Raw genomic sequence first — 65,621 nt, forward strand, 5'->3', positions numbered from 1 at the left:
TCGTCGTGCTTCTCGATCCTGTTTCCAAGGGATGAAGGCTTCCTCCGCTGCTCTGTCAATACGGAGCCGGAGAGCCGGAGCGAACGCTTCTCGACAGAGCTGGTCGATGGCTCGCCAGCGATCAAAATTTGAGACGCAGCCAGCCGCCCGAGCTGAACCCTGTCTAAAATTGCACCCCTTCCGGGCACGACGCTGACATACGACGGACGGTCGCACTGTGCGCAGTCACGTGCAAAACTGATCGGCGCATGTCCTCTTCCCAATAGAGAGGAAGCTGACACCGGTCTCCTAACCTACAGCCGTGCTATGAGAGACGCAAGGTGAGCGGAGGAAATTAAAAGATAATAACACAAAGGAACTCCAGCTTCCGATCTTTCTTATCGCGCTCCTCTATGTTCAAAGAATGACCCTTTCCGATGCTGTCACGCTCAACCGGAGCTGCCTTATCGAACAGAGTGAACCTGCCATCGTAATCATTGACCAATCGCCGCACAGATTGATTACGGGGAGAGTCGAGTTGAGCAATGAACCGTTCTCATTCGTTCTAAATGACGAGCGAAAACTGATTTTATTTTTGCCGCACAGGAATGACGGAAACGCCTGCGGTTTCACCCCGCGTGAGCTTTAGGTGACGATTCAGTGAACGAATCGCAAGCCGTGGTATATCTACTGAATTTGCTCTTTCCGTGCTAAGCCTCCATGCAGTGGTTATGGTTCGACAAATCGCGATGGCTGCTTCAACTCCATTATAAGAAATTCGTCGTTCCAGCTAAGTAGGTTACAGTCAAATTCAAATTGTTACACATGCCTACATCTACGTCGGCAGAACTTGCAGCTCTCTATGCCGCTATGACGTACGTTACCGATGAGCCGACAGAAAAATGGGTTGTGTTTTGTGACTCTAAGGCAGCTCTTCACAGCATCAAGTCTGCATTACCTCAGAGAACTTACGAGCAGATGATATCCGACATCTGGGAAGTACACCACCATGCTCTGGACACAGGGCACAACATTATCTTTCAATTGATTCCTGTTCACTGTGGCATTGTCGGCAACAACTTTGCTGACAGGGCTGCCCGGTCTGCCCACGAAGACACCTAGACGCGTCCAATACCTTTGGCGAGATCGGATGCTGCCAGGGAACTTCGACTGCTTGGACGCAAAAACTCGCATGATTTCTGAAGTTCAAGTGCCTTCAATTGCCTGTTGCATAAACTAGACCCCATGCTACGGCTACAACTGCTATCTAGCCTCTCCCGCGGCAAAACAGCCTTGCTGTGCCTCTTGTGGCTGGGAGTGGCGTTCACGAATGCTTACTCCTATCGTATGGGAATGGTTGAGAGCCCGATGTGCGGCTCATATAGGTACGAGGAAGCCATCGAGCACCTATTATGTACCTGCCCTCGCTACGACATACAATGCCTCTCTCTGAGGACAACTTTAAACAGATTGAATTCAAGACCGTTCTCCGAGTCAAAGATACTCGGACCGCGGTTACACCCGTCACTGGCACGAAAAGCGATTCTTGCACTAGTACACTACTTGAAGTGCACCAGCTTAAGAGACCGTTTATTGGGTCCCTGTACAATCCTCCCACACGCACTCAGTGCTCGCTCGCTCTCTCTCTCTCTCCCGTTTCCTCTTTCTATTCCCCTGTCTCCCAGCCCCCCCCCCCCCCCCCCCCGTGCAGGGTAGCAAACCGGGTGCTCGTCTGTTTGACCACCCTTCCTTTACTGTCCTTGCTCTCTCTCTCTCTCTCTCTCTCTCTCTCTCTCTCTCTCTATCTATCTATCTATCTGTCTATCTATCTATCTATCTATCTATCTATCTATCTATCTATCTATCTATCTATCTATCTATCTATCTATCTATCTATCTATCTATCTATCTATCTATCTATCTATCCTCTCAATCGTTAACGAACAATATCTTTACCCCTGACGAGCCCGCGTGGCAAAATCAGGAGTTTCATCGTTAAGGTCGTTACTCCGAGGCACTATACTGGTCCTACACCGAGACAAGGGTATTGTATAACCCATCAAGGAACGACAAAAACGCTTAAGCTTCGATAAGCGTGCATATTATTTTCTAGCCCACGACAGCCCTTTCAAAGAGACAGAAAGACCGCCAATCACGAACATCGATGTTGGAGTGGTAATTTGGACAAGTTGTTTATATCGATGACACTCAAAGCAAAAGCCTTTGCGTCACCCGTAAAAAAAAATAGAAGGAGAGTGCAACCATGCGCTGCCGAGTCAGTAGCTGATGTAAAATCTCCTGCAAGGCGTTCTTTTGAATAGATATAAATTTTAACTCCGGTTCTTACTATTCACATGTATGTGGAACGGAATTATACTCTTACTGCGCAACCAAAATCTTATTTCTAGCGACTGCTATGAACCGATATTGACTTTTTTAGCCCTAAAAATGTCACAAATCATTGACAAAACTTTTGAGATGTAGTACATACTAATCCATCAGATCTACAACACCTTAAAATTACAATGAAATCAAACAAATATTTCTTTAAACTGCCTCTGTTAGGAGCGTTTACAGCTGCGAGAATCGATATATTTCATTCATGTAATATACATGAATGCCGAAAAACTGCAATACGAGAAATAGTCGCGTTTCCTAGAACCCTGTATAACACATCGGTTTCAAATAAGAGCTACAGAACTGCACTATCTACGCTCTGGACCTACGGTGTTGTAAAGTAAACGTTTCGTTTTTTGTTTTGTTCTTTAACTTTCGTTTAGTTTCGTCAAAATTGGCAAACATGCGAGAGCACAAGTAAAGAATCTGCTCCCTACTAACATTTCATTTTATTATTTTCCAGCTGAAGCATCTAGTTAAAAATTCGCTCATCTGGTGCTTAAAAATATTTTATATGTTTCAAGTCTACTTCGATGAGAAGGACACTTGCTGAAACTTCCTATAACAAAAAGAATTTCACAGACGATTAAAATACTCCCTAATGTGAAATGTGAGCGCACCTGTATACGTGTTTTCGTTTATCGATGTATTGGCTCGCGCGGACAATCTGTCTCGTGCGGCACGTTGTAAACGGAGCGAAGTGTGGCGCCGCGACTGCCTCGCAAATCGTGACGCGTGAGCGCGATTTACAGCAGCCGCCGCAGACGGACTTCCGCTCATGCAGCGCTTTGTTTCCATAGAGACGACGCGCGCTACTCTGGTGCCATTTCGTAACCATCGTCGCCGCAAAGCCTGTCGTGCACGGCACTACGCTTTTCTTCTCACGCTTTCGCCCTACCCTCCTCCTCCGCTTTCCGCCTCATAGTCCCGCTTTACCCTGATGTGCACATTTCTCGTCGTCCTATATTCGCTATCTCCGTCTTTCATCCCCCGTGGCGCTCCGCGTTCGCTCTCATCTTTCATTGTGCTCGTTCGCTCGGTTACGAGGTAGGATGCTCGACGCTGGTATGGACGCTTAAGAGCTGCGCTATAGGCTCCGCTCTAAAAAGAAAATGCAGCTTCCCAGCGTTTTCGTTCTGCCACAGTGACCAATTGTAAGCGATGTCGGGTTCGTTCCTTTCGTCAAATCGCTTGAGAATTCACCCGTCGCTTGTTGTCGTTTCGTGCAGTATTTATTTTGTGGAAGCCTGGGAGGCAGGGGCAGAAGCTTCATGGTTTTCAATGCATCTTTAGTCCGAGAAACGTTTAGCTCAAGGCATAGTCTTACATTTTGTGCGTCGTTTTACCATGATCAAATTCTAAAGTGCACTGGGCGCTTCATTTCAAACCACAAAGTTAATCGACAATAGCACGCCCTAAATATTTCGCTATCCTTATGTACCTCTCCTGGCTACAGGCACGTACCACAACATCTCCACCCCCACCTACCCACACCACCCCTGCTCACACACATTCCTAAAGCGCCATCAAATCAATCTTGAGACTTGACAACTATTAGGCGATCAACATTTTGCTGCCTTTTTCACTCCTTTTGGATAGCGGTATACTTATCGGCATCTCCTGGGGTGTGAAGGCCAGTTTTCTCATCAATTCGGTGCCCGCGCGATTAACTTTAGATGCGTTCAGTTGTCACCATCTATTGCAACGGTGACGCGCATCGCTATTGCTTCGTTAGTTAAACTTTCTTTGTTTATACTGATCCATGGACCAGGAAAGGGATTCAGTTCGTAGTCAGCTGGTCTGTATGATCGTGGAACGAATTGCGGCCAAAGACAACGCCAGTTCCGTTTAACTTTTCCTTTTGCTTGATTTTTACCTCGAGTGACGGCTTGCCGTGACGCTGACAGACCCTCGGAACCATATAACCGTGACACATGTTAGAGAAGGTGGAAAATTAAATTATGCGAAACAGTGTCCATCATCAAACCCCGCAATAGCCATTAAACCCGTAAGCAATATGAATGTCATCCGTAACCTCGTCTGGCGTTTCCCCTAATTGTACAGCACATTTCATGCAAAATTGGCAACTTCAAACAAAAGTCGCAAGGAGTTGAGAAATTCAGCGATCTTCTAAGGGAGAGAGCCGAGGCAACAGCCAGACAGGAAGAAAAAGCAAAAATACACACATTTAACCGTTGTTTGTCAAAATATTTATGGATCAACATCTTTTTATTTAAGAAGGAAGTAGAGAAAACGCCGCCGGAAACGAAGCACGATTCTGTGTGTTTTGAATGACGTTTCTACCGTTATCAGTCTAACCGCCTGACGTAGCCACTTCTCTGCTGCGCTTATGTGGGTATTTTTTTAACCTTCCGCTGTGGGCGCAGATAGTGTAGAACCGCAGCGTCCTGTGCTTTACGCTGTTGTACGGGTCTGACGGCCACGCATTGTTACGCAACTTTCCAAGTAACAATACGAGTCGGTTTTGGCACTTGGTAGAGCAGTAAACGAGGGATCCAAAAGAACTGTGATTGTTCCGCAAATATATATTTCTCTATAATTCTTCCAGAGCTAACTAAAAAAAGGCCGCTACTGGAAATCTTTATTTTACGCGTTTGCTTGCTTACATGTTCTTGGCAGTGTTCTTCCTTCCCTTCTTTCTTGCGCGAGTCCATTTGATGTGGTTCCTCGTTTGTCAAGCAAAGGAGACGCGAGATACCTGTGAGATAAACCTTATTTCAATGTATTTAGCGGGTTTACTCGTCTTTATGGCAAACTGTGGGCATTATATATATATATATATATATATATATATATATATATATATATATATATATATATATGTATATATATATATATATATATATATATATATATATATATATATATATATATATATATATATATATATATATATATATATATATATATACAAATTTGTACTAGTAAAGGCACCCCTCTTGCCCTCAGTTGCACAGAAATGTTACCTTTGTTTGACTGGAAAAAAATCCTCGGTACGCAGCCTGTCTGGCTACATTGATGTGGCAATGTAACTAGAGATAACGATCGTATAGGGTCTTCTAACGTTCTTTTTTTTTCGTGAGCAAGTTAATCCGTTTCACGAAATTCGCAATAATATACGCAGTTTAGACGTAATCTTTAATGATCACGGCTTGTATTCACAAAAAGTTCTTACGGTATGGTGTTGTTCGTACGAGACAATTTCAGCCATTCCTAATGCTGAACATTTGCGAGGACAGCCTGGCAATGGTAACGAAAAGCTCTGTGAATTGGGTGCCAAGAATTTAAGTTAGATCCTTAGGAGCAACACGTGGCTTGTTTTGGCCTACATTTGGCTGTCATTTGCAGCTCTTGCTTTCAGACAGATGAGCCCTGTGGCGGTCCGAATTTATTCCTCCCTTCCTGTTCTTTAATACGGTGTAATGTAAATAATATTCTTTTCCCCGATTGTACTACTTACTTATCGTTCACCACTTACGACAGACCGATCTTGGAGGCAACGTAGGCGGAATGCCGTCATGGTCACTGACGAAGCGCGACAACGAAAAGAATTGGCATAGAACACTTACCATCGTGGCACGAGATCATGGCACCCGAACAGAATTGCCGTCTTCTCGAATTACTATACTAATAGACGGTGGTTAGATGACCGTAGCCGACCGAACTGAGCGGCCCGGAATTGTTGCAAAAGCGTGCAGAGAAGAAAAAAAAAATCGAACGTGGAAGCCAAGAAGGCAGATATTGCGGAAGTGAAAGCTGGTTTGAGTGACAAATCAGAGGATGACCGCGCATGTATTACACCGCTTTGCCTATGACCGCGCATTGTTGGAGGCGTAGTGCTTCCAACTAAACCTACTAGACGAAAATAGGGCGCTGCAGTCGTTCAGCCAATCATTATGGGAGCGAAGAGTAGTACCAGCGGCGGTGATAGTGCATAGACTCATAAAGTGAAGCTTTCATTGCGGACCCTCCGTGACTTTCTTGACCGTAGCTGCTGGCAGAGCGCTGCTGCCGATGTCTCTCTGGCATGCGGGACAGCCCTACAATCTTTACTACTCTGATAAATGTACAGGTTACAGGCCTTGTTATTGCGATAAAAATTATATAGACACTCCAAGCGATTTTTTTCCGTCGTCGTCGTCACCTTCAGATTGCGTATATGTTTGGGTATACGTGTGCTATGTGCCATGCCATGTAGTACGGCATGCGGTATATGCGGGTTATATTGCCACATCATCCTATCACTAAAGTTGCTCGTACCAGATCTTACATTCTTGACAAAGTTATTCCTGAGAATTTTGCCCAGAAACAGACGGCGTGAAACAAAACACCGACCGAGTGTGCTTTTTTTGTCTTAAATCTTCTCAGACCTAAATATTGAAAGTGCGAAACAATGACAGAGCTCAAACCTGAAAATAATTTAATTTCATTGGAACGGTAGTGCCAAAGAGGTTCGGCAGTGCTCAACCTCCGGGAACGGCCCAGGAAAGATGTTTGAAACATACCCGATGTGGAGAGGTGGTGGTAAAGTCGCTGAGAAAGACGTTGGCTTTAATTAATAACATAAATGAAAGTGTCCGATGGCAGGATTCCAACAGAGGATCCCTAGGACAACAGCTCGTTTTGATTTAGTTAGCTTGTGTTTACTTCAATTCATACTGCCACTACAGCTGCGAGTCTTACACTTCATGCAAAAATTCTGACACATTGCTAACGCATTCAGTGTTTCACCGTTGTGGCGAAACAATTACTCATTATTAAATGTCTGCAGAATTACTCAGTGATAAAACTCTACGAAACTACTCAGTGATAAAACAACTGATACCTAAATATTCTTTTCGCAACAGAGCACAAGTACTTTATTAAACAAACCTTTGTAACATTTCTACGCTATACTCTGTTAAACATTAGGACCCAGTCGTGCATAGGCTTCTATCGTGTCAACGCCAACAAGCGCTCTGAGGTGATCGACACGTGTTGATGATGGTGACGATGAGGATTTCCATAATACGGCATGGACCCACAACGGTGAATAGGCCAAGAAGAGGGCGGTGCATATAAAATTAAAAAAAAGGAAATCAAGAAATACGAAGACGAGACAATACGAGAGTTGTCACATGGCACAGGTGCGCTATAGAGTACATGCGCGTGCGCCAGTTGCAATTACGCCGAATGCGCAGGAATTAAGTTGGCAAATACACAGACTTTCATTAACCGCTTCACAATAACTTCGCCTCACATAAATTCGAAAACGTGCGTTGCATCTGCGTATTTTTTTCCTTTTTGTTTTTTTTTCTTTGATTTTACGATTCGGCATGGCTTCGTTGAAAAGATAAAACTGCAGCTGCTTTAATTGTTCTTTGTCGTTCAGATGTGTTTCGCGCTAGTCGCGCAACATTTCTTTAGAGGAGTTAAACGTTTTACGACGGCAAATGTTTTACCATTTTGTTGTGCGATTTCGGCTGCATAGTTAAGTTTCAACATTCCAGAATATGCGCGTCGCTAGACCTCAATCGCTTTTAGATAGCACCACTCTCGATGATGACCATTTTAAATGTATTACAGCGAAGCCGTTAGCCTCTCGGTGGTCGGCATTTCTCGCGTCCGTCCGTCAACAAAAACTATCACTAGCAATGGCTCATACCTTCCTAAGCAAGCATGATTCATGCCCCTCGTTATGCAAAGGCTATACACGCATTCAGTAAAGTGAAGCGAACAGTGCATACATTCATTGAAATCATGCATGCAACGTACAGAACAGCTTACGTTTCAATAGAGGACAACCTCAAAACAAGCATCCGAACCATCAATAAAGCATTGCATACCCCCCTCAGCAGTTGTAGTGATGGTTTTGCAACAGCTTCGCTGGACACCCACTTTCGCAGGGTCGGGATGGCGAGTCACTTTTTCTAGAGTTTTTATTTGCGATATTCGGAAAACAAAGCGATTATAGAACTCGGAGAGAGAATGGCCCCAATCATTATCACGCTGCAAATCTGAGATTGAAATATTAACGAGAAACTAGATGGCTGTTTGAAGCCAGAAGTACGATGTTTTGATAAATGTGTGCACCACCTAACACCTGTGAAGCATGAGGCTCTGTACAGGCGGTGCACGTGACTGCTGCTTACCCTCTGGTAATTTTAGTAGAAACCTCTACGACTACAGAGTAGTTCGCTAACGCTAGAGCTGAGGGTACCACTATTCGCTACCACTATGATAGCAGCAGTATTTCATCTGGAATCTTTTTATACTGTCCACCACGCACCGTTCGAGGTGTTCGGCTCATTCTGCTTGCGCTTATATCTGCAAACTACGGCTTGGTTCGGTAAGACAGCAACACCATTTGGCGGTAGTCCCAGGCGAGACTGCCAAGAAGTTAAGGTCCTGGCATATATTAAATCTACGATGATGATTAAGATACATGAAACACTGTGTTGCAGCATGAGCCCACAGTCAGGATTTGAAAAGACGCAAAGCGCACACGAAGTACAGAGTAAGAAAAAGAAGTGGTACACAATCACGTAGATTAGTGTGTCAAGTGTGTCTTATTCCCAACCAGTCTGCAGCCTCGCGTTGCAGCTCAGAATTCCACCATGTCAGAAGCGAACGACCCACGGGCCACCGCCTTAAAGGACCATCGTAATATTATCTTATGGAGGAACACTTTGAGAGTTCCCGCAATACTTATTTAATGAAGGACAGAGATCTACCTCCGAACACAAAGAAAAAAGTAAATTGTAAGCTGTTCCTATCAGCTGTGTTATTACCCATTACACACCGGCGCAGAGCTCATGAGTGTGGTTATGTTCTCGCTCAATCAAAACTAACTATGCATAAACGTAGTCCTTCAATCGACAAGCGACGAACGGCGTCCATTTATGCCTATGCGCATAGGCTGTTTTCCCTCACTAGCGCTAAGGGGGAACAGAGGCATTTACAGTGTCGTGCTTATCTAGAGAATACAGCATACTAGAAAATAAACGCGAGATCTTGTGCCAAACGAACATACACGCATGGCGTGGACTCCGTACACCAGCAACGCTTAAGTGACGACTATCACATTGCGAGAGGATACATCAGTGGCGCGTAAGCTGTAGGTGGCCGCCGTCTACACTTATCCCGTAATACAGAAATTTGCCTTGTAGCGATAAAACAACGTGAACAAAACGCTATACACCCTTTACGATAGTGTCCAATTAAAAACAAACCCTTATTACAAAACAGGTGAACCAGCGCAGTCCATAGCCTGAGCGGAAGTCGCAGAAACGGAATGAAAATAAAGGATAAAACAAAGGATCGGTGCTAAATTAGTGACAATGGCTCAAGCGGTTTAACTTGTCGCCGTTAAAACTGGCAACCTCAGCTACCCCCGGAGGCCACCGCCAGGCGATGGCAAGCGCTTGCGCTGCACTCGTAGCGTGGCCAACTTCCTCTTGAGTGTGGCGCGAAGAGCGACGATGCAGGCGCAGCCGACTAGCAGCAAACCCGACAGCGCCAAGTTGGACACTCTGTCTCCATATGCGCCCAGCACGTTTGACGAGGACAGGATGAGCACGAAGCCGAACGATTCGGCCGCCATGTTCAGCACGCTGGCCGATGTTCCCACGGGCAGTGGGTACGTGATCTCGGCTCCCAGCTGCAGGCCAACCGGTATGTAGCCGGCTAGGAAGAAGCCCAGGAAGAAGCATGCGATCCCGGTGAGCCATCGCGAGCGCAGCGACAACACAAACGTGTACGCGATCAGGCCCAGCGTCGAGAAGGCGTACGTGACCACGGAGACCTCCTTGTACTTGCCAGTCCTGTCTAAAACCCAGCCGGCAGCCCAAGAGCCCAGCAGGCCCGATACGACGAGGGTGACACCCAGCAGACCGGCAAAATTCTCTTCTCCGGGAAAGTAGCGCATCACAACGGGATTGAGAAGAGTCGAGATGGAGTAGAAGGCGCCCGTGTTGATTCCGTACGAAAGGAGAAGCAAGCGGAAGTCCCGGTCTGCCATAAGCTGACTCAGGGCCTCGACGAACGTGGGCTTTCTTTCGGTGTAGCGGTTCAGCATCTCGCAGAAGCTTGGAGGATGCTCGGGTTTGTCCTCGAAAGCCACGATCGCGACGAGCAGGCACGCGACGCTGACGACAGCGACCGCCACACACAGCGTAGTCAGGGTCATCTGTACGTTATTCGGGTCCACGACGTAGGGCGGGATGAAAAAGCCCAGCGCAATGCCGACTTGGCTTCCGAGAACCCCGACCGAGCAGGCGGTGGACACCTCTTCGTACCTAAACCAGGTGGAGGCGAGACGCGACGGAACGGCGACGAAGAAGGCCAGCGAGAAGGCTGGGAACGTCTGACCGACTAGCACGTAGCCAAACCTGTCAGGACGCACGCTGAAGACCTTGACGCAGGACCCTATGGAAGTACCCACCGCGCCGAGGATCACGGAGGCACGAAGACCCATATTTTCCATGATCCAGGAGGAGGGCAGGGCGAGTGCCACGCATCCGATGTGGTAAACGAGGGACGTCCAGGCCACGGCGACCTCCGAGACTCCGTAGTAGTCCTGAATGACGCTCGCGATGATGGCGTACTCGATCCACTGGAATCCGTTGACGAGAGACGCGACGCAGTATATGGCCAGCATGTAAAACCGACGCGACGTGGCAGCGACAATCGCGTTGCGGAAAATCGCCGACAGGGACTGCGTGAAGCGGCTGCTGAACAACTCACGCATGGGTTCCTCCGATCCGATAGAGCCTATGCCTCTGATCGCTGCCGGTTCTTCCGATCCGACGGAGCCTATCATGGGTGAGCTGAAGTAATCGGGCAGCGAGTCTACTTGCGGTGGCGTGGACATCTCCGACTGGAGTGCTCGGCTTCCGAGAACATCCGGCGCTGCTTCGACAGCTATTTCGTCGCGCAGTTCGTCGTCGGCATTCTGAGAGCCTTGATCCTGACCGTGCGGCTGTTCTGCAGTTTCTAGAGGGAAGTGAAGACAAAAACAAACTGATACGAAGTCATCTCATCGCGCATGATAGTGTAACAACGACGGTGATATAAAGCAAAGATCAAGTTCACCCAGCTCAGAAACCATGCACCTAACCACTGAGATAGTGGCGATGAAAATTTACATCATGCGTGCATCACGCAGTGTGGACCGCCTTTACATGCGCCATAATTGTGCCCCGTATATGCTCAAAGCATATCCCAGGCCACTCAAAGTGCCATAAAAGCAGCCTCAGATTTGTACATGGGGCATGCATTACATATCCGTCGCACTGTATGGTGGAGACTAGCCTCCTCCTCAAGTTGCGGATCCTCAGGTTAAGTCAACGGCATAGGTCGCCAATATAAGTTGAGGATCACTCACACTCACCCACCAACGTTTTGTTTCAGGCTTTGCACTCACACTCGCACTCGTGTCCACTCTCGCTCATCTGCACTTCACGCTCACATGCAGCTACCCTTCGTATTCCCGTTCGCTCACGCTCGTAGGCACTCAGTTCTTGGCAGCTCACAGCTACCGTCACTCATTCAGGCTAATGCGCACTCCTCGGAAATGAGTGAGGGAGTATAAGTGAGTGTAAAAAATTACCAACGCAAGCGAAACACAGGGACACAGGGAGCGACAGGAGTGACGTTGACTTTAAACAGACTTTTGTGATCATTGTGATTGTCATTACCTTCTTTTGCGTATTGTTTTCTTTTTTTCATGTTCATTTAACAGATTACCACGACGATCCGGAAGTACAGCAGTTGGCGGTCAGTGCTGTTCGCGTCGCTTACTGTATCCTCGACTTTCCCCCACGCTTTCTAGTCATCAGTAGTTGAACTAGAAATCCTGCTGCAGCAAGCTTTTCGACAAAGGGACTGTTACCAAGAGCGCGAACCCACACATTACCTGAGTATGCTTGCGATTTTACCGGCCTATAGAACTCAATAGAGCCACTTATATTCCACCAGAAGGCTTAAAAAGAGTTGCGGTCATAAACGTTATAGCCTGAGTTGCGCCGAAGATGTTCGACGAAGCAAGTGCACCTTTCGTCGCAATGCCTTTTTCGTGCCACTGCTCAGCAGCATATCAAATTTAACGAATAGTGTTTTAGGCTACGAGCACGCACATAAACGAAAGCAAAAACATGTGCCGATAATTTCAACCGACAAACGTTTCAAGAAAGACTGTGGTAAGCAGTTTTGTAAGGTTGGCATGAGCGTCACGCCAAGGTATAGACGGACATTTATGCCAGGTGACACGGGATTGGGCAAGAAAAATTCTGGTAGAGGTGGCGCAGTTTCACTGGCTGGTTTCTCTGTTGAAAACACAATAAAGTAGCATGCCCAAAATTCATTTTTCTCTTGACCAGATACAGAATCAACCTGGCGAAGCGAGGAGCATACGTGAATCTGCTGGTCGGTAATTGTGTCTATTCATCGTCAACCCTATTAATTCCACGGCATGACGAAGGCCTCTTCTAAAGATCTTATTGTCCAGCTCTCCGTTAAGAGAACCTAACTTATGCACATAAATGTTCCTGCCTCGTCGTTTCAACTAAAGCAAACTGTATTTTTTTTTTGCGTTAGTAATCATTTTGTCCTCCTAATAAACGAACTGTTATTTCTTCAGCGAATGATCTGATCTGTAACTACATTGAGTTCTTAATCTTGACTATTGGATATTCGTGTGGTTCAAACAAATAATCAAGTAGCATTCTACCGTCTACTGTATATTAAAAACTAGAATGTACTCTCTTAGGCTTCTGAGAACGTCACTTTCGCCGTTTGCAAGAAGCAAAATATGCGTTACCACTCTGTAGAGTCACGATCTCTCGACTGTAATATACACATCTGTAAGTTTTACGGAAATTACCTTGTACTTTTACACAGACGCACATTTGAAAACGTTACGCTGGACCTCAGTTATGGCACACCGCAGTTACACAAATTTATAAACAAGCGTTATTTTATTACAAATAATAACCGAGTACAATTAATTTCATTAGATTTGCTTGTACGTCAGCAAACTTCAGTATATTGCACGTAAGGTACACTTCGACCGCAGTTAGCGTGCCCGTGCAAAACGAGGACGTCAGAAAATTGCCGATCTCGTTCATTGATTATTGACAGATTCTACGCTGACGTTCACCTTCAGAAACTATCACAAACGAATGCCCAATCAAGTTCTCTGCTTCCATTCTCTTGGGATACTATCCCCTCCCCCTTCTCCCCCCCCCCCCCCCCGTTTGCCTCAGGCGTGTAATTCCTTCTATTCACATTCATCCAAGCTCCGCCGTAGGACGTTCCAAAGAGCGGTTGGACCGCCTGGAACTTAAGGAGCGCTGGCTCTGGAATGCCTTCTCTATACCTAGAGCTCAAGGGCAGCTAACCACTGTACATCGCCGTTCCTTGGAGATGTATTCCAATCGCGATTGCTCAGTTGTGGCTGAAACGTTCTCCTCGTTGTAGTTTGATTCCAGTGTTAAACAAAAGCTATTCCAAGAAACTATGTGTAAAAGAATTTATTGTGCAAATTTTATACGTCCGAAGAATTCGCTGAGCTAAGCTGTGCGGTCGCAATGGAAAGCCGTTCAGACTTTCTCCCTCCACGCAAAGAAGCGTCACATCCGCTCGCAGTATAGCGGCCTTATTTCGATTTCGTCGGTACATCGCTTCCCAGAAACAGGTTCTAACCATTCTTGACCTGATCGCCTTGAGGCTCGTGTTTACAGGTACTCGACGAAGGGCTCACGGTCCCAAGTGTCGACTGTTTGCGGGACCGCTCGCCTTCATCACCCGGAGGAGGCGTGACCGCTTTCAGGGTGCTATTACCTCTCTTTGGTGAGGCAAGGATCGACCTTCTCCTCTCAGTGGTTCTGCCCGCGTCCGCCGATGAGCCTCCGGTATTGGATCTAGCGTCGGCGGCGTCCAGTTCCCTCCACGCGTCATCCTCCCTCGCAGAGGCAACGGCCACGAGCTGATCCTCTGCCGGCGGCGACAGCGTCGCGGAGAGCGTTCCCAGCGCCGGCTTCACCCTGCCGGCGAACAGAGGCGCATCCAGTTCGTCGCTGATGACGGAGGTGCAAGAGGCCGTCGAGGAATTGCGACGCCGGATGCGCGCTTCGGGATCCAGCGTGTCTTCTTCCTCGTCCGGCAGTGTGTCGACCTCCTCATTCACGGAGGAATCGAAATCGTCGTACGTGGCCAGCGGCCGGACCTTTGGCGGCTTCCTGACTCCCGGGTGACTGGTGTCGACGGAGTCCGCAGCGCCCGAAGCGGCGCCTGCCGACGCGAGCGATCCGCCGAGACTCGTTTCCTGGGGCACGTCCGTCGACGAGTTCTGCGCTCCGGAGACGGACGTCGCGCCGAAGCAGACGCGACGGTCCAAGTGTCCGAGCGGCGTCGTCGACGGCGACGGCTTCGAGGCGCCCGAATCGCTGGCTTCCGCGCCGCAGCCGCCGACGGTCGACGATGTGACAATGTTCAGCTCGTCCTGCACTTGCTCGAGGCACGTTCGAGACGCGGCGACCAGGTCTTCCGGTCCGAGGGCTTGGAAGGCGATGTGACCACCGCCGGCGGGCCTGTGGTGCGCAGCTCGGGCGGCCTTCGGAGTTCCCGTGCTCGCGCCATCCGCGTGAGCCACCGGAGTTCCATTAGGTCCAGGCTGCGGGCTGCCACCACCCTGGACCGGGGATGCTCGGCACACGGCGTTGTCATGCTCGGCACTCGAGAGAGGCTTTGATGGCGACGCGGTCCCTGAGGTACCCCTCCCGCGATCAGAGCGTGCGCTGGATTGGGACACCGGCTTCCGCGATTCCATCGTCGTTGGCGGTGGTGGGGCCTTCTTAGCTTCGAGCGAAGGCTCATTTCCTTTGGCGGCGTTTGAATCCATGCCGCGAAGGTGTCTTGTTGTGTGTTAGGTCAGGCAGACCGGGATCGGCGCAACCCACAGCGAATGGAGAAGACACGTCGAGGAGCCTCTTGGAACACGAAAGCTCGTCGTAAAAGGCTGACTCGCGCAACCGTGCACGCGAGCAGCTTTGTCGTTTTCTTTGTCACTTTGTCTTTGTCGCTTTGTCTGCATTGTCAGTTGCGAACAGAAATATTCGTTTATCGGTTTATGAGTGAAATCTGTGGTTTTACGTGCCGAAACCACGATTTGATTATGCACGCCGTAGTGGGGGACTCCGGATTAATTTATCAATGTCGGAAGTCACTACATTACTTACTTGTAAGGCAGGATAAGGAGAACTCATAAACTGCGCAAAATATATTGTCAAAGAATAATACAACCTCCTTAGACCTATTTTATCAGCACGGTCTTCTAGCTTTGTTTTTCTTTTCTACTGGAACGTTCTGCTCATACGAAGCAATCGAAACAGACCAACAAAGTAATGCGATGCTTGAAGGTCTTAAAAAAGTGTACCACGTTACGCTAACAGTGTGACGTAACCGAAAGTGTGTAATCAAGATAAAGTCCTGAGCGGTGCATCCCTGGTTTAGGTTATTTTTTAGGAAAGCAATAGAAGGAGGCTAGTTGTTGAACGTTCATGATTATATTGCGCTTAGTGTTACACTTAGTGTAACACTAAGCGCAATATAATCATGAAGGTTATTTTTATACGAATGTATAAAGTTGTATAAAGTTTATGCAAATGTATGCAAGTTGTAACAAACAGTGGAGCAAAAATAGACACAATCGCATGAGAGGGTACGAACAAGAAGTGCTAGAAGCACTCCCATGTGACTGTGTCTAGTTTTGCACTACTTCCTGTTTCACGTATGCCTAACACTCTCAGCCATGAAAACGTTTTTCTAGAGGACGCAACTTGGTTCACCAAAATTCCCCAGAATGTTTTAATGTTATTGCATGAATCTAAATTTTCAGAAGGGATATTTCCAAGGCGAAATTCTTTTCGGCACGTAAATAAATTTTATACACATGATATATACGGAAGTCTGTGTATTGGTGGGATACGAGTTCGTTTTCAAGCTTGGATGTGCGAATATTCTAAAGTTCAAGTACGAATCAGACACTTCCTGTTTCGATAAGAACTATTGAATTGTAAAATAATATCTTTGAGCGCATTTTATTATGGCAAAAAGTCAGCGGGGTTGCAAAGATGAAGTCTGCCTTCCATGTAAAAAGCTTTCTGCCTGTTATCAACCTGCCATTTTAAATGAACCAACGACAAACTATGGTGATAATTCAATTCTTGCTCACGCACAGTCAGCCCAGCTTGATCGATTTCAAGTAACCGCGGTGTCTATAGAAGAACAGGTATTATCTCTACAGTCTTATGCCACATTTACAGTCCACATTTCTCTTTCCTTTAGAATCCCTACAAGTATGTTTGGTCTTCGACTTGATATGCAAGGCAGACACTTTTTCTAGTACTGGTATTCGATATCATCTGAACATGCCACGGTAAACTGAAGTGCATTTCACGATACGGTCATTCTTTTCCACGCCAGCAAATTTTTTTCTATAAAGTAAAACGCAAGCTGTGCTGTTTTTCATATCTATGAGAGAAAATTTGGAAACAACGGCGTTTTTCAACCTTCAGCGCGCAGTAATGTCGGCATCATTTTCACGTGACAGAGACATGCGACTCCATTAACTCAAGGTGGTGTTGTCGAACGAGCCTGCTATGGACTGCGGCAAAATCTAGAGTGAAAAAAAAAATGAAAAAAATGGCACATTCCTAGTTTGGCCTAATAATACTCGAAAAAGAAAAATTGAAACTCTCTATATTTAAAACAAAATCGTAACAGCAATCAAAGGACACTCGAAAATACGAGCATAGTGATTTACATAGGACACCCTAATACAATCTAACGACATTCATAGGACAGTAAAACACAATCATAGCGACAATCACAAGACACTAAAAAATTATACCTGATATGACAATCAGTCAATTAATTCATCGCTTACCGTTTAGCGAATGCTTCGCTTATGTTGCAAGTTTAAAGAGAACGAGAAGACGAAGAAAGCTGTATATGTATATAAAACGGAGGAACCTCAGAGAAGTTAAGGTCGCGCGCGGTTGGCTACCTTACAAGACCGAGAGCCACGTACACACAGGACCAACGCTGTATACTAAACACACGGGAGGGATCATTATAGGGTAAAGGTCAAAATGCAGCCTGGCTTATTCGTCAATACAAACCTGCGCGTTGGGTTGGCGTACTGTTCAAGCGAAGCTTTCTTTGCCAGCCGTCCCAGACTTTCCTGACCGTGGCCGCTGGCTGGGTGGGTGCCGCGGTTGCTGCTAGCCTGCCGAATAGCTGGCACACAGGGCAGCGTTACCATCTTTACTACCCTGAAGGGGGTCACATCGGTTTTAGCATTCTCTCTTAAAAACTAAGTAGTGCACATGTGAGGTTCAAATATTGCGCTCTGAACGAGGATGTATTTTACCGTAACATTCAGCAGCTTTTTCTGACGCAGAACCTTCATTATACTCTGCAATTATCTATCAAATAGAGTCTAGGATTTTGTACTTTTCTAAAGACACTGTTCAAAAGTACTAGTGCGTACGTATGGCACAGAAGGTGTGTACCCTGGGCGAAGTTCTTCAAAATGCGTGCTACTTTTTTTTACTTTTCTTTTGCATGGTACAGTGCGTGTTATCCTGCTTTTCACATTTTACCGCTGTCGTAACTTGACTTTTTTCACCTCGGTGCTGGTTTATACAGGGTAGGTGCGGAGCGTAGCATCAGCCAATCAGAGCAGCTAGCGGCGCAATCATACCCTGCAGGTGCAGTATTTTTCTGTCGTGTGTCATACGCTGATAGGAGGAATAAACGAAACAGACGTTGTTGCCCCTTAGAGGGAGGGAACCACGGAAAACTAATTAATAAAGGACGAGATAGCCATCTAAACGGGTTGAACTAAGTTCATAACGAAAATGCAGGGCAAAACAATGTACGAAATGCGGGAAGTAAACATTTTATTCCCCATTTAGGTGCATCGCGCTGCATTCAATAATGTCACAATCAAGAAAGGGAACCATTCCGTTTGAAACTGTTTGGTATATGTCCTTTACGTGAACAACATTCCTAAGGCTTTTGAAGTGTGATGCATTGTACTTGTGTAATTCGCGGATGCAATGTTACATTCGCTACATAATTCATGAAAAAATAAAATCAATGAGAAAGAGTGACCCGACGATGTAGGCAGTATTTCCTCCCAATAAAGAAAACTGTGGCTGAGAGGTAAAATCCTCGGACTGCCACTCTATGAGACAGGGCACTTTTTCTTTAGTTCTTGATAAACTTCTCGAAAAGCACTGTCGGATTCCTGCGACAAGCATCGGCGAAAGCGGACGACTTCAATAGGACTGGGATGGCGAGTCCATAAAACGATGGCTGTAAAACAAACTAGTGCTCCTAACGCAAACCTACCCTCATAGACATATCGTTCCGCAAGGCACACATTAGGTTCAGAATAACTTGTGCATGCAGACGGACAACTAGAGAAAATTGCAAATTAATAATTTTAATTGCTCAACATCACTTGTATGTTGATGAATAGATTAAGCCAGTCATCATCAAGCTGCATTACGCTTCATAGCATTCTATCAAGCATTTTCTTCGAATTATCTGGACATACGTCGCAGTGACTCCGTGATTGGCTTGATCATTCCGATGAATGTGCGGCCTACCCGCCGTGGTTGCTCAGTGGCTATGGTGTTGGGCTGCTGAGCACGAGGTCGCGGGATCGAATCCCGGCCACGGCGGCCGCATTTCGATGGGGGCGAAATGCGAAAACACCCGTGTACTCAGATTTAGGTGCACGTTAAAGAACCCCAGGTGGTAGAAATCTCCGGAGTCCTCCACTACGGCGTGCCTCATAATCAGAAAGTGGTTCTGGTACGTAAAGCCCCTTAATTTAATGTACTGCCTAAGGCTAATAAGCGCGAGCAGTAGAATAGACGCAGGGTTAACGCTAACTTCCACGTAGAACTCTCTCTCTCTCTCAATATATATTAAAAATTGAATTATGGGGTTGTGCATGCCAAAACCATTTTCTGATTATGAGGCACGCCATAGTGGAAGACTCCGGAAATTTAGACCACCTGGCGTTCTTTAACGTGCACCTAAATCTAAGTACACGGGTTTTTCGCATTTCGCCCCCATCCAAATGCGGCCGCCGAAGCCGGGATTCGATCCCGCGACCTCTTGCTCAGCAGCCTAACACCATAGCCCCTGAGCAACCACGGCGGGTTCAGTGTGTGTGTGTGTGTGTGTGTGTGTGTGTGTGTGTGTGTGTGTGTGTGTGTGTGTGTGTGTGAAACAAACACCCTCGCACGCCACTCACGCGCGCACACTCACCCACGAGCACATTCACACAAAGGGAGAAAATTAACTATGTATGAATTCGCAGAACCTTCCACGAGCTTTCCCTTTAAAAACTTCGTAGTATACTCAGAGATGTGCTTCTGTTGTGGATGAGCCGGAATGGCACCCAAAATCTACCTATGTGAGAGAAAACCTAGCCCCTTGCACGCAAGGTTATACAGCAGTCATGGAATAATGGGATTAATGACAGCCAGATCTCCAGAAGAGTACACAATTTAGAGCGAGACCTTGGAGCAGTCTCCCCCCCAATCCCTATCCCGGTTTACTGCTTAATGAAAACGCCACCCCTCCCCTTACCTCCTTAAGTCTACTTTCGATCCAGCCCTGAGCACAAAACCGATGGTTGACAATTTTAATCGCACGTAATCATGTTGGCAAGCTAAACAGTCTCCCCCGTCAACGGCAACAACTACTATGTGACTAGGCAAGCGCACGTCTACCTCATAACGACAATAATCAGTTAAGTGCACAGAGGTACTTCCTCACTGTTTTTACAAAATAGGCGCTGCTTTTCAAAGATGGCTGTCTCTTTCCTAGGCTTGAATTGTTGTACGAGGATCTTGATTTTGGAAAACCCGAGCTTGAACGCGACCTCTCCGTATCAGAGCACGCCGATTGCTACAGCCTGTTCCCAGCGAGGCCGCAGGTTGACGACACTGCTCATATACGGACGGGCTGCGTCGCGTGGTTATAGAAAAGAAGAAAGGCTCGTGGCCGAGGAGAAGGGACCGGGCTTTTCGCTCCGGCGAACACCATACCGACGCCGCCCCCCTCCCCCCCCCCCCCAACCCCGTCCGCTGCATGCGTGACCGAGCCGCAATACGCGGGCTCTCTACCTGCCACCGCGGACCTGTGCGGGCTCGCAAAACAAAACAAAAAAGAAAGAAAGCAATGCGTATACACGGGAGAACGGCGGTTACGCGCGGGGGCTGACCGGTTTTCATCGCGAATGACCGTATACGGAATCCGCATGAGGGGACAAACAGATGCAGTCGAGCGGTGCACACGGCAGCCAGGATCCACTTTCACCGCTGACTGCTGTTTCTGTTCCTGCTGCTTCTATCGCTGCCGCTTCGGTTTCTGCTGATCCGACCCGACGTTGTTGCCGCGATATTGTTGCTGCCGCTTGCCGTCTGCCGCAGTCGCGGCGCGTGCGGTCGTTGGTCGGCCAGCTCGTTACTTCCTTTTAAAATGGTTTCGCAACTTGTATACCGTGATCCATTGCTCGACCTATATGTATCGTTGTGCATCAAAGCCACGAAAAAAACAAAGCCGTCCGCCCATTTGTGTTTCTAACCTAACTTCACTTTCACCGCGACGAGCAATGGCATTGCGGCTGGCTGCTGGCGGCTGGCTGGCGGCACAAATAATGAGACCACCTGGAGGTGCCGCACGAATCAACCTACTGATTAGAAGTTGCCACTAAATTATGTCTGAACTTTGCGTGTATTGTTCTTATCACTTTTTTATTTCGCGGTCGCCTTACATCCTCCCGCAGTTCAGGCTAGCCAACGAGAACTGCCCCTTTTTAACCTTCGTGCCTAACTAAACGTCATCTCTTTTTTTTCGGCTTTCTGTCGTGCTTGCTTCCGTGCTTGCTTACATGCTTACTAGATCACATGGTTGCTTAATTACGTGCTCGCTTGATTACATGCTTGCTTGCTTGCATGCTTGCTTGCTTGCTTGCTTGCTTGCTTGCTTGCTTGCTTGCTTGCTAGCTTGCTTGCTTGCTTGCTTGCTTGCTTGCTTGCTTGCTTTCTCTCTCAATCCTTTCGTTGAAGCTTCCTCAAAATGTTTCTTACTGCTGCTTCTACTACAGAAAAGCTGTATATGCCTAGGAGAAACGCTCGTCGTCCGACCACAGAAACCCTACTGCGGGGTATGAGCCATCGCATTCGTCTTACGTGACGGACGGACAAATTTCTCGTTGGGTAGGCATAGAAATAGTTTAGTGGCTGCAAGCTGCCTATTTCAACGTTCGTCTTTGTTCAGTAATACTTTGCTTAAGTTCATGCAGTCTATCCCCGACTTCGCAATAGGTTCAAAAATGTGTCGATGTTCTTAATTAAATGAAATGTGCGGCCCCTGTGTGTCACTTCGTAACTACAGTGCGTAACCGAGTCATCACCACTATGATTAACGCATTACGAAACACAAATGCGTTACATAATTCAGAAATACTTTGATGAACCCGCTAAATTAACAGAATGAACCGCCCATTGCACCCTGCATGATGTGTGGCATGAAATGTGTGGCATTTCAAATAAACAATGTGATAAACCGGTCCAAACATGTGCGTAACCTCATTAAGAAACACAGAGACGTAACCAATAATTGAGAAAGAGTTCAATAAAACGCCGGAATTAACCCAGCACGAGGCTCTGCGCAGCTCCGCCCTCGACGACCAAACTTGGGCGACCCAGCACGCCCGTGAGGCAGCGGCGAGAGTGCATGGGCTGTAATTTCTTTTCTTTCTTTCTTGTTTGTTGATGTGTCACTTATGCCCTCTTTCTACAGAAGGTGCTGAAAAAAAAGTACTCCTCCAAGCGAATCTCAAGCCTCGCCTAAAACTACCGTGATCCTATAAAAATTTGAAGCTAATAACAACACTTCAAAAGGGATGAATGGAGCGGTTGGCCCAAAGCAGCTTCGGCTTGTTGGTTTTCCATCCTGGTGTTAACAGCGCAAAACGTAGGCAAATCTAAGACAAAACAAATGGCTTGTGGTGTCGTCTTCTCGTATCCTGTCCCGTCTACGCTTTGCGCTGTCATGTTGGCTGAAGTTGGGCTGATTTTAAATCATGCTTATGATCGTGGAAAGGACGAAAAGCTAGAAAGAGTACTATATAGGGCCTGAAAAGAGCACACCGAGAAAGCGCTCGCTCATCGTTGGGCCAGCGTTTGTCGCGCTGCTTCCTGCTCGCGTGCCGTCTTTTTCTCTGCACTGGCAAGCGCGCTGGATTAACCACCGCTTGCAGAAAGAGACAAAAAAATATATATACAAATCATCGCACGAAGGCTATTCCGCCAGCAGGTCGGTATACCCTGCAGCACTTATACGCCACCCGGACGCCGCTCGCAGCCAATGCTGCTGCATAGGACGAAAGACCGCTGTCGCGAAATACCTCAGATTAAAGCAAGAAAATAAATAGAGACGGGGGAGGGGCTTAGAATGAAGCGGGCGCTGGAGCAGCGGCACGCGCACAACGCGCCCAAGATGCGCCGACTCCCGGCGAGAACGAGAGCGACAGGGAGACGCTTGTCCGACGAAAAGGACAGCGCGGTGGCGTGCCGAGCTACGGGCACATCGGGCACACAGGCATGCATGCGCCGGGCCTCGCGGGTGCGTGCGGGCGCATTTCAGTCGGCACGACAACTTTCGGTGCCGCGGCTGAAAGCGACACATGGAGAGAGAAGGAGAAACGCGCTGCCCTTCCCCCGAATAACGGTTTGCGGCGGCGGCGGCGTCGACGACCGCGTTGTCAAAAAGAGTGCGGCCAGCGCGAGCGTGCCGTTTTGTTTGCGCACAGTGATGCGAGACGGCGCTTCCCCGCGTCGCCGACGACCGCCGTGGCTGTGGATCGTCGTTGTGTTGGTCTGAGAGAGGAGCTGGAGTGCCCTTGTCGTAGTGTACACGCTGGCCGAAAAGCTACAGTCTCATTGGCTTTGTGGGTTATAGTGTTTGTGGAGTGCGGACCTGTTACCGCCTTTGCGTTGTTTGGCGTTGCTTTTGTAGAGTGTAGCATTCGTAGCAAACTACTGTATAAACGACTCTCGCGTAGACTCAGGCCGCTTTGTAGGGCAGAGTATTATGAATAACCTTGCGGATTTTTTTTGAGATAGCCTTTCGTTTCGAACGTCTCCAGGCCTAACGAGAGAAACTTCCGGGGTGGCTGCGCCACCTGTCAGCAAAGTCGAGAAGTAGGCGCGGCGGCATATAGCCTCTTGAGACTGGGAGATCTCGGAGGCCGTGGGCGACAGGCTAGTACTGATTTCGCCGACGAATGGCGGGTATAAGAAAGCGGAAATAAAACGAGCTCCCGCCTTTCATTGCGCTGCCTCTCGCACTTTTCGGATGTACACGCAAAGCATGGCGAATAGACAGAATCACTTAGGTGCACTATGTAGGGAAAACATAAAGCGTAATTCAATAATGTCCCGCACGTAATCTACGCTATCACACTACACTAAAACTCCCTTTCTGTAAAGCGAGTTTGCGGAACGGTAACGCCATTTCCCTTAACTCCCTTTATTACGCTAACGTTAAACTAAAGCTGTCTAACGACGCAAATATCTTGAAATAAGATCAGACGTTTGCATGATTTGGAACTCGTGCGCTCGAGAAAACGAGCTTGAGCAATCGTCCCTCAGGAGTCATCGTGTCGCTGAAGATCCATGCAGCGGTGCATTCACAGCTAGAATCATTCGGTTTACACTCAAGCACACTCGAGCAGTGATCCAGGTAGTGCACGCAGCAGGCCTGCGCTAATCTATTTAATCAGTTCAAGTGTGACTAAAGCATTGCGCTACTGAGCTCGAAGTTGCGGGTTCGATCCCAGCCGCTGTGGCTGCATTCGGAGGGGGGCAGAACGCAAAAAAAAGATCGCTCGTGTATCGCGCATTGAGTCCACGTTAAGGAACCCCAGGTGGTCAAAATAATTCGAAACCCAAACTACGGTGTCCTCATTATCAGATCGTGGTTTTCGCACGTAACCCCAGAATTTATTCGTTCAATTCAATATATCGTAAGACGACCCGTCACAAAACAGAGCCAAAAAGTGGGGGAAAGGAGGGGGCTCTCGCTTGTCGAGATTATTATGTTTTTTATATATATTATTTACTTTATTTATAGCCATTGTGAATAACACTGCTACAGACACAGGACGGAGGAAGACGACAACACAGGGTGGTTTTCTTGTCCTGTTGTTTTTCAGTGTTGTCGTGTCCCTCCATCCTGTGTGTGTAGCGGTTTTATTCACAAAGTCTCACCGACTGGCCGGCAACTTTACCTTGCTAAATTCTTTATAGCGATTACTGAGGCGAAGTTAGAACGCAGGCGAGAGCTTGTGCGGACGAGCATAGCGCGGATAACACAGGCTTCTGAGAGCGAGGGTAACGTGGCGTCTTGGCCGATGTCCTCTCCTCTCACACTACACCTGGCCAGCGGCTCCTAGATAGCAGGCCTGTGCAATCTGCTTTACGACGTCATGCTACTTGGACCGAGACTTCCACCGTCAAGACCGGCGTGACGAAAGCGGCGACGTCAAAATCCCCGCGGCTTACTGGGGAACCTCCCCATGAGATTCTATGGCAGTCAGGCAAGGTATCGTGACGTCATTGATCGAAGTGCACAGGCCTTTTGCTATCTAGGAGGCGTTGGCCTGGCGCGCCAGCGCGCCAGCAGGTGTTGCCTATCGCCCACTCTGCTCCGTCGAGGCGCGCACGTGACGTAGCGTTGCAGCCAATGAGAACTCCGTCGAGGCGCGCACGTGAAGTAACGTTGCAGCCAATGAGAACTCCGTCGAGGCGCGCTCGTGACGTGGCGTCGCAGCCAACTGGAATACAGGTGCCGCTTCGCTGCTACAGACGACAGACGCCGTCTTTTTCACTTAATGGGCCAGTTGATACTTTTGCATTAACGAATAAATGAATATACTCTTACAGATGGATATCTTAGTGAATTCGGTCACTTTCCTCTTGCCTCAGCCCTTTACATTTCTTTATCTCACAGGACATCGGTCTGGTAGGCCTCTCCTTTCTCTGTAATTGATTATACACGGTGTGAGACGCGTGCAATGCATCCTCGAAGATTGCGTCCTTTACGCAGTTCTCAGCACCAAGAGCAAGCAGCTTTACTTTTCAATAAAAGCGGTGTCCACCAAATTTCACGCCGCATGATATACCAGTTTATTCCTTTCGTGTAATAAAGATGTTTCCATTCTAACAGAATCCCTTGCTGGGCTACTGTGACCTGCCCGTCGATACTGGAATTAAAATGCTGTGCGAATGTTCCCACTTTAAACGTGTGATCTGTCGAAGTAAAATATGCAAGTTGTAAGTATTCGCGTCTCTTCTTTCTTCCAACTTTTCGCGGTACTTCCGTCATGTTTCCATTCATTCAAGCAGTAAATGAGAATAAGAAGAATTGAAGAGCGAAAGTGTTGCAGTGGTTATAATAGTCGGCCATCACTTCAATATAGAAGAGAAAGGAAGAAATAGACGAAACAATTCGCAATTTCGCCCGATAGCAGAAGCATCGATTGCGATAGCAAATTAGTAGACAGCTATACGAAGTAGGGATAGCAGTTTTATCGGTCGTACATTTGCTTACTAACTACACTATTAAAATATGTGCACCCTTTGGGGCGTGTCTTGGTCCCATAGCAAGAATCGTTATCTACCTTGCCTTCAGTTTCTGTCTTGAAAACTCCGCCCTCGCTACTTTCCTATCGAGAATGCCATGTCACGCTGATAACGCGCATGCCGTTCGTGACCTGGAAGCACCGGACTCGCAGAATTAAATAAAGAAAATATGGGCAAGATGAATGGCCATTATTGTTGTGGGACAAGTCCCAAGGGCTGCATCTTATGAGTGTAAATTAAAAAGCATGGTGCCACGCCTGCACAGGCAAACATGAACACATCTCCCTCGATGAACGCGGACACTCGCTGCCAAGACACTGGCCTGAGGGAGAGCAAGCAGCAGCAGCGAGGGAATTGATCTTCGTGCTGCCTCTCGCTTCAACGCAATTTAAGCGGCGAGAATGCAGCGTACGTGAGGCTATCAGCACTCGGCGCAGCTACATTCTCTACTCATCGCAGATTGCTTTCACTATAGGGTCCACTCAGCTGCACCATACGCCGTCGCCGCTAGAGTAGAACAACCCCTCCCCCCCACCCCTAGTGCCTTGCGGGTGGTAGAAAACGGCACGCTTCCTTCCTTGCGCGTGCGACATCAAGCCACCATTCTCGGCTCACCTTCGCGTACTTTCACTCGCGCCTACACCATACGGCGCGCGGCCACGCGTTGTTATCGCACTTGAACTTTATAGGGAACATTACGGCGACGGCGGTGGCGGAAATGCGCCTGGAGTGTCCATATAATTGTTATCGCAATAAAACAGACTGGTATTCTTTTTTATTATCGAAACTCTATTAAAAAAAAAACTATTTTAAATTGTAATTTTAATTCAATGACCACAATCACCCACCCATACTAGAAAACCTTTCAAACGGTCAGGATGGAACAAACTCCTAAAGTATTTAAGAAACAATACCGTATGAACGCGTTCACAATTTTCTAGTACTTAACTACCGCTCTTTTTCAAGGTTCAGCGATAGCCTGATGTTTTCCAAGGGTAGGAAATCTCTTCCCGTAGGCTGCTCCTCGCCCTCTTCGCACACTTACTATCATTCTGCATACCCCCGGAAATCTCTGCGGCTTCAAGCAACGTACTTCTGACGTCACGAGTCGCGACGCGACGGCAGGGCCGAAGATTCTTGCGAACAGACAAACAAACAAAAAATTCAGGCAGAAAGTCCTCTGAGAGTTGTCTGAGTATGCGTAAGCATTGTGCCACTTATTGATCTCTACGCAGCTCAGTGTCACTATCAATATTATGAAACTTGATCCGACCAGCATAAACGACAGCGCTGAGACGACACGAACCGCTGTAGACGGCGGCGCAAGGTGAATTGACGCAAGCAAACTACTGCAGGTAGCGGCGCCAGGTGGGCTGATGACGTTCCAATCATTAAAGGCCGTTATCGCTCTTTAGCGTCTTGTCCAGCCGCGTCAATTCGCTCGCTTCTGCGGCCTCTATCTTGAAAGCGATCGTCTTACGTGACGGATGGGCGGACGGATGGACGAACGGGTTTCCTCGTTGGGTAAGCATACAAATGCTCACGCACTTAACATTAAACCCTTTTCTTGACCACTGTTCGCCGTCAAATTACGTTTCGGCCGTTATCCGTACGCTTTTGGCCTTCGCTGCATGGCGTTCTGTGGTGCAGTGAAGACGCAGTACAGAGCAATGAAGCGACCTTCCGAGCACCACGAGCCATAGCGTAACGAGCGACACGAAACTCGACGCGGCGACATATATGCACCATGCTTATACATGTTATAGAAAAAAAATGTAACCGATTACAATTAATTATTTCAAAAGGTAATTGATTACTATTACTAATTACTGCCCAAGAATGTAAATGAGCAATCGATTATTTTCGAAAAAGTAATCGGAAATATTGAAACTTCGAGAAAGAGTAATCAAATATTTTAACATTACTTTCCTCGCTACCTTTGTTAAAATTGCAAAAATAAAGCAAATAGAAAGAGCTGGTCTGGCTGTTTCAATACGTCCTCTGTAACCCTTCACTCGTGGTTTATCTTCACTAAGTATTCCTCTACCACGTATTATTGTGTAATTTTCCCTCGTTTTCTTGTGAACACATCTGCAGTAACATTGGAAGCTCGCTCAATGTGCGCGCTGGAAAGAACGGCTGTGTGGTACCATACGAACACCTTTCTCGGACGACTGTGATTGCTCAATGCACGATAGTCGATTCTGGGTTCGCCATAAAGGGCAGCGCTTCATTGTTGCTAGGACTAGGGAAAGGCGTTAGCGACAGGACCAATGCAGAACTAAAAAGTGGTATTAGGCGACTCCGTGGCATTAACGCACGAAGTGACCATCGCTATCAAGCCATTTCCATTTTTCGGCCAACACCTGGGAGACCTCTTCTCGGTGCCCTTCGCTCGTTACCCATTCAGACTTAAACGACTAATTAAATTGTAACGGACACCCACAGACGCTCAGGTTCCTTGAAGAGGTGCCGAAATCTGTAACGTAATTTAATATGATGGTGCATATTCTTCAGCCCTAGAATACTCTTAGTGCGTTACAAGGAATCGATTACTTCGAAAGTAATTGAACTACAGGGAGCGTTACCGAGTAAGCAAAGTCGATCAATTTAAAAATAACTAAATTAGAAAAAAGAACGTAATTGATTACAAGTGATTACTTACGTGCAATTCGTTACGTAGAATTCTGATGTGCACCTAACCTCACTAATCGATCCATATAGGAGGCTATACTCAATAACAACTGTTTTACGAACGGACGAAAGAGAACGTTCGTCCCTCCTTTCCTAGAGGCCGCAGTAACAAGAAAACAATAACAAAATGAGGCCCTTGAAATACGTCTGTGATTAGTGAGGTCTCTTACATTCCTCTAGCGCCATAAAAACAAAGGATGGTCTGTAGTAAAAAAAAATTATACATAAACTCCACTGTAGTTGTCTAACCATGCATAAGCATACCCCCCCATTTCAGGTGGCCCAGTCGCAAAATTCAAGTTGGCCCACCCCCAAATTTCATTTGGCCCTAGTATAGGCTTCCGCATGCATTTTCTGTTGAGCCCTATGGATCCCTATGGATATGGTTAAATCTGATCATATGAGTATTATATCTAATTAATTTTATTTCTTCTTATTCCGATAGCAACTATATGGACACTCCAGGCGCATTTTTGCCGTCGGCGTTGTGGTCGCCGTGGTGCTACGTATAAAGTCGGAAGGTGATAACACCGTCGCCGCGCGCCGTATGCTGTATGTGCGAGTAAAAGAGTGCGAGGGGAGCCGACAATTCACGCTCATTCTCTCACGCGCAAGGAAGGAGAGCGGGAAGAAAGCGCGCTGTCTTCCATCGCGCGCTAGGTTCTGGAGGAGGGGAGGCGCGTTGTACCGCGTATTCCGCGGCCGCGCACGCCATATCTTGAGATCGATCCGCGTTGAGGACACAGTCTATGCGTCTTGATGGCTCATACCATTTTTGCGTGCTGCGTTTTCACCGCTCAGTTTGCGTTGAAGCGAGAGACAGCACGAAGGGCACTTCGCTCGCTGCTGCTGCCGCGCTTCCTCACGCGAGCGTTTTGACAGCGAGTGTCCGCGCTCTTCGAGTGTGATCTGTTCACATTTGCCTGTGCGCGCTGAGACGATGTTTGTTAATTTAGTTAGTAAGCGAACGGTTGCATGTTTATATGCCCGATAAATCTACTATCCTTACTTAGTATAGCTGTCTATTACTTGATATCGTAATCGATGCTTCGTCTTTAGGGCGAAACTGCGGCTTTTCTGTTTCAACGGTTCCTATCACTTATAAATCAACCAATCATCTACACTATCTACACATCTACACTATCTACACATCTACACTATCTACACTATCTACACATCTACACTACAATTTACGCTATCATGACGATTAAATGTCTTAATTTCGCAAATTACACATTTTCATGCAGATACAAGGCATTACACTTTTCGCGGGACGGACACATTTTGCTTGGGTACTCGCCAAAGAACGCTTACTATTAAACACCTTGCTGATCGAAACAACGTTGAAATTCGTATGGCGCGAAGCTTGTTTGGATTAGGATTAACCATGGTGGCTCGCAGTTGGCTACCCTACGCTTGGCGACAGATAAAACGGGACCTATAGAGAAGGCAAAAATGATTTAGTGGCCACGCACACAGATATAATAGAATTAAGTTATCGTTCTTATCACATATTGCCAACTTTTTGGCCTAGCACTCATGGCGGGCATGTTAGACGACGGGTATGGTGGGTATGTTATAATTCTAGATTGCACATATGTTAGAGTTATCGCCGACGTGGTCAAATGGTATTCAGTGAACTGCCTTTTATATAGAGTGGAATCACATTTACACATCCCAGTGCATATTGACGACAGCCCCGACATGGACACCGTGATCCATCGCTTCGGGAAGATGTCACATATACAGGCAGTCTTCTTTACCGTATACGTCGTTCACCCTTGTTGCGAATACTGACACTCGTGGGCAAACTTAGTACACCTCCTAATGAGTTATACTCAATACGAGTCATATAGACGTGTTCTGAGAATAACTCTCACCTTACTTGACAAGCTACCCTTTACTATAGAAAAGTTAAGTGTGCCGTGCAACAACGCAACAGCGCATCGGTATTGGTGGTATGAGAGGTTCCACCGTGTGGTACCGGTGGCACATCTATTGGAATCGGTGGTAAGGAGAGCGTCCTCGCATTCTTCCCGCGTGACAGCTAGCGTTTCGAGACGCTGTCATTGAGAAGCTTCACCTCTAGTTGAAGACACTCTCGTTTGAGACACTGCGGGCCACAGAATGAGTTCTATGGTTCCTACACCAAGTTCTCACTCCCCGACTCGCTCACGAAGACGTTGTCTTTTATCGACGTCGACTAGAGGTTGAATCGCTTTCAAACTTTCTTTATTGCGATAGCCATTATATGGCACCCCAAGCGATTTTTTGCCGTCAGCGTCGCCGTGAGTTTCCGTATATATTAAGGTATATGTGTACTATATACCATGCTATATGACATGCGGTATATGCGGATTACATTGCAACGCCATTCTTTCACTAAAGTTGCTCATAACAGGTCTTACATTCTTGACAAAATTATTTCTCAGAATTTGGAGAATCGCAGTACACAAACAAATGCAATCCAACAAAACAGTGACAGAGCACTACATTAAAAGTGCGAAGCCATAACAGAGCTGAAACCTGAAAATATGTAGGGTTATTGACGCGGCTGTGGATCGGCCCTGGAAAAAGGGTTGAAACACACCTGATACGGATATGTGGTGGTACAGTCGCTAAGAAAGACGTTGGCTTTAATTAATAAACATAAATGAAATTGTCCGATGGGATGATTCAAAGAGAGACCGCTAGCCAAACAGCTAGTTTTTACTTAGTCAGCTTACGTTTTTCTTCAATTCATACTGTCACTACAGCTACGACTTGCACTTCTAACATGCTGCTATCGCATTCATTTCTTCGCCCTTATGATGAAACTGATATCTTTTCCCGCTGTCTTCCCTTGTTTGCAATGACTATCTTAAAGGTGCATATGAAATGCTTTTGACGACTGAAATTAATTTCTACAGTCAATACGTCAGACTACGAGAAACGTGACATATATTTATGTGAAGCATTCTTACTCTCACTCCAGGTTCTTTTCGGTAAGTACGTAGATACGTATGTAGGTACGTACGTTCCGATCCCGCCTGTTTTGGGTATCTTCAATAAAAATTGAAGTGTCCGATAGTCGGATCGAACTCTCGCCAAACGACTCGCGCTGTATCAGGTCAGATAGCACGAGCAAGAGCATGTGCGTGCGCGCCATTTTGCATATTTTCTCTGCACCACGAGCGGCTGCGTCCAGACTACAGAGCCTTTGAGATCAGTCAGCATTCCCTAGTCTTTTACTCTAAACAGATAATGCTACGAAGATGCTGTGCGACATCGTACCGCCTTACGTATCGGCCCATGTTGGCTGCAACGTTTCCTCGCCGAAATAAAGACGAATCCTATGTCATGCCGTAGCCGTCATACTACCGCTACCGCCAACGCCTATAGCTTCTCACGCCGCACAGAAGCTCGTGGAACACACACACTTCTTGCCTTACACAAACACGTTCGTTCACCTGACAACTGTTTACAGAGAGCGTGTATATATATTACAGAGAGCGCGCATGTTTGAAGCTATGCGAGGGTAGGGCGACTTCTTTGTGAGGCAAAATAACAGTTGTATGCGCAGGGAGGCGTAAAAGGAAACGGCTAGTAAAGAAGGCGATGGATGAAAGCACGGTATTGCCGTTCTCTATAGGATACTTGTGCCGCTGCATTTGAGGGCATCGTTGTCATCAGCCACAGGTGGCATGTATCGCACGAGTACCGTAGCAAGATCGCGGGAAAATATTAATTTTGATTACCATTTTTTGCCCATTCTAGCCGTTTCGAGCCTGCCTGCCGGCCTGCTTATCTATCTATCTATCTATCTATCTATCTATCTATCTATCTATCTATCTATCTATCTATCTATCTATCTATCTATCTATCTATCTATCTATCTATCTATCTATCTATCTATCTATCTATCTATCTACTTCGAGATTCAACTCTCGTCATGCGGTCATCGTCACACCACCGTTGTCCCACAGTCGTCGTCATATTATTGTCGTCGTGTCGTTGCCGTCCCACTGTCGTCGTTGTACCATTGCCATCGTTTAAGAACCGTCCTCTCATTGCGGTCATGCCATCGTCGTCTCACTGCCTTTGTCGTTCCATCGACATCATCGTTCTTTGTTATTCCACCGTCGTCATTGCGTCGGCGCCATGCAGTAGTCGTCATGCTGCCCTGCTCATGGGTAACTTTGACAAGCGAGTGCCATAGCAAAACGGGACAATACCGGAGTATGTCGTACACAGACGAAGCAACGGACGTATTAGAACGACCTCTACGCATGGTAAGTAAACGTGACTTCATAAATACGGTGTGTCGCTACGTTGCTCGAATGCTAATCGCAGTATACCATCGACCTTCAGCGTGAGATGAGTTCTGACAATTTCTTTCGAGTCAGAAGAAGAAAATATTCGAGGATGTATTGAAACAGAGAGAGACAGACAGCAACTGTATTAAATAAATAGGAGCACAGAGAAATCTGAATATGTTGAGGATCAGCAGCAGCAAACATTTTTCTGGCAACCACTTTGCTTCTTGCAGTAAACTAAATACTGTCAAACTTCGATTTAACGAAGCCCGACTTTGTGAATCTTTTCTGTTTAACAAGCTGTTGTCGATTTCCCGACACATATTCACAGAGTCTGATACGTTGAAAACTTTGAAGCAACAAGATCATCGCAATGCATCGCCATTTGTAACGTAGTTTTAGGGGGAAATATGTATAAAGTGTGGGGAAGTTCGGTTACGCCAAGTTTCACTTCAGGTGGCGGACGCCATTGAACTGTTCAGAAGGGTTGCCGGTCTCTCTCTCTCTCTCTCGTTTGAGAGAGGAAGAGAGAGAGGCCGGCTATGTTATCTCTCTCTGGAGAGATAGACAGCATTTCTTTATATACATATTTCTCTCTCTCTCTCTCTCGAAGGAACACAACATGAGATCAATGGGTTCGCTAGTGTGGCAACAGCGCAGAGAGGCGAAAATTGAAAATTGTTGTGCTCTTTAACAATCATGATGTTCTACGCATGAGTGTTCTAGGTGGTTTCAATTTAACGTAGTTCTAGATTCTACAAAATGAATCTAAGGAGAACGATTTCGTTAAATTTAGGTTGAACTGTATAGCCCAGACACGGCCTTTGTGGGTTTGGATCCCAGAGCGGTGACGTCAAGGAACAGTATAACCGGTATACTCATATGCCTAGGCCAAGCCGACAAAGTGAAAGTTCAAAAAAAGAAAAGAAACCTTCTTCTCTGCCTTGAAACCGAGCTACAAACAAAATAAAAAGTGGTGTGCACATTTGATTTCGTTACAGAAGTATCCCGGAGCAGACGCCATCGGACCAGGATTATGTAAATGAATATTTATGCAGCGAAACTTCCAACGCGAGTGAAACTTCTGACTGGCTGCCGTAAAGAGCAAACAGAGCGCGCGCTTATTTCACTTTTGTCACGGACCGTTCCCCTTCACTCTCGCGTTTCGGGCTCGCGATCGCGTGCGTGCGCGAAGCAAGCGGCACACCAACGTGACGCTTTTTCACGGCCGCTGCGCCCGAGGTCCGGGTGTCGTGGTGACCGACCTGCCGGCCGGCCACCCGCCATTGTCACGGGGCGAGTCGCCTGTCTTTCATAAAAGCCGCCCTCTCGGCGATGTCGCGCCCAGAAGCGACTCGGACACACAGCGAGCTGCATGGCCGCGGCTTCGAGGACGACGGTACGCACTCCATAGGGTAAGTGCACGCGCACGTGCGCCGACCACATTTACACTTAGTCACGCTGTTGCGAAAACCCCCCCCGTATATGCTCCATGTTTTGAAACTGTACGCCCACTGGGACAACATCGCGGATGTGCAAATTGTCACACTTATAATCAGCAAACAAGTCAGCTAAGAAGAGCCAAGCTTGCTTTCAGCGGTTGTATATACATATGCGCGTATTTTTTCATCTTTACATCATTCAATACGTGTATCATTTGTGTGCCTGCATATCATTATCAGCCTCATCTCGCATCATATCGCAACCCCTTGCGAATCTTCAACATCTCGCATTGGGTACTACCGCCAGCCTGTTGTATTCTTTCACTCTATAACTACATATAATCCTGCATATATCGTACTATACACTAGGACCTCTGTTCGCTCTTCTCAGCTATCTTCGTGCGCAGGCCAGTCAAAAGCAGTTCCACAAGCAAAAAGTGTTCACTCGGCCACGCGGAGTTAATGATTTACAAAACAGTTCCTACATCAGCGGCCCGTAAAAGCAGGCGCCTCATAGGCCGCACGTCACAGCGAAGATGTTACGACGAACGGCTGAGCACCAAGTAAGCTTTATGAAATCGTACCCCACATCTTGTAGGTCAGCTCAACGACTGGAATAATTGAGGAACACCGCGCGCCGTGGAGCGTCGTTAGCGCCGATGACTATACAGGCGTTGCGTAACGCTGCGATACGCGTCCCTTTCGCAAAAGCGCGATGCCACGCGTTTGGCCGCCTGCCGCGGCGGCTTTTTGAGGGGGGCTCGCAGTCGGTGGGCGTCATTTAGTCGCGCCAAGTCGAGACAGACGCCAAGGACACGTGCTTAGAAGGATGCCTTCGCAAGCGGGAACCGGAATTCGTGTAGTGTACGTGTGCAAATAATGCATGCGCGCCCTTTGTAAGGTTCTCGCCTGTGATTCGCCAGACGGTCATAGCGTGAAAAACATCGAGCAGTACGAGGCAAAGTCACATTGTTTGATGGATTTTGTTTTGTGTGCGTGTGGGAGACACGTGAAGTTGCCAACACTTCGTGAGATCAAGGGAATGGCACAGCTGCAGCTGTGCAGTCTAACGCAAAGCCTTTGGTTGTATAGCTGCTATGGTACATCAGACTTTTGACTGCGTAACACCCTTGCCTTCCATATATATATATATATATATATATATATATATATATATATATATATATATATATATATATATATATATATATATATAAGAATGCTCAGTTTTAGCTTTCTTGGCGTGCCGCGGCACAAGAGTGCTCAAAAGCAGCTAGCCGTGCATAAGTAAACAATTATCTGCTACAAGGCGCAATGCACTTCGTGCTTGTACATTCATGTACATTCATAGAGGACAGGGGAAAAGTAACATATCACCTCCCTTGAATACGGCGTCGCAGCAAATATGAAGTCGACAGGTCGTGAAATAAAACAGAAAAATCACACGTGACACTGCAGATTCTCTTTTGTAGTTCTCGCGCAGCAATAGGTCTGCGAATGATCACGTTTGAACATTTCTGTTAGGCAATGAAGATACTTCCAGTTCTATAGAGAGCGATATGGAAAAGGTTGGTTATGATAAAACGAAACAAGAAACCGAAGGCAACGTTGATCGTTGCATAATGTACTATGCATTGCCTCAAATGCTTAAGGAGGTTCTTTTTTTGTTTTTTTAACCCGAAAAGCTCCATTTCATTTTCTTCATGCTTTTAAGCCAACAGCACTGTATCTCTCCTTTTTCTTTAATTTCATCTACTGTGATATAGTATACCAATATTATACAAACATTCCGAGTTGTTTTACTCGGATTCCATAAAAAAAGAAAGATTAAACGCTCGCAGTTTCAACATTATAAGACTTCATTGTGGCAACGGGGTACTTAATTACACGTCTCACAGCAGAGCACGACGGTAGCCTTCCATAAAATAAGCTCCTGTAATGAACTCATATCGCAGGCATTTTCTTATACGACACAATGAATTCTAAGAGGAAAACAAAACCGTAATAATTGAGAGTGGTTTTGTGCACAACGTGCTCGTAAAGCCTTCGCAGTCTCCTGGAGCACATTTTCAGTTGGACGGCCGCTCCAAAAGGCATAGGTTTCGAAAGCCACTCCCTCAGACATCTTCAATGACACTGACGCTCACCGAATGCTGTCATTTTTATAAGTTCCGACACTGTCTCGTGAAGGGATACGGAATGCAAAGTACACCGGCTATATCGGCAACTCGGCGAATGGTGCGTTTAAGAGGCGCGCGGGGAATTTTTACTACGAAACTGCCCACTATTCCACAGACCTTAATCCTGACTGAAAACCATTACTTTTCGTTCCTCGGAGAGCATTGTGTGCGTAAGGGTGCTGTGTTCACAGCTTAAACACGCAACAGCGCGAACTGACCTCCATCGTCCTGCATCGGATCACCTGCGTGACGCTGTTTCCAAGGGGCCTAATTTCTTTCAGTTAACGAACGGTTACAAGTTAAATTATATTGATTAACAGAAGCAAGCTGAAAATAAAGCGTAAAGCGCGACTTTCGAGCATTTCAAACGAATAATTCTCTTTTAAAAAGAGAAACGCTATTGCGGTAAAAGGGCAGGCACGTTGTGGTAGCGTCCAAGCAATCTAGCTCGCGAGTAGATAACATTATTATAATTGCGCGTTTTCGTCATGGCCTTGGTACACTAAGCCTCGTCCGTCTATTTTTGTCAGCAGTAAACATGGTTCGTGGTTGCATCAGGCGGAAGTCGCTAGCTTGGCTAATCCATGCTTTCTTCCACATGCAGACACCGTGCCCGCGCAATGTTATAACGATGATGATGAAAATAACATAATAATGAGATTGTAAAACCTTCAATAACAGGCGATAACAAAAATAAAACAGAATGACAAGAAAAACTCAGCACGTGTTTTTAGTCAGGTACACAGAATCTATTTGTTCTCATTTCTTATTCTAGAATTCATTCGTAATTTACCCAGTATAAGTGAATATTGATACTAAGGTTACCTAAGGTTTTCTTAGGTAATAATATTTCCAGTTTTTATTTTGTCAAAATTCACAAAACTGTACTGTTTTAGTAAGTCTTGGAGTATAATACGCTGACTTTTGTTATCAATATCTAATATTTGTACCTTACGGAGTACATGTCCCCGTCAAGCCGAACCTTCGAGGTTTTAGCCTGTACCCTAGATATATGTAATTGTTGATTTCAAATAGAAGTTATCTGAAAGTTGATTTGATTTGATGCGAGTGAGAAAGAGGTTTCTACCCTTTAGCGGCTATTTTTCTTGTCATTCAAACGGTTAATGATTTTAGGCTTGTATATCTTATCCGAGATATCGCTTAAGCAATTACCCTTAAGGACATGCCACTCTCACTTTTGTTCCGCTCTCTGTTCAACCTCAGCTACTTCTATTTTAGCCGTTTCCTTGTTTTGCTTTATTAAATTGGAGATACAACTTTGCTTAATGACATGTATTTATGAGCACTAGTAAAAGAATACGCGCAAAGGCGTACTTAGAAGTATGTAATTCAATGATACGTTGACAATACAGACTTGAAATCAGTGTTAGAGATAATGGTGCTTGAGCTTCGCACAATGTGAGAAGGGCTAATAAATATCTGCAAGTCGTATAGAAAGAAAATATTGATACACGTCTGGATCTACACGCATCAGTTCATTGTAACACATAGTTGGCTCATCCCGTACCAAACAAACAGTTGAACGTGAACTAGCCAAAGCAACCTGGACATGGTATAAAAGCGGACTCTATAGCTACAAGGCTTTTGTTCTAAACCTCCCTTCGTGCATCGCACCCTATTTCACTGTCGTGTAGATTGTCAAATTTCGTTCGTTCTTGACTGTTTCGTAAGTATAACCTAAAATTCAGAATAATAAATTTGGCAACACTAACACGAGAGCTCTGGTCTGCCCTCGAAGTCCGGTCGCAAGAGAGAGAAGCGAAGAAAGTCAGAGAGGCTCACCAGATACAGGTTCGGTTTGCTACCCTGCACTGGGGAAACTGGATATAAGAATCAAAAGAGAAAGAAAGCGAAGAGAGAGAGCAGTAGTTGTGCGTACCCTGGAATGCGCAAACCAAGTTTACTGTAAGGTTTTAGGTACAATATGATTTTAGTATCGCGTAGGAGGAAGAGGGAAAACTTTATTTGCTCTAATTGGTTAGAAATTAGCGGTCGCAGATGCGGTCGGCCGTCTTCACGGTCTTCTTCCCCATCTGCACAGGGTCGACGCCCCTATTCCAGGGCACCCCTGAGGTTGGCTACTCGGTGAGCGTGCCTTACTAGTCCATGCTGGACTTTCGGGTCGCTGCTGGAGAGCACGCTCTCCCACTGCTCCGCACTCGGGTCTTTTATTTGAAGGAATTGTTGATTGTGAACGCATCCCCATGTAATGTGATATAAAGTGGGCTTGGCGCCGTGCCAGGGGCAAATGTCTCTATACTGGGTGGGAAACATCTTGCTTAGTGTGTTTAGATTTGGGTATGTTCCTGTTTGCATAAATAACAGTAAACAATGCAATAAAGTTGAGATTTGTATACTGCATCAAGCAAAAAAGAGAAAATGAAGAGAGCGGGAGAAAGAAAGAAAGAAAGAAAGAAAGAAAGAAAGAAAGAAAGAAAGAAAGAAAGAAAGAAAGATTAACCGGATGCGAGCTTCTGGTTTGCTACCTAACAATGGGGTGGCGGAAATAGGGGTTGAAAAGGCGACAAAGACGAGGGAGAGATAAAAAGGAAAACATAATCATAATGGCTAGGGCGTTCGAATTAGAAGCGTTCACACAGGCCGGTGGATCGTAAAAAATGCGCATGAGCGCTTGCACGGCCTTTTGATGCGATGTTAAGTCTCTTCGATGCTGAAGAGCTTTTTCTTCCGATAGAGGCCGATCGTCCAACTGGTTGGGCACGAGAAAAAGGGATTGTCTCCGTGCGACGGGCACTGGCGCAGAACATGACGTATTGTTTCGTAGTCGCCGCATTAGCCTCGAGCTGTGGTTTCGACCATCCATATGCGGAACGCATTGGAATCGGTTAACGCGACGCCCAATCATAGCCTACAGAAGAGGGTCACATGCCTTCGGGGCAGTCTTGATGGAAATCGAAGGCTTAAGGTAGGATCAGGGGAATAGAATCGGGCATGTATGAAGTGTGCTTCATTGCAATCAAATGTGGTGCACTGGTGGGCGGTGCATCCAGCATGCGGTGCATCCTCGAAGCGTCCGTTCTATAAAGTGGGGTACAAGTGGCGGTCTTCTGCATGGACTAAACGGGCATAACAACATTTCAAAAACTGCCGACTAAAGTTGGGAGACGAGAAAGCGTTGTTTGGAAACAGCACCCTACCCTTCAAGAGAAGCGACAAAGTTGAAGCATGGATCGTAGTTCCTTCGTGTTGTCAGCACCCACTCAAGGCAGCTGCAACGAAACAGAGAGTTTCGCAAAACTCACGTCAAAATGGCGAAACCAAGAGCGATTGGGTTTCGCGCCTCTCCTGCGTCCACATAATAAGTAACATGAACTCCTCGCAACGCGCACCGGCGTCAAACCAAGACGAAAAGTAGCACGACAAACGTGCAGAGTTACAAAATAAAACGTAAGAGAGATACCGATTTTGCTCAATTGTAACGCGCCCTCTTGTAACGCGCACAAATTTTGAAAATCTGCTCTTACAGCTGCAGCAACGTCTGGATTGAATTGGTTCAATCCCGGTTCAACTGGAAAAGTTGGACGACAGCAATTGTTTTGCGGCCATCGCAGATCAATTTTCATTACTCTGAAGATGCTGGAGTTGGGATTTGGGTATGGGACATAGGTGGCATCCAATGATGACAAACTTCTGGTGCTCGCAGCAGCTTTCGGCACCGCAGTACGACGAAGCACAGCCTTCGAGATGAGAAACTGCGATCACAGACTGGGGCCACCACATATTCCAGGTTTTGTTTCGTACTCAATTCTAACGTGCATGTCATACTTTAGCGAAACTTTTTGGGAAAAAAAAAAAGTACGCGTCACAACTGAATAAATACGGTAGTTACAACACACGAGTAGAAAGACTTGCGCGTCTCGCTCACTGGCGTCTCCTAATTGCGCTCTTGCAAAGTAGTGCGGTGAAGACGGTGCTGTCGCACGCGTCTAATTTATGGTTTTGCATTCTCTCGCCAGGACGGCAAGTCAAGATGTCCTTGCCATCTTTTTACAGTCCTTTTTTTAATTTTCACTGTTGTTGACGTTATTGCTTCCAATGATGGCACATCTTGATTTTGTTTACTATTCATTGCAGCTGCAACACTCGGGTCAACGTGCACAGAGACCTTGCTGCGCCGGCGTCTCCAATGACCGCGAGCTGCAGATACTGTAGAGGGCACGCTGCGCTGAGCTGAAATTGCGCGCCACTGGAACAAAAGACGGACGCCTTGGAAGAATTGTAAAGGTACAGCACTCTTTCGCGTCTTCGCAGCTATTCGTCTCTCTCCCTCTCTCTGTCTCTATCGCCTTCTCTCCGTCCTTGTCTTCATAAAATTCAAACTTATTCAAGCAATATACATAAAAACTACAGATATATTCGTACATACAAGAGGCGATCTCAATACAGTTCGCCGCTAGCGTGGCCTCCTGTACTATGAAAAACGACGCGGGACAAGGGCTCAGAAATTATAACACCAAGAACTAATTATTCTCAACGTGATAAACGTGCGAAGAGAAAGGTCACAATATGATTATTGGTAACTAAATAGAAATGTTCTCTATCTTATTTTAAACAACTTGTTACTTTTATTTTTCTTTAATTAGTTGCATTTTGGTTGCCTTCATTTTAGTTTGCTCTTCGGCTCCTGACCCCCTAACACATTCAGATCTCTCTTCATTCAGGTAAAGAAAACTTCTCTAATAATTCTTACAGCAGTTTGTTTCGAGAGGTGGCAATCTTCAGCGATGCACGAAGTATACTGCATCAGAACGGCAAGTTGGGCCAGTTGGTTGGGATTCATGGTATGGGTTGTAACAGCGCACACAAGACAGGGACAACAGAAAGAATAGCGCACACAAGACAGGGACAACAGAAAGAATAGCGCACACAAGACAGGGACAATAGAAAAAATAGCGCACACAAGACAGGGACAACAGAAATTCTTTCTGTTGTCCCTGTCTTGTGTGCGCTGTTACAACCCATACCATGGATGCACGAAGTAACTCATGGCTAATGTTAGAAAATAATTTTTGAGGTGCATAGTGCAGCATCAGCTCATTGTTGCCAGTTCCACGGACAAAACACCTCATTTTTACATTTCTGCCATGAGGCCAAGCTTTTGGCACTTACTAGCAGTCTTATCAAGGCTGCTATGGCGAAAATGGAAAATGAACCCTGACCTTCTTTCAGGTTTGCGACTTATAGATTAGCTTAGGTTATGTTAGTTTAGCTTAGGCTACATTAAGTTTGCATTATCTTCAGCAACATAACGCTAAAATGCCTGAGGGAAAATCTGAGCAGTAAAGTCTGTACATGGTGGCTGACAAGTACTGCCGCATGAAAACAGATTTGCCTTCTCAGGCACATAGTGATGACAAGGCAATACCACGTGTACTATATGTGTTGAAATGATTTACCAAGGCTCAGTACAAATCCAAACAGTAACCACACGCAATGTGAACATTACACGTAGGCATGTCGCATCATTCCGTACTGGCGTAGCTCAAGTTTGAAATGGTAAACTTAAAGTAAAGCTCTGGTATGGGCAAAATGAGCACTCGGTAATATCTCTCGTACTTGCGCATTCAAACGGCACTGAAAGCTGCACCATGCTTTGTAGCGAGGGGTTACAGATTACAGATGATTCGCCCCAAAATATTGACATACACATTCGTTATCACCATCAACTTGGAAGTGCGCCTGTCTTTCATCACGCGAATCTAACCGATGTATGAACACGTCCAGTTCTCCTCCGTCTCGTACTTTGTTGCCCTCCTACGCAGGTAACTAGGTGGTGTGATGCAGGCGCAAGTTGGAATGAGCTAGCGTAAGACAGGAATAATTCGAGAGCGCAGGGAGAGAGACCTTCATCCTGGCAGTGGACATTAAAAAAAGTAGGCTGATGATAAGGCCTTCTATAAGTAAGAAAGTTATCGGTTATCTGTTCTATGCACTGCGTGACCTTTCCGCCCCTTTCCATTTTACATTTTTAAGCTATCAACTCGTACGTTTGACCTCGAATCGACATCGTTTCCTACTTCCGTAAACGTCTCGCCTATCAGTTCCCATGTATTCGTACACTGCGTGATTCCTAGCTTGCCTTCAAGTTTTTATTTATTTATTTATTTATTTATTTATTTATTTATTTATTTATTTTTCCCCCATGGAATGGATCGAGGCCTGAGCAGTACAACAAATTAATTTCCTTGACGCAGGTTCAGGCTCTCCTTACAAGGAAAACAACATATAAGACGATAAACCGACGACTCACGGCTTCCAATATGTGCAAGAAAGAGCATCAACTAAGAACGACATACATCCGATTATTCATGTCAAAACCACTGCCACATAATTCCAAGCTCAAGTTAAACCGAACATAAATATTTAACAGACACACCAATATGCATATGTCACACCAAAGCACACTATTTCGCTATTTATTTCTATGTGCCTAATTTAATTTATTAAGTCTATGTTAATTTGTTTTTGTTTTATTCGAGTTTATTTTTTTTTTTTCGTGCCGACTTAATTTTAACGTAATTGTGTGTAACTTTAAGCTTCTATGTCATAACCAAACTTTCATCCCCATAGGTCAGTAATCGCATAATGCGGGGATTACATACACTGCTTTCCTTTTTTTTTTCAGAAATTGCCATCGTCATCATCTCATAAAAAATTTTGCCCCGGCGACCGGTACCCGCGATGTTTTTCCTAATGACACAGCGCCACAGCAAACGCGCAACAGCAGCCTCAAGACACATCGACTGCTTAATAACGCCCAGAACGTGACGGTCACATCGTATACCAACATCGAGCGGCTAGGCTGGGCTGGGCTGCGCTGCGCTTTACATCTGTGCTCAACCTTGATCCTTCCTCGCTTCAACAGTGACGTATATTCTGTGTACGCTTTCGACAGCGGCCATTGTTCATCGTAACCCGATATTACATTGAGGTCACGCGAAACCCGCGGCACAACGCATGTGGGTCGCATTACGGCGTCGCTACATTCGCCTCTTACAAAGCCGGGTCCCTCTGCGCATTCCTTCTTTTTGTCGCGCTCGGTGGTCGAGAGGTCGACTCTCCGACGTCAGAAGCGTGAGCTTTATCCCGCAGGAAGCCTGAAAAGGGTTCGGCATAGGCTTATAACGAAGGCTGAAAAGGGTTCGGTATAGGCTTATAACGGAGCCCATGGTAAGAAAAGTAAAAACGATATCTTTACCGTTCACATTATCTAAAAAAAGTACTGCGAATGAAGAACTTTAACGGCCTAACTAGTGGCTAGATTTGTGAGACATGTTACCAACGCAAAATCTAATGGGACCCGACGAGTTCTACGACATGTCCCACGACGTCTGTCGTTGTCATAACCTCTGAAGTTGAGACTTCTGGCCGTTAAACCCCACAAGCACTAAATACATGTCCACTGGGGCTGCGAATGACATTTACTTGACAGTGGAATACATCAAGTAGAAGATATATCAAACACGACAGAAGAGATGTCTTTGAAGTATGTTGCATCAGAAAAAAAGATACAACTGCGTTAGCACAGCTTGTAGGAATATCGCAAACAATGAACTGGAATGTGTTAGTGCACGAGTTATATGCGCATAGACGGTATAAGTTCACTTTGGTATGACTTCTGGCTGACCTAAGCCCAGTGTCGAGTAAACTTCAGTTGTAGTTCAGCGTTTGTGGTGTCTGTGGTGTCTGTATTTGCGTGCCATTCGATTCTGAGAGTGGCAACCTTCTTCACAGATTTCTAAAACATTACCCAGCATTATCAATGCTGAGCCCACTCACTTTGGCATACGTTTACGTGAATCCGACGCGAGAAGATCGTGTCAGAGGTCAGGATGGGACACACCAATCCGACAGCAATTGCGCATTGATGGCGTACACGCTGCAATTAAGGTTTCAGCTTGCAGTGAACGCCTTCGTCGTCTAAATGACGACAGCTCAACGACAGCAAGAAAGTTCGAGCGTCGCGGACCCACTGTTGAAGCGTTCGTGGGAACAGAGTTTCATATCTGGCTATTACTTCTGCCATAGAGATATTGCGATTGCCCCCCATAGTGTGTCCCAATGGCTGCAACGCTGTGGTGCTCAGCGAGAGGCCGTGGGTTCGACACCCGAAAGCAGGCGCCGCAATATGATGTGGTGGAAATGCACAAACGCTCGGTATATGTACTTAGATTTAGCTACACTTTTAACAATCCTAGTGGGTCAAAAATAATGCGGAGCTCTCCACTACGATGCCTCTCATATATGCAGTTGTGGCTTTCCGATGGTAAATGCATGAAATAAATTCAAACCATAACATCATGACGATACATGTGGCAAACCACGGGAACTGTGGACGTCAGCCGCTGTTCACTGCAAAAACTATCAGGCCATTGTAATAGGAGTCATTAGTCGGTGACGTGGCGCGGTCACATAACACATTTGGCATTCCTTGGAACCAACAAGAGGAGTTCTTTTGAGTAGAGGCATCAGGAGTCATAGAAGAGTTGCATGGTCAACAGTGGATAAAGCGTACGTGGTTATTTTTAGGAAATGTATTCCTATTCCACATCCGCTATAATGAGTCACAATAAACGAAGGAAAATGCAGGTTGAACAGAGCGTCAGGAAAGAAGACACAATCTCTGGGTTGCTTTTCGCTGGGTGTTTGCAATAAGTACTCAAAATTCCAGATTTATAAGCGTTAGGTGTAAGGATAAACGGCAAATTCCTCCTCTGCAGTTTATATATGACATTGTTGTGTTAAGCAACGCTGGCAAATGCTCACAACAATTGTTTTAAGATTTGAACCAGCAAGGTATAAGAATTCGTTCGAAGTTTAATATGCAAGAGACTAAAGTAATGTCCAATGACTTAGCAACGGAACAAGAATCCTGGTTTGGTAGTCGCCCGTTTGAACCTGTGCAGGACTACGCTTTTCAAGCCAAGTATACACAGGGAGCCAGGATTATAAGAAGATTCTCACAACAATAGAATGGGTTGGAGTGCAGATTAAGCATCAGAGGCGGAACAAAGGGGCTGGAGTTTTTGCTAGACACAACCACCTGAAACCGACAAACAAGTAAAGCAAGGTTAGACTCCTAATTCGACCAAATATCCTTCTTTAAAGGTGTTGATCGCAACACCCCTTTTTTCAGGTGTTGGCATGTCAACGTAATGGTTCCATTTTAACAAAACACTGCGCGCAAAAGATGTGGACGAGCAAAGAAACGACCAACACGGGCGCTGATTTCGAGAACTGCGCTGATTTTCAGCGCTCGCGTTTGTCGTTTCTTTGCTCGTAGACGTCTTTTTCGCGCAGTTTTTTTGTTAAGATGGAACCACACCAACTCTTCCTGCTCTCAGTTTTGATGAACAACTTAATGGTGTTAGTCATGGGACAAGCCTAAAGTACCCTTAAAGTTCAAGAAATTTTATCGCGTCTGTGCATGGCGTTGCATTTAAAGATACGATTTCGCGTTCCACCTGCAGTTCCTGTTTTGGTATGATAACACGTTTACGGTAACGGCAGAAGTTGCCGTTGTTAGACAAAGCGTGGAAAAAAATAGGCAAGAAAAGTTAAAAGTGACTAGAGCGACAAGACGAGTAACATGGGCTTTTAGTAGGTAGCTCTCTGCGTCACTCTGATTATACCGATGACTGCGATTGTGCAGTTGGTTATGTATGGGTAGAATTTAGGCTTCCGTTAACTTTTCGTACTCAAAGGAATCTACGCGACCGCTATTACTTAGTGAACATTCTTAATTAAGTGTCACGACAACGTTCTGAAGCTTGGTAGTGTCGTTGTGCTCGTAATCTCTAAATCTTTATTACAGTAAACACCATAATGCTTCTATGAGCCCCTTAATGCTAGCCTGACAGCTTATAAAGACCACTCTCTTTTGCTCTAGAGGCTCTCGAGAGCGGTATTATGTTGTGACACACAAAGACAACGAGGATCTAAGCCGTGGAATCCAAGCTTAGTTCTCATGAACGCGAAGAGATTGCGAACATTCGTTTATCGTGTGCCACACAAAGCTGCTTTGAAGAGAGAAAAGAATTCGTAATTATGGATTAGGATAATTATTGGACACGCCAATAACGCGGTTAGAGTATACACTTTGTACATGTTGTTACTGTTTGTGCAGTGATAATGGAGAGACTGCAGGAAAGTGATACAATCCAGGCGTGGAAGATCTTTTCGGGCTGAAGCTCACTTTGTTACTCAATTTATCTATGCCGCTGTGCTCTAATGCCGGACATGCATTTTAAGTTGTACAAGGATTACATAAAAAAAAATCTACTTTAAGTTTACAGAGCGCGTATTGTGATATGGTATATTTTCCTTCTGTTTTCAAGCATCTCAACAACAAAAATATTGTTCTTTGGTTGGGACACGCGTAGCCGGCCAAGTGCACAAAGCTCTGTACGCTGTACAGTTGAATTTCGATGTAGGTTTTAAAATCTCAAAGCAACGCTAAGGCTGTGAACCACGTCGTAATTTTGACCACCTGAGTTTATTTGCCTTGCACCTAAAGACGAGCCTTCTTGTATGAGCTCCAAAGATTCTTCTGTGAGGAGCTTTTTACCAGCAATAAAAAGAATAATCAGTTAATTTATTGCAGTAAGAAAGTTTTACCAACACGCACTCCGTTGAATAATACGTCCAACCCAACTGTATAAATAGTAGGGAAAAAATTACGATTGAACTCACCTCATCACGCTGGTTGTCGACGGTAATGCGAATAGTAATCGAGCAATGTAGCGACAGGCCATATTGCCGAAGCCAGATTTGTTTAGCACGTGTAGTGGTAATTCTGAGACTTTTGTTGTTTCAGCTATATGCCACATGCATGCTCAAATACCGTCCCACTTTGCTAAGGCACTCGCTTGCCGAGGTCGCCTACGAGCATGAAGGCATGACGACGACTGTATATCTCCGACGCAGAGACCCCACGGGATGACAAAGAAGGAACATTATCGACGGAATGACAAAGGCGTTTAACGATGGCGGCCTGGCGAAGATGAGATGTGGATGTTTAAATTATGACGATGATATAACGATCGCTTGACGACGATGACATCCCTATGACAGTATGACAAACGAATGCATGACGTCGACTGTGTAACGACGATGCATTCACGGCGATAGCATGAAGGTGGCATGATGACAATGAGATGAACGCTAGTGTACGATGACAATGGCGTGGCAATGACTTTATCACGAAACCTGTATGACGACGTCGGCGTGAAGACGCTGATGATCACATCAACCACAAGCGAAGAACTCAGATACCTTTGAGACTGTCGAGTGGTAGCACGAAACTAAGCCCTGCACGTTTCCAAACACCGCCTCGTGGTTTTTCACTTTTTTACCAGCCACTGCGCTAAACACGCCGCTTTAGAAATGACACAACGTGATGGACTTGCATATACGCGCGTCCTTATAGTCCCGATCGTTGCTCATCATTCGTCAAGACGTTGGCGTGACGACGACGGCATGACGAGAGTAGGATGACAGAGATGGAATGACGATGGATGGCACGACTATGACAGCATTACGACGACAGTGTGACAATGGAGGGCGTGATAGCGACTGTGTGACAATGACGGCATGACAAGGGCGGCGTCATCATGATTTAATGACGACAGTATGATTACAAGACAATGAAGAAGAAAGATTGGCGGTGATGCAACAACGAAGGTGATATGACGACGACGGCGTGACCACGATGGGATAACGTTAAGGGAGTGATGATAAGAAAAAAAAAACAGAGAGACGATAATGGCATGACGACCACTGTGTGACGAAGATGGCGAAATAACGAAGGCATGACGAGAGTCGGACGGTGAAGCTGGAATGACCGACGATGCAGCGACCACGACGGCGTCACCACCCCAAACCCATACTGAGTAAATCAAGCTATTTTACGACTGGGACTATTCTGGGTCGATTTAGAAGGCGTGGCGACGATAGCATAACAAGAATAAGATCATGAAGCTGGAATGAAGAAGATTGAACAACCACGATGGCGTCACTATGGCGGTGTGAAAACGAATGCATGATGACTGTATGATAACGATGGCGTGACGAGTGTCGGATGGCAAAGCTGGAATGCAACGGTCACAACCGCGATCCCATACCTAGTGGCCGAAGCTATTGGGCAACTTGGTCCACTGGGTCGGGGTCGAATACGTGACGACGATGGCGTGACCAGAGTGAGTGAGTGAGCGAAGAAACCTTATTGCAGGTCCGGCGAGGACGCGAACTCTTCGCGCACCCGGCTAGTCCCACGTCGGAACCGGCAGGTCTAGCCCACTGGCCCGGTCGCGGGTACGCTGGACAGCCAGGATATGCTTTTTTATAGCGGGGCCACGCAGAAGTGAGTCCCACTCCTCCTTGATGAACTTGGGATATGTCGACCCAGACTCCCAGAGCATGTGCGCTAGAGGGGAGGTCTGACCGCAGGATGGGTAGGCGTCGTCGCGATACACGTCGGGGTATGCCTCGTGGAGAACGGACAGACACGGATATGTGCTGGTCTGTAGAAGTCTAAGCGAAACGGCTTGCACCCTATTCAACTTGGGGTGAGGGTGTGGAAAGACCCTTCTAGACATGTAGAAAAATTTAATAATCTCGTTGTGAGTAGCGGGAGCGTCCCTGTGGCCGTAGATAGGGCTTCAGCACTCCTTAGAGCAAGCGCGGTCGGCGAGGTCACGCGCAGCCTCGTGAGCAGACTCATTGAGGTTCGGGGGAGCACCCTCGACCGACCCTACGTGAGCGGGAAACCAGTGAATTGAATGATATGTGAGAGCATATGGACTCGAGCCACTAAGACTAGCAGCTTGCTTGGCGATGCAACCCTTCTGAAAAGCCCTAACTGCCGTTTTGGAATCACTATAGATCTCGGACCCACGACTGTCTAGCAGGGCGAGGGCGATAGCGTCTTGCTCGGCGACTCCGGGGTCTGAAGTGCGAATCGAGGCGCTGTTGGAAATCTTGCCGCTGGAGTCGACCACAACGACGGCAAAGGTCTTCCCGTCGCTATACTCCACGGCGTCGACGAAGCTTGCTCTAATGTCGTGTTGCTTGGTCTGTTTGAGGATGGCTGCTGCTCTGGCCTTGCGTCTACCCTCGTTGTGGACGGGATGAACGTTTCGGAGCACAGGGGCCACTACGAACTTGTCTCGAATGCACCTAGGGATCGAGCTACTGACCATCGGGAATCCCGCAGGGTGGTAACCCAGCTCTTCGAGGATGCGTTTACCTGCCGCTGTGGTAGTCAGGCGAGTGAGTGGCGCGCGTTCTTGGGCTTCTGCAATCTCCTCGGCGGTGTTATGTACCCACAGCTTCAGGAGATCCTCGATATGGGTCCTGATGGGTAACCCGAGAGCTCTATTGACTACTTTGCAGAGTAAGATATCACAAAGGTGAATGACGAGGCTGCCTGATCGGCGCAAGTAGACTGACAGACAGACAGACAGACAGACAGACAGACAGACAGACAGACAGACGGACGGACGGACGGACAGATAGATAGATAGATAGATAGATAGATAGATAGATAGATAGATAGATAGATAGATAGATAGATAGATAGATAGATAGATAGATAGATAGATAGATAGATAGATAGATAGATAGATAGATAGATAGATAGATTAGATAGATAGATAGATAGATAGATAGATAGATAGATAGATAGATAGATAGATAGATAGATAGATAGATAGATAGATAGATAGATAGATAGATAGATAGATAGATAGATAGATAGATAGATAGATAGATAGATAGATAGATAGATAGATAGGCTGGCAGGGAGGCTAGAAACGCCTGAAGTACGCAAAGAATGCTATTCGCATTAAAAGCCAATGCCAATGGCGGCGCCCCTTTCACCTAGGACGCTCGTCAACTCGCCGCAACCTTTTCTCACTATAATGTCATTACTTCGTGAAACATGGGGCGGGTCATTGTTCATTTCTGTTTCTATATTTATTTCTTTTTTTTCAGTTGCAGGGCACAAGAGTTTGAACAGCGATGTGCCGGCTGGAGCACTGCAGGCGCTCCTCAGCTCCTCTCTTTCAACTGATAGCGGCAACTCTCCTCCTGGCGACGACGGTTTCCTGCGCTACGGGCGGTGTTCGACCGTCTTCATCGTCGTTGCCGACGAGTGCATCGGGCACCAAGAAGACCGAAATCTGGCAGATCGACTTGCTGCCCGACAACGGAGGCGGCCGAGGCGTCGGCCACGGAGGCGGCAATGGTGGCGGCTTCGGGCCCGTCGCACCCCCGCAACCACCGCCGGTCATCCACCACCACCACCACCAAGCGAACGACAGGGGCGCAGTCGGTGGAGGCGTTCATCACGTGGGAAACATCGGCCTGCACACGTTCGCAACGGCAGGTGGTGGCGAGTCTTACGAGCAGCAGATGCCGCTTCACGCCATCGTGCACACCCCGATGCAGGTCAGTCGACACTTTGGTGCTCGTAGTCGGGACGACAGGAACGTGCGGACCATTCAATGAAGAGCGCTTAAAGCTGAATCGTCCTTACATTCTGTAATTTATATTGAATAGAGGTGATTAAAGAATGAGAGCAAGGGGTAATTCAAGACAGGTCGCAAGAACAAGGAGGGCTAGTTGCGGCAAAGCAAACTTCGGCCCGCGTGAAACACCTAGTTTAAGATTATGTAGATATAAAGGAGTGGGCCTCCGTGCAAAATTTGAAGCTTGAAATGCAAAGGAAAAGCATCACGAAAGGCGCGCAAGAATAGCCGTTTTTGATACCGAAACTGAAAGAAATTACCCTTAGGTTACCTCTTACGAAAGTTACGCATAACGGCTTCTCCATGACCTCCGAGTCTAGATGGCGCCCGAGCTGCCCGCAGAACGGTGAAAAATCTCCGAGCCGGCGTGCTGGGAATTACGTCATAGTCAATCCCACCAGGTGCACGCGTCGGCTGCTTACATGCAGTTTAAAGGCTGCGAACAAGAAGATTACGAAATTAATAGCTGTGCGGCTTCACCAAGCTTGTTATGCTGATACATACCACACACACAGGGTGTCCCACGTAACTTGAGCCAATATTTGTAAAATGAAAGGCGCGTGGGAAGCGAATTGAACCGAACGCATACTATTCTCGCTGGTCTATGGTAACTCAGGCAACTTTCTGTTTTCCCCATCACTCACTAATTAATTAAGTTTACTTACCCCACTATTTAATTATTGATTGAAGACTCCAAGTATGATAGGCAGATTTGTAGAGCATCTTCAGAAACCACCGATCGATTTGTTCCGTTTAGGATGCGTCTCACGTTGTCCTTTTTTCCGGGTTGCAAAGAAAGCCCGTGAAATATGAAAAAAGCCACATGACGGAGTGAGTGAGTGAGTGAGTGAGTGAGTGAGTGAGTGAGTGAGTGAGTGAGTGAGTGAGTGAGTGAGTGAGTGAGTGAGTGAGTGAGTGAGTGAGTGAGTGAGTGAGTGAGTGAGTGAGTGAGTGAGTGAGTGAGTGAATAAACATTTACTGGGTCCAGCAAAGCGCGATAAAACGCGCACCCGGCTAATCCCACGACGGGACTGACAGATCTAGCCTGCCGGCCCCATCGCGGGCGCCACGTGACGGAGCGCTTGCGCGATGGCATCGTGCTGCTTTCAAGCGTGCGTTCGGTGAACAATGTCGGCTGCATCATGACTGACGATGGGGAAGCGGCAGGGCGTTGTAGGCCGCTGGACCGGCGGCTCCCGTCGAATGAACGGCGCAAATACGTGCTGCTGGCCGAGCGCTGCCGAAGAGATAAAGAAAGTCCTTTCGAATCTCCGTCGCCAGTCGCGATGCCGCCGACCTCGCTCACCAGACACACACTGGAGAGCGCGATACCACTGCGCCAAGCGCTCCGTCATGTGGCTTTTTTTTTTCATATCTCACGGGCTTTCTTTGAAACCCGGAAAAAACGACTACGTGAGAATTATTGTACAGGAAACAACTCGACCGGTGGTTTCTCGATGTGCTCGACAACAATTAAAGTGATGATGTATGGCGTTTTGTGGCGCAAGGGTACACAAAGTCATAGCGCTGGATTGACAATTTAGTTGATAGTTTGCACTTATCCTGTCAGTGCGTCCTTGTGTGGCTGTGTTGTTTCCCGCCCACAAGCATGCTAGTAGACAAGTCAGCCTAAGCGATAGTTTTAGTTTGCTCTGGCGGCCTAATCAACACTGGGGAAGGGGGACTGGAACGAAAACGAGTGATGAGTAACGATCAGGAATATAAGGAAGCGCGTGTATGCAAGACCACCACATTTTGGGATTTCTAAAGCCGTGTGTCTAGTGCAGTGGCTGCTAAACGAAGTGAAGACGCGAGGCGGTGTTTAGAAACACGCAGTGCTTAATTTCGTCCTGCCACTTGGCAGTCTCTAGGTCTCGGAGTTCTCCGCTTGTGGTTGATTTGATCGTCATCGTCATCATTAAAAACGCCTCTTGCAGAGATGCCAAGTTACTCCTGCTCTGCGTAAATCGAACCCACCCTGCCCCTCGATCCCATCACCCTATCTAACCGTTTGCCTTTTCCATTACGTTCCTCTTTCCTTGGCGTGGAACTGTCTCTGGCGCTGCACATGCTGGGACTGCTGTTTATTGCCATTACATCGCCAGGCTGTCTGTTCTGCGACATCACCTGGAGAACTCCTCTTTTTCGATAATTTTAAGCTCCTTTTAAGTTTAAGCTCCATCTGCTCAAGTTTGATCTGAAATACATACTAGCGTTTTTCTTAAAGTACCCATATTACAATTTTATTGCGTTTTAACGAAGGTTTAAACCACCTAAATCCCGGCAAAAAATATTGGCAAGCGTCAGCACGTCCCAAATAATTTACTATTTTAAAAGTAACTTCTTGTTTCCAATCAATTGCGGTTACAGCACCCAGTAGATGGATTTGTCATGACGCCGTTCGCTCGCTCCGTGCCTGCTATCTGCGCGGGTCTACACGCCAGCGTAGCCGAAATAAACGCGTGCGACACTAACGCTTACTTTTTCATAAGCAACATCCTCATACCTAGCCTTATTGCTTACACAACATCATCAAATTTGCACTGTCTCCTCACAGCATGCAAATACCGGTGACGCCAGGACGGCATTTCGCGGCCAATTCTAGCAATAAATTAACAGATCTTATAAGTGTTTATCAACACTTATACTTGCCAAATATCTTCTTTTTAAGTGCGATAAGGCTGCGGTGTAGTTTCTACAAGTTAGAATATAAGTGCCCGTACTGCTTTAGCACTACGCCAATTATATACAGAAGGAAAGGTTTCGTGTTCGTGACCTTCACAGCTCATAAGCCCAGAAATCCATACGAGCCCTTCTACAGTATAACCTGAAGGCAAGGGACTTGAGTGCCCGACTGTAGACGCAGTGTACCTTTTCCAGTGCGTGTAATAGATCTAAACTCCTACCTCCTCTCTTTCTGTCACACACTCTCTCTGTTTTACTCCCCATCTCCCTACGACGAGAAGGGTAGCGAACTGGCCAAAACCTAGCTAACAATTCTGACTTCCTTCCCTCTTTCTCTCTTTTCATTTACACGGCTTCTTCCATCATCATCATCATCATCATCATCATCATCATCATCATCATCATCAGCCTGGTTACGCCCACTGCAGGGCAAAGGCCTCTCCCATACTTCTCCAACTGCCCCGGCCATGTACTAATTGTGGCCATGTTGACCCTCCAAACTTCCTAATCTCATCTGCCCACCTAACTTTATGTCGCCCCCTGCTACGCTTCCCTTCCCTCGGAATCCAGTACGTAACCCTTAATGACCATCGGTTATCTTCCCTCCTCATTACATGTCCTGCCCATGCCCATTTCTTTTTCTTGATTTCAACTAAGATGTCATTAACGCGCGTTTGCTCCCTCACCCAATCTGCTCTTTTCTTATCCCTTAACGTTACACCTATCATTCTTCTTTCCATAGCTCGTTGCGTCGTCCTCAATTTAAGCAGAACCCTTTTCGTAAGCCTCCAGGTTTCTGCCCCGTACGCGAGTACTGGTAAGACACAGCTGTTATAAATTTTTCTCTTGAGGGATAATGGCAACCTGCTGTTCATGATCTCAGAATGCCTGCCAAACGCACCCCAGCCCATTCTTATTCTTCTGATTATTTCACTCTCATGATCCGGATCAGCAGTCACTACCTGTCCTAAGTAGATGTATTCCCTTACCACTTCCAGTGCCTCGCTACCTATCGTAAACTGCTGTTCCCTTCCGAGACTGTTAAACATTACTTTAGTTTTCTGCAGATTAATTTTTAGTCCCACCCTTCTGCTCTGCCTCTCCAGGTCAGTGAGCATGCATTGCAGTTGGTCCCCTGAGTTACTAAGCAAGGCAATATCATCAGCGAAGTGCAAGTTACTAAGGTGTTCTCCATTTACTCTTATCCCCAATTCTTCCCAATCCAGGTCTCTGAATACCTCCTGTAAACATGCTGTGAATAGCATTGGAGAGATCGTATCTCCCTGCCTGGCGCCTTTCTTTATAGGGATTTTGTTGCTTTCTTTATGGAGTACTACAGTGGCTGTGGAGCCGCTATAGATATCTTTCAGTATTTTTACGTACGGCTCGTCTACACCCTGATTCCGCAATGCCTCCATGACTGCTGAGGTTTCGACTGAATCAAACGCTTTCTCATAATCAATGACAGCTATATATAATGGTTGGTTATATTCCGCACATTTCTCTATCACCTGATTGATAGTGTGAATATGATCTATTGTTGAGTAGCCTTTCCTAAATCCTGCCTGGTCCTTTGGTTGACGGAAGTCTAAGGTGTTCCTGATTCTATTTGCAATTACCTTAGTAAATACTTTGTAGGCAACGGACAGTAAGCTGATCGGTCTATAATTTTTCAAGTCTTTGGCGTCCCCTTTCTTATGGATTAGGATTATGTTAGCGTTCTTCCAAGATTCCGGTACGCTCGAGGTCATGAGGCATTGTGTATACAGGGTGGCCAGTTTTTCTAGAACAATCTGCCCACCATCCTTCAACAAATCTGCTGTTACCTGATCCTCCCCAGCTGCCTTCCCCCTTTGCATAGCTCCCAAGGCTTTCCTTACTTCTTCCGGCGTTACTTGTGGGATTTCGGATTCCTCTAGACTATTCTCTCTTCCATTATCATCGTGGGTTCCACTCGTACTGTATAAATCTCTATAGAACTCCTCAGCCACTTGAACTATCTCATCCATATTAGTAATGATATTGCCGGCTTTGTCTCTTAACGCATACATCTGATTCTTGCCAATTCCTAGTTTCTTCTTCTCTGCTTTTAGGCTTCCTCCGTTCCTGAGAGCTTGTTCAATTCTATCCATATTATACTTCCTTATGTCAGCTGTCTTACGTTTGTTGATTAACTTCGAAAGTTCTGCCAGTTCTATTCTAGCTGTAGGGTTAGAGGCTTTCATACATTGGCGTTTCTTGATCAGATCTTTCGTCTCCTGCGATAGCTTACTGGTATCCTGTCTAACAGAGTTACCGCCGACTTCTATTGCACACTCCTTAATGATGTCCACAAGATTGTCGTTCATTGCTTCAACACTAAGGTCCTCTTCCTGAGTTAAAGCCGAATACCTGTTCTGTAGCTTGATCTGGAATTCCTCTATTTTCCCTCTTACCGCTAAGTCATTGATCGGCTTCTTATGTACCAGTTTCTTCTGTTCCCTCCTCAAGTCTAGGCTAATTCGAGTTCTTACCATCCTTTGGTCACTGCAGCGCACCTTACCGAGCACGTCCACATCTTGTATGATGCCAGGGTTAGCGCAGAGTATGAAGTCTATTTCATTTCTAGTCTCGCCGTTCGGGCTCCTCCACGTCCACTTTCGGCTCTACTAATAACTCTCCCCTGCTATTCCTAGTGCCTATGCCGTATTCCCCCACTGCCTTGTCTCCAGCCTGCTTCTTGCCTACCTAGTCATTGAAATCGCCCATCAGTATAGTGTATTTTGTTTTGACTCTACCCATCGCCGATTCCACGTCTTCATAGAAGCTTTCGACTTCCTGGTCATCATGACTGGATGTAGGAGCGTAGACCTGTACAACTTTCATTTTGTACCTCTTATTAAGTTTCAGAACAAGACATGCCACCCTCTCGTTAATGCTATAGAATTCCTGTATGTTACCAGGTATATCCTTATTAATCAGGAATCCGACTCCTAGTTCTCGTCTCTCTGCTAAGCCCCGGTAGCACAAGACGTGCCCGCTTTTTAGCACTGTATATGCTTCTTTTGGCCTCCTAACTTCACTGAGCCCTATTATATCCCATTTACTGCCCTCTAATTCTTCCAATAGCACTGCTAGACTCGCCTCACTAGATAACGTTCTAGCGTTAAACGTTGCCAGGTTCATATTCCAATGGCGGCCTGTCCGGCGGCCTGTCCGGCGGCCTGTGTGGCGGCCTGTGTGGCGGCCTGTTCTTCCATCGTGTGAGGTTATAAAGCGAAGCAAGTACTGCCACAGATGGTCCTCTCGTGGGCGCAGGTCGACACGACGTCCAGGTGGCCGTCAAGCTCGGACTGCGCCATGACCAACAAGGACATGTCGGTGGCGGCGCCTCTCGTCGCGCTGTTCGTGGGACTGGCGCTGGCGCTGCCCATGCTGGGCCTGCTGTTCATCGCCAAGATGCACCTCTTGTCGGCGCTGACGGGGTCCTCGGGCACCCACACGGTCACCACCAGCGTGGGCGGGCGCAAGGAGGACGCGCTGGAGCGTCGGCTGGCCGACGCCTGGCCCGCCTTTCGAAACGCCGTCAGCAAATATGTGCTCGACGGCCGGTCCGTCGGGACTACCAAGAACATGACAGCGCATTCCATGTAGAACTCGTTGTTGCTAATGTGTGTTTTCCATGAAGTGATGTAATGTAGGAAAAGGCCCCGCTGAGAGAGAGAAAGAGAGAGAGGGGGAAATGTATAAGAGGAAAAGCAATTTATGTGTTGTCCTCATAGTGTAACAGTTCCTTAGCCTGCTACACCGATCAGAGGGAAGTATAGGAGTTAGGTAAAAAGGCGTCGGAGATGGGCAGTAGGATGCGAATATATGTACACATCCGTGTCTGGACGACCAATTCGCAGCCTGGAATTTACGTCTGTGTTGCCAAAAATCTTGGCAGAGTCCTGGTGGCCCATTCTGTTCATATTATGTCAGTGGCCCAGTAACACTTGTTCACTCAACGGCCTGTTGCCAATTGGCGCTTACGAACAATAATGAACAATACAAATGCCGCTCGCAGTTGTATTGGGCACGAGAAACTAGCCGAAGGAATGGCAACAGAAAACCCAGGCGACGCGAACAAATTTATTGTGACAAAAAGCACCAAAGCATCAAGCGCATCATGCGCAATCCCGTTGTCCCAGGCTAAACGCGGGAACCACATCCATACACACCATCATATCACACAAAACAGTTGCTGCGCAATGCACAACCTAGAATACAAACACGCCAGAATTCGCAAGCCAGATCAGTGCATGCATATACACGTGCACTTGTTGAATTAAAAGACGCCTACGAAAGAATACCTACAGCGTCGCTATTACATAATCGCATCTGCAACGGGGAAAAAGGCTTTCATATGTGTTCTCAACGAAATATGCTCACCCTGTACGAACCACTATATTACAGTCAGGGTAAGTATACGTTGTAGCGATGCTTCCATAGAAGCGTATACGTTCAAAACATGGTGGTAGTGGTGGTAGCAACTTCATAAAACATTGTGGTTCATCGACGGTCCATGGAAATTAGCGCCATCTGTGTGGCGAGGGAACACTTCCGGCGGAAGAAAAAAATAATGTGACCTCATATCCGTTAAAAATAGAAGCGACATTATTTTTGTTGACGCGGCCCGCCTCGGTCTGAAAAGACCGGGCTTCAGGACACTAATAAAGTTTTGTGAATGAATGAATAATTGAATGAATTATTTTTGTTCTCGAAAGGCGCGAAATTTGTTGTGGTGGCCTTCCATTGAGGTTGCAGTTTCAATTGCCCCTCAGTTCGACTCGATGGGCGTTTCGAGCTTTCAGCGCGCAAAGCGATGCAGCATAAAGTCAGCCGTACAATTGTCGAGATCGTACGCATGTACGAATATCGTTTCTTTGCAGACAGAAGAAAGCTTTGGGTGTAGAAGGCTGGTCGCATTGTCAGACGCCAAGTCTGTCGGCCAGTGCAGCCGCACGATAACAGCTAAAATAAACAATTCCCTGATGGTCGCAAGTCACTACTTTTGAATGAAGACGTTAAGAAACGACAAAACCATCCACGTTACAACAGAATTCAGACAATTGTTGGAAAGCAAAACAACACAATGTGTGTGACAGGACAACGTTAATTGTAGCATAATTGCAACATAATTCAAAAGGTGAATTTTACGAACGCGCCTGCTGTACACTTAAAGAGCTTCATTGCACTGCGGCTGATTATTGCGTCAACGCCTCCATTTATACTGGGCGCAGAAAGAGAGTTATTTAATTACACTGAATTACTTAATGATAGAGTAAAATGGAGTTATAATTTCTTGCCTCACCATGCGTATATAAAACTGACCAGGAATTTTATATTCATTGAATGAATCAAACTGTCTCTCGCTTAAATTAAAAAAGCTTTTTTTTTCTCAATGTTTCTTCCCTCCTCATATAGCCGTCCTTCAACCAATGCTCCCACAGCCACCCTTACGGATGTCGGCGACAACTGCTTTTGAAGCACTTTCCGCCGGAAGCTTCGTGACCTATTTGTATCGACGTTGCCACAGTCGCTAAGTGCAGGAACGGCTAAAACGAAGCGCATTGCATGGCTCAACTTGACATTATTGAACTGTAGCACGAAGAGACAAGGACAAAAGACGAACACGAGGTGGCACGCGTCAAATATGAAACGCATTCATTGCGCAAAGCAGACCGCCCTTCGTGAGCGGATATCTGCAGTCACTAAGCGAAAGCTGGCGAAAAAAGAAAAATGCGTCGAGAAGTGCAATACGCCACACCGAGCAGATAAAAGCTACGCGAGTAGAGGAACGCCCCAGGAAACACCTTTCGCATGTGGGACGCATGTTGACCCATGACGCAACTTTTCATGTGGTGCACTTTTGTTAGTTCAGCGCAGCTCTCGAAAGAAACTTGTAATTAGCATTGAGTATGTGTGCATGTTTACGTCTTCCTACTTTTTTTAGGCGTGCGTTCGTGGCGTGTGTGTCGCGTCAGGTTTCGTCAATATTTTATTTGAATTTGTCAAGCCTATGGTCGTACGAACCCGTCCAGCTTCACCCCAAGCTATCATCGTGATCATCATAATCAACATCCTCTCTGTCGAGCTGTGTCCAGGCTTTTCTGTGTTGTCTTGTTTTTTTTTTTTCAACATTTGTTTAATTTTTTGATGTTTTGTACTTTCGTCTTTGCCATGAAATGTGTGCTTCTCTTTATTGGGCGTTCTTGCTAACTTCGACTTCTCTGTCTATTCCCCTCCTTCTCAAAGAGTATGCATGCATCGTGCCCCTTTCGGTGGCATTTGCCAGCGCGCTCCCTCCTTAATTCCTTTCTGTCCAATGTATGTGTGTTTTCACATCAAGTAACATTAATAAAAGCGCAGAAAGGTAGTGAGATCTGTGCTCTGTTTTCTGCCACTTATAACTTATGTAACAGTGCGAAAAAGTAGGAAAGGGACGACGATAGAGACCGAGTGAGAACAGCCCTCTCCTCACTCGGTCTTTATCATAGTGCTTTACTTATTTCTTCACACTGCTACATAAGTTGCGATGAACCAACTAGCCCAGCAAGCAACCAGCCTATGTTCTGTCATTTGGCTACTAATGTCTATCTTGATCAGTAGTGTGCACTACTGAAAGCCGTAATTAGAGCAATGACCCTTCAAGCGGGCCGGCGTACATATTTTCTTGCAGCTGAGCGGCCTCAAATGTACAGGCATGGGCAGAAGTTTATGGGATGCGGGATCTGATAAAAACGAGCATATTTTACGAGCCTGGGCATGGCAGCCTAGATTTCAAACGTGCCACACGTACTACTGTGTACGCTACCAGCATATTGTACTCTTTTAATGCCTACAAGTCAAACTCGCGTTGTTATTCCACTTTATCAAGAAGCCCGCAACCTGTACACTTTTGACTCTGCCCGCACAACTCCAAAAAGGAAGGGAATGAACTTCACTGCGCGATTCTTTTCGAAGCGAGTACATCTCGACTGCAAGCAACGGATCACCTTAAAGACACGCTTGCTCTGCGCGCAGCAGATAATGAAATATTTACTTCGTTCCGGGTAGCCACGTTCTTAATGTTGTGTATCTGAGAACGGCATAGCTTAGCGGTAGCGCCTGAACCTTTCTCTCGCCTGTACTAATACGAGGTGTTTGAGCCAGGCAGATAGAAAAAGCAATAGCGCGCACATAGGTGCAAAAAATGTACACGGGAAAACAAAGAAACATGAGCACACCTCGTTGATAACGCGTCTGCACATTCTTTGTCACCTAATAAAATGAAGTGGCTAGCGGGAGACAAAGTAAGTGTGGTACTATCTGCTCGCCTAAGTTAAAGGTTGCCTCGCGGTGTGTAAACGGCACGTATCACGACTTTGCACAAGCAATCAGGCAACCAAGTTCGTTGAACGCGTTCCTGCTGCTGTGCACACTATCTCGCCTATAGCTAAAGAGTTGTGCGTCAGTCAGGCGGCTCGGCGCTTTACGGACAAGGTTCTGGAGCACACACCACTAACGCTACTGATCAGAAGTATCATGATTTTCTTGCCGAACTATTTACTTAAGATCTTAGACGTTATGCGCCAAAACCACGATATGATTACGAGGCAGGCTGTAGTACGGGACTGCGGATTAATTTTGATTACCTGGGATCTTTAACATGCAGCTAATGCATGGTACACGGGTGCTTTGAGATTTCGTCAGCACCGAAATCCGGCCGCCATGGCCGTGATTTGATGTTTTTTTTTTCTTTTTTATAAATAACTAGACATACCCTACGCATAAAAAGCTCTCAGTTCAACTAAGCTGTAAAACACAGGACAACTCTGTCCAACCCTTATTTAGTTATCCTATTCCCCCTTTGTAATACCCACATTCTATGCATATCAGTTCATGTATTAAAAAAAGGACATCCCTACGTTAAAAATATCAAAATCTAGTAAGCTGCACAGGGGACGCCACCACGGTGGGGTTCGTGAAACGTCCTGCTCGTGCTGGAGATAGCGCATAAGCACGAGGGCACAGAAATGACATAAGCAAATACACAAGTCACATGAAACGTCTTGCGAGCACTGCAGAAGGTGTATGGGCACGAGGGCAGAGTAATGACATAAGCAAATACACAAGTCACATGAAACGTCTTGCGAGCACTGCAGAAGGTGTATGGGCACGAGGGCACAGGAATGACATAAGCAAATACACAAGTCACATGAAACGTCTTGCGAGCACTGCAGAAGGTGTATGGGCACGAAGGCACAGGAATGACATAAGCAAATACACAAGTCACATGAAACGTCTTGCGAGCACTGCAGAAGGTGTATGGGCACGAGGGCAGAGTAATGACATAAGCAAATACACAAGTCACATGAAACGTCTTGCGAGCAATGCAGAAGGTGTATGGGCACGAGGGCACAGGAATGACATAAGCAAATACACAAGTCACATGAAACGTCTTGCGAGCAATGCAGAAGGTGTATGGGCACGAGGGCACAGGAATGACACAAGCAAATACACAAGTCACATGAAACGTCTTGCGAGCACTGCAGAAGGTGTATCGGCACGAGGGCACAGGAATGACATAAGCAAATACACAAGTCACATGAAACGTCTTGCGAGCAATGCAGAAGGTGTATGGGCACGAGGGCACAGGAATGACATAAGCAAATACACAAGTCACATGAAACGTCTTGCGAGCACTGCAGAAGGTGTATGGGCACGAGGGCAGAGTAATGACATAAGCAAATACACAAGTCACATGAAACGTCTTGCGAGCACTGCAGAAGGTGTATGGGCACGAGGGCACAGGAATGACATAAGCAAATACACAAGTCACATGAAACGTCTTGCGAGCAATGCAGAAGGTGTATGGGCACGAGGGCACAGGAATGACATAAGCAAATACACAAGTCACATGAAACGTCTTGCGAGCAATGCAGAAGGTGTATGGGCACGAGGGCACAGGAATGACATAAGCAAATACACAAGTCACATGAAACGTCTTGCGAGCACTGCAGAAGGTGTATCGGCACGAGGGCACAGGAATGACATAAGCAAATACACAAGTCACATGAAACGTCTTGCGAGCAATGCAGAAGGTGTATGGGCACGAGGGCACAGGAATGACATAAGCAAATACACAAGTCACATGAAACGTCTTGCGAGCACTGCAGAAGGTGTATGGGCACGAGAGCAGAGTAATGACATAAGCAAATACACAAGTCACATAAAACGTCTTGCGAGCACTGCAGAAGGTGTATGGGCACGAGGGCACAGGAATGACATAAGCAAATACACAAGTCCCATGAAACGTCTTGCGAGTACTGCAGAAGGTGTATGGGCACGAGTGCATAGGAATGACATAAGCAAATACACAAGTCACATGAAACGTCTTGCGAGCACTGCAGAAGGTGTATGGGCACGAGGGCACAGGAATGACATAAGCAAATCCACAAGTCACATAAAACGTCTTGCGAGCACTGCAGAAGGTGTATGGGCACGAGGGCACAGGAATGACATAAGCAAATACACAAGTCACATGAAACGTCTTGCGAGCACTGCAGAAGGTGTATGGGCACGAGGGCACAGGAACGACATAAGCAAATCCACAAGTCACATAAAACGTCTTGCGAGCACTGCAGAAGGTGTATGGGCACGAGGGCACAGGAATGACATAAGCAAATACGCAAGTCACATGAAACGTCTTGCGAGCAATGCAGAAGGTGTATGGGCACGAGGGCACAGGAATGACATAAGCAAATACACAAGTCACATGAAACGTCTTGCGAGCAATGCAGAAGGTGTATGGGCACGAGGGCACAGGAATGACATAAGCAAATACACAAGTCACATGAAACGTCTTGCGAGCACTGCAGAAGGTGTATCGGCACGAGGGCACAGGAATGACATAAGCAAATACACAAGTCACATGAAACGTCTTGCGAGCACTGCAGAAGGTGTATGGGCACGAGGGCACAGGAATGACATAAGCAAATCCACAAGTCACATAAAACGTCTTGCGAGCACTGCAGAAGGTGTATGGGCACGAGGGCACAGGAATGACATAAGCAAATACACAAGTCACATGAAACGTCTTGCGAGCACTGCAGAAGGTGTATGGGCACGAGGGCACAGGAACGACATAAGCAAATCCACAAGTCACATAAGACGTCTTGCGAGCACTGCAGAAGGTGTATGGGCACGAGGGCACAGGAATGACATAAGCAAATACACAAGTCACATGAAACGTCTTGCGAGCACTGCAGAAGGTGTATGGGCACGAGGGCAGAGTAATGACATAAGCAAATACACAAGTCACATGAAACGTCTTGCGAGCACTGCAGAAGGCGCCGGAGTAAGCGTTAAGCTTTAGCAACATATTGCGCATTTGTAGGCCTTATAACTGTCTGAGTTTGATGAATTATAGGTCCTCCAATCAAAACGTTGGCCAGCCGTTCTGAAACACCTTATCCCTGTTTATAATCTTTATACCACAGTGTGTGCTCCATCCGTCAGCCCCATTCTTGACCTAATATGGCATAGCGAGCCATCTCAAACGCGACCACTCCTGCTCGAATTGATAAATGCGCCGCCGAGTTATGCCTCTCTGAACGCCAAGCAAGAGCCTAAATTTAGTTCCGATTTCTTCGTGCGTGGCGCGACACCAGCGTCATCTGTGCACGCGAAACATGCATGATCGAGTAATGGCTTATTTCTTCTGCACAATGATACCAAGTAAAGCTCGCACGTGGGTAGTGCAGTTGCAAAGATGTAAGCGATAATGCCATTGCATGCTTTCGTTACATGCGGTTCTAGCACGCGGCCCCCTCTGACCAAATTTAAATATGTTTGACGTATGAAAAGCGGCACTAAAAGCAATCAAGCAAACACAATGACAGCACAGCGGCTGTGTTCAGTGCATGACATGCCCTTACTATTAGCGATCGCAGAAGACAAGCTGTAGAAGTTGATAATTGAAACCAACTATATCAAAATAAAGATTTATTCTTATTTATTACGCCATAACCACTGGGATACCACGGTGGCTATCCACCCCTCTTTTGGCGTTTACACGACAAGGGAACGGCAGTACTATGCTTCGATTATAAAGGTCCTTCACCAGTTCGGGTTTACGCGGTCTGAAAAGTAAATAGCGAACATTTCTGGCTAGCGCGCACCTGAAGAAGTTATGACTGCTGCGGGAGAAGATACGGTATCGTGCCTGCTGTCAGCGACACCCTACATTGCTTTGCTTTGCTATGAGTCCCTCGTAGAATTAAAAGCAGATTGCGCCAGCAGTTGCATGCACGTTTCCATCTATCTGCAGCCTTGTGTATACAGTATAAAGCGGGCATGCGTAAGCTAATGGCGATGGGATACAGTGTGCGCACCGTGAGCTTTGAGCTGCAGAAAGACGCGTTTGCTAAAGAAAGAAAGAAACATACGGCAAGTTGGAACATGTGCGTGCAATGGCGTAGGTTGTAGAGCTTGCTTTGTGCAGAAGCCGTAGCTCTTTTTTACATCAAGAAGACAGCCCGTGTGTGAGACCGTTTATGGGCGTATAATCGCACAAGCGGCAAACGGACAAGTTCATCTAGAAGGACTGAATCGCAAATAGACCCCAAAAAATCAGAGT

The 65,621-nt window shown here is 46.5% G+C and overlaps 1 protein-coding gene across 2 annotated transcripts; it reads left to right on the forward strand.

The window, feature by feature from the left end:
- The first annotated feature begins 40,846 nt into the window (after positions 1-40,846).
- On the forward strand, positions 40,847-60,377 carry LOC126536807 (uncharacterized). 2 transcript variants are annotated; one of them, XM_072287526.1, is made up of 3 exons: positions 40,847-40,991; positions 50,760-51,215; positions 57,278-60,377. In XM_072287526.1, exons 2-3 carry the CDS (start codon positions 50,787-50,789, stop codon positions 57,611-57,613), a joined length of 765 nt encoding a protein of 254 aa, XP_072143627.1. In that variant the 5' UTR covers positions 40,847-40,991; positions 50,760-50,786; the 3' UTR covers positions 57,614-60,377. The 2 variants fall into 2 exon arrangements, with proteins under 2 accessions (XP_072143627.1, XP_050039767.3); XM_050183810.3 differs by lacking the exon at positions 40,847-40,991 and having other exon boundaries at positions 50,564-51,215.
- Positions 60,378-65,621: the final 5,244 nt, after the last annotated feature.

The sequence above is a fragment of the Dermacentor andersoni genome, chromosome 4 (assembly GCF_023375885.2).
Source record: "Dermacentor andersoni chromosome 4, qqDerAnde1_hic_scaffold, whole genome shotgun sequence".
Classification (NCBI taxonomy): Eukaryota; Metazoa; Arthropoda; class Arachnida; order Ixodida; family Ixodidae; genus Dermacentor; species Dermacentor andersoni.

What these genes read in the sequence shown, in the direction of transcription:
- LOC126536807 (XM_072287526.1), top strand. Translation starts at nt 50,787, where the DNA reads ATGTGCCGGCTGGAGCACTGCAGGCGCTCCTCAGCTCCTCTCTTTCAA. An exon ending in TCGTGCACACCCCGATGCAG is followed by an intron (nt 51,216 to 57,277) that starts GTCAGTCGACAC and finishes TCGTGGGCGCAG; the next exon opens with GTCGACACGACGTCCAGGTG.